Here is a 72089-nt window from a genome sequence, read left to right as displayed (position 1 = left end):
AATGCAAATTTGAAAGTTTATTTTGTATTTAAGAAAATTTTTATTTGTCCACAAATTTTAAAGTAGTTTAAAAGTATAGTACATTACAGTTGGTATCAGAGCGGTGTTCTTTTAAAGGGATAAGCCTACTGCTAGTTGCGAGAACCTCACAAAGTCATACCTCAAGTCTGTAATTTTTAAAGTTTTAAATTCATTCATGTAATATGTATCCAGTCATGATTTCAGCTTGTGCATGTTTGAGTTCAATTTACGTGCATATTATGATATTAGTATTATGTTCATGCATGTTGGGTTTACGTGTTGGGTAAATGTTGGACCAGTATGCATCCCAGACGTAGGATTGTGAGTGAAGCAGGTGATGAGAATAGGGAAGCCCAGGATGGGGAGATGGTCACTCCTCCTCGTCCATCCCCAGATATGCAAGCTCAGATGCTTGCAAGGGATTACTCAGTTCTTCACACAGTTTGCGGGAAATCAGGCTGCAGTGGACACAGGCGCGAGGCCCAGATCGGAGGCAGTCTATGAGAGGTTTAAGAGGATGGATCCAAAGGAGTTCTCGGGGACTACTGACCCGATGATTGTGGAAGGATGGATTAAGTCCATCGAGTTAATCTTTGCGTTTATGGAGCTACATGATGCATCCAAAGTTAGATGTGCCATCTTCTTGTTGGCTGGAGATGCCAGGCTTTGGTGGGAAAGCGCTTCAGTGTCAGTGAACTTACAAACACTGACGTGGAATGAGTTCAAGGAGGTTTTTTACTCCAAGTACTTCACTGAAGAAGTACGCTCCTGCCTGACCAGGGAGTTTTTGTCGCTGCAACAAGGAGACAGCAGCGTGGCAGACTTCGTCAGGAAGTTTGAGAGGGGGTGTCACTTTGTGCCCCTGATTGCAAATGATTCTCGGGAAAAGCTGAGGTATTTTATGTATGGGTTGCGGTCGATCTTGCACCGTGATGTTCGAGTTGCTGGTCCTACGACTTATGCAGTTGTCGTGTCGAGAGTTTTGGCGGCAGAGCAGGACCAGAGGGACATTGAGGTCGATAGGCAGAGCAAGAGGCCCTATCAGGCGCCTCAGCGGCAGCAGCAGCAGCGACCTCAATTTAAGAGGCCTTTCCCAGGACAGCAGGGGAAGAGACCATTTCAGGGACCGCCGAAAGGCAAGGGTCCTATTCCTCAACAGAAGGTTCCTCAGAGACCCGGTGAGTACCCAGTGTGCCCAAAGTGCAACCTCTAGCATCCGGGACAGTGTTTATTTGGATCGGGCAAATGCTTCAAGTGCGAAGCCAGCGATCATATGTTGAAATACTGCCCACAGTGGAGGCAGCCAACCCAGGGTAGAGCGTTCGCCATGCAGGCAGAGGAGACGAACCCAGACACGACTTTGTTGACTGGTAACTTCTTTAATTCAGCTCAGTATTAAATTTTTGCCATGCATGTTTTGAATTTTATTTGAGATTATTAATGTGCTAGTAGTATTTTTGGTGACTTGGGTAGAGAATTTTTTACTGTGCTTGAGGTTAAGATTAGAATTTTTGGGATATAAGTTTTTGTGTTGTACCAACGTCTCTCAGGGAATATTTTCATAAAAAGAGTAGCCATGAAGGCCTTGATAGATTCAGGGGCCACTCACTCTTTTATTTCGGAGACGTTTGCTAATCATCTGGACGTCAAGTCTATTAGACTCGACGTGAGCTATTCAGTGACAGTCCCATCAGGGGAAGATTTATCAGCTATTGGCGTGGTCAGAGACATCGATCTCGAGCTGCAAGGCCACCTAGTGTATGCCGATCTAATCGTATTGCCGATGCCAGAATTTAATATTATCTTGGGAATGGACTGGCTGACGAAGAACAGAGTTCTTATTGATTTCCAGAAAATGTCAGCGTTGGTAAGACCTTTGGGCATGGAGCAATTTCTCTTTGAGCCAGATAGATAGAGAAGTTTCTCTCGCATGATTTCTTGCATGCAGGCACGGAGACTTATTCACAAGGGGTGTCAGGCTTTCTTGGCCAGTATTATTTCTGTACCTGACGTACCCACTACGTCAATATCTGATGTGCCAGTGGTCAGAGATTTTCCTGACGTTTTTCCAGATGAGGTCACATGCCTTCCACCAAAGAGAGAGGTGGAGTTCGCTATTGATCTTATGCCAGGCACTGTGCTAATTTCTAAGGCACTGCACCGACTAGCTCCAACTGAGATGTTAGAGCTCAAACAGCAGATTCAGGATCTTCTTGACAAGGAATTAATCCGCCCTAGTTTCTCACCATGGGGCGCACCAGTGCTCTTTGTAGAGAAGAAATATGGGAGTATGAGGATTACCGAGAACTGAACAAGGTAACGATCAAGAACAAATACCCACTTCCAAGGATCGATGATTTGTTTGATCAGTTGCAGGGAGTTACAGTGTTCTCTAAGATAGATCTTCGATCAGGGTATCATCAGTTGAAGGTAAAGGATGCAGATGTTCATAAGACAGCCTTCAGGACTAGATATGGGCATTAAGAGTTTTTAGTGATGTCGTTTGGACTGACGAATGCTCCGACGATATTTATGGACCTCAAGAACTGAGTATTCCAGCCCTACTCAGATCAGTTCATCATAGTGTTCATTGACAACATTCTCATTTACTCGAAGAGCCACGAGGAGTATTGTCAGCATTTGGGTACAGTTTTGAAGGTCTTGCAGAGTCGCAAGTTGTTTGCAAAATTCAGCAAGGGTGAATTTTGGTTGGGGAAGGTAGCGTTTTTGGGTAATGTAATTTCTAGTAGTGTCATTGAGGTGGATCGAGCCAAAGTGGCAGTAGTTAAGGAATGGGTTGAGCCGAAGAATGCGTCAGAGATCTGCAGTTTCCTAGGCTTAGCAGGCTACTAGAGGAAATTTATTCAAGGATTTTCTTCAATAGCAGTGCCACTCACTTCATTGACTAAGACGAATGCTAATTCATTTGGAATGACGAGTGCCAGAAGAGCTTTGATACTTTGAAGCAAGCTCTTATCACAGCGCCAGTGTTAGCCATGCCAGCAGGTCAAGGCAATTTTGTACTATACACCGATGCATCTATGCTCGATCTAGGCGCAGTTTTGATGCAGCATGATCGGGTTATAGCTTATGCCTCTAGACAATTGAAAGTGCATGAGAAGAATTATCTGACTCATGATCTTGAGTTAGCTGCCGTTGTCTTTGCGTTGAAGATATGGATGCATTATTTGTACGGCAAGAAATGCCAGGTATTTATTGATCAAAAGAGTCTCAAGTATTTCTTCACGTAGAAAGAACTGAATATGAGACAGAGACGGTGGTTAGAGTTGGTAAAAGACTACGATTGTGAGATTAGCTACCATCCGGGGAAAGCTAATGTTGTGGCAGATGCTTTGAGAAGAAAATTTGCAGTCGTAGCACAACTGTCAGTACAAAGATCTCTTTAGTAAGAGATTCAGATATTTGGGTTAGAGGTTTATCCTAAGGGCAGAGCTCCTAAGCTGTCTAATTTGACAGTTCAATCTTCCTTGCTACACCGGATCCATAGAGTTCAGCCTTCAGACGAACAGTTACATAAATGGAGACTGAAGGATGAAGCCAAGGGCAGTGTACTCTACACAGTGTCTGATGGTATTGTAAAATACAGAGGGAGAATGTGGGTGCCTAGTGTTGATTCAATCAGAGAGGATATTCTGACAGAGGCACATACATCTCCGTATTTCATCCATCCAGGAGGTACCGAGATGTACAAGGATTTGCGAAATTTGTATCGGTGGCCAAGGATGAAGAGAGACATCCGCCGTTTTGTGTCTGAATGCCTCACTTGTCAGCAGGTGAAGGCAGAGCATCAGAGGCCGGCAGGAATGCTTAAGCCACTCCCTATCCCCAAGTGGAAGTGGGAGAATATCACCATAGAATTTGTTGTTGGTTTGCCGAGGTCACCCAGAGGATCCAATGCCATTTGGGATATAGTGGATCGACTCACTAAGTCAGCGCAAATCATGCCATTGAAGACGACTTTCTCCATGACGCAGTATGCGGAGCTTTATATCAGGGAAATTGTCCGATTGCATGGAATCCCAATTTCTATTGTGTTAAGGACCCGAGGTTCACATCGTCCTTTTGGAAGAGTTTACATGCAGCCATGGGGACGAAGTTGCTATTCAGTACAGCATTCCACCCTCAGACAGATGGCCAGTTTGAGCGAGTGATTCAGATTTTGGAGGATTTGTTGAGAGCTTGTGTGATCGATTTCCACAGGAATTGGGAATCAAAGCTACCTATTGTGGAGTTAACATACAACAACAGCTTCCAATCATCTATAGGTATGGCTCCATACGAGGCACTGTATGGAAGGAGTGCAGATCGTCGATTCATTGGGATGAGGTCGGTGAGAGATCAGAATTTGGCCCAGAGATTGTTCAGCAGACTGCAGATGTGGTGGTCAAGATCCGAGACTGGATGAAAACCGCCCAGAGTCGTCAAAAGAGTTATGCTGACAAGAGGAGAATAGATCTTGAGTTTGTCATAGGCGATCACGTTTTCGTAAAGATAGCACCTATGAAGGGTGTTATGAGGTTTGGGAAGAGAGGCAAGCTTAGTCCGAGATTCATTGGACCGTTCGAGATTCTTGACAGAGTTGGGACACTAGCTTATCGTGTAGCCCTACCGTCGAATCTGGCCGGTGTACACAATGTGTTCCACGTCTCGATGCTGAGGAAGTACCTAGCGAATCCTTCGCATGTTTTGAGCTATGAGCCGTTGTAGCTTGCTCCAGATCTGTCGTATGAGAAAAGACCTGTTCAAATCCTAGACAGACAAGAGAACAAAGTAACTAAACTGGTCAAAGTTCGGTGGCTGAATCAATCAGTGGAAGAGGTCACTTGGGAGACTGAAGGAGATATGAAAAGCCTCTACTCGGAGTTATTTGGTAAGATTTAATTTCGAGGACGAAATTTATATAAGTGGGGGAGGAATTGTAAATCTCAAAATCAGTACACGTAAAACTCATGCATTTATTTAATTGTTAAATTATCTAACTTAAATTTAAAATGAATATATTGATGCCAAATTTGTGGAATTTGCATTATTTTAAACTATTTATGTTTATGTGATGCACGTCAAAATATTTTCTTGAGTTTCATGTCTCATGCGATTATTCGATGCGGGATCAAAGAAAAGAGACCGGCGACGATTTTTGAAAATTTTTAAAATGTGGTATTTTATTTTAGTTGGGTTTGGGGCATTTTAAGTGATTTATTTATTTTTAGCATTTTTAAAGCCTAATTCAATTATTTAGTGATTTTAAGATTTTTAAAACCTTTAAAGTCTAGCAAGTGTGTATTTTATTTTAATTAAGGGATTTGTTAAAGTTAGTGTGGATTAACTTTTTAATTAGTTAATTAAGCAATAATTTTCTCATAATTAAAACACACACACACGTTACCATTTTTACACAAAAATACACGCTCACACATACTTTTACACACACTAATACACGACTTACACACATTTTGAAGGGTTGACCCAATCTACAACCTTTCAAGAGCACACCTTGCTCAAATGGATTCTTTCCTTCAAATTAAGTCTACCACTAACTAGGTAGATCCACTCTAATTTTCACTAGAAAAATTAGAGTATTTTTCTTTGAGAAGTGTATGCTTTCCTCAACAAATGAAGAAAAAAAATTGAGGGAATATAGAGTTCAAAATTTCGGCCATCTCATGTGCAAGGGGAGAAGGGAAAATTTTTCTTGGTTGTGTAAAAAGTGTTAAAGTACATGTGAGACACATGCCTTGTTTATTGAAAAACTTGTCTCCCCACTCTTCACCTCTCCATGCATATTATTTGGTCTTGTAGCATTTACAAAGCACATGGAATTTTATTTAAATATCTCAAACACATTTGAGATCAATTAAATCTTTACTTGAATTAACTCAAGCCCGGTAATTGAATAATTATTTCCAATTGGGCTCTTCAAGACCCTATTATTAAATTAATTCAACACTTGAATTAATTTCATTAATTGGACTTTACTTGGTCTACTAGTGTTTAATTAATTCAACACTTGAATTAATTTAATTTAGTCCATAATAATGTTTATGAAAATCACAATTTTGAAATACATTGTTTATTTGGACATCTCTTAATTTAGGAACACTCCCATAAATTAAAAGTTACATTCCCCATAATTCTCTTATAGAAGTCATACTTATATTTTTCTTTGCGCTTATAAACTCTTTTATAAGCCGTTAACACATTGAACTATTTTCCTTCTCAACGGGATCTAAAAAGTTAGCACTTGTGTGACCCTCGAGGTTAATTGAAACAACTAGTCGTGTATTCACATCTCAATGTGATTCGGGACTAAACATGTCCTTATATGAGCATACCCTAGTTATTTCATTCTTTCTTATCAACTCCTTGATAATAAGAACGTCAGAACTCAAGTTTGATAGTACCCAACCAATCATGTTAAACGCCTATCAGCATGGCTTACATGATTCCCTAGGTATAAAATGATAATGCCTGCAAGAACCAATCTATTATGGTTAGCATACAGTACAGTCCCTTCATCTCATATATCCTGACCGATTCGACAACTATTGGTATATCGAGAGTTGCCAAAGAATCGTTACTTGTGTCATGTCCTAGTTGCATCGATGGTGTAATCTATGAAACCCCTTTCATAATTATCACCAACACTCTGATCAGAGATTTCAAACTACATACACATGAGATCACATAGTACATCCATACCCGAAGGTAAGTGGTGAATCCCCGACAATGCACCGACTCCTATATGTTCTGACAAAACACCCAATCTTGCCACCTGATGACCCCATATGATTTGGTAAACAATTCAAAGTGCAATGCTAACATATAGAGTCTTAATGTTGTCCCGAGTCATAAAGACTAATGGTGTACAACCAGAAACTATGACGTTTCCACTCAATAAGTGAGGACCACTTGGAAAGTCCTTTATGGAGGGTTGTTCAGTGCACTATACAAGGAGCACCTATCTGCATGCTCGGACATCACAATGTCCCCTACCAATGAAACATTGTACTCACATCACAGATACTAGTCTCAAACTCGAGCGGCCTTTATCCTTATTAACGGCTGCTGAATCGACTAGGAACTGTTTAGAATAACTAATCCAAATATGATTTTCATGATACTCATCATATGAGCATCTCATATTCTTTCTACTATTTGTATATTCAAGGACTTTATCTATGCAACAAGCATGGCTATACAGATAAATATGTGCCAAAACAATAATTTCAAATATTATTAAAATAAACATTTTTTATACATAGAGTTTCAATGTGAACCCTCGGCCAACACTTTACTCAACGGGCACCTACTCTAACAGAATTGTAACGCCCCGAAAATTTTAAAATTCACGTAAACCACATGCAAGCAATTATTAAATTTTACTGTATTTTAATTAAATTTTTTAATTGCATGAATTAATTATGTTGTGCATATTTGCATGTTTAAAATATATTTTCCTACATGGTTGCATTAAAATGGTATTTTTAAGGAATGTTCAAGTGACGATCGAGGAACGGGGACCGAGGGCTGTAAATGTAAAATGTTTTTATTAAATAATTATTTTAATTATTTAAAATAAGGTTGATGGTTTTCATATTTTTGAAAATAATGGGTTTCGAGGTGATTTTATACGCCGGGGCGTAAATTTTATCGGTGTTGGTTTTTCAACTAAAATACGAGCTTTTTGGCAACCCGACTAATAAATTCACATATTTAATTAAAGAAAAACTTTGTTATTATTTTATTTAATCCTAATTAAACTAATGGGCTTAATTTAGAGGCTTAATAGGCCTAAGCCCTATTAGTAGAAGGATTTAATATATAATATGTTAAAACCCTCCTCCCCATCACACTTGTACACGCCTCTTTTCTGAAATATTTTCTCCCAAAGGCCTCAAATCACACGGCACACACCATCACCAATTTGGAGGAGAAAAATCGAGATTTTGCAAGGAAGAGTCTAGCCAAGGTCTTGCTCCGTTCTTCGCAATCGTCAACGTAAAATCGTGCGTTAATTACGCAAAGGCACGCCTATTCTTCCTTTCCAAAACCATCATCACATCATAGTATTCTTTTATGCATGAAAAACATGAAAAACAAGTAACATATTATGCATTTTAGTTTTTGTATGTATCATGTAAGTTTCAAGTGAGATTTTTGATCCAATTTTTGTTGTTTGTGTGCATAAAGGGGATGCCATGTCTAGGGAAGGTTATGGTATGGTTTTACATGAGTTTCAGAACACCTAAACACCACCTAAACATCACACACGATTCAAACGCATGCTGGGAAGCAACTCGCTGTCATGGGAAGCAAGGGGCTCCGTTTTTGTTCTTCACGGCTAGGCTGGGCGTTGGTTGCTTCCAGGGGCTAGCCAAGGTCGGGAGGGAGTCAAGGGAAGAGTCATAGCCATGCTAGGACTCGATCCAAGTGGGCTGGGAGGAGTCCTTGTTGACAAGGACTCCTACCCGAGAGTGCAGTAAGGGTGCGCAGGGTTCAGCTGTGGCGCAGGGGGTGTGGGGCTCTGCCTGGGTTCGAAGGCTGGGTTTGAGTGAGTCCTTAGGGTCTTAAGTCAGGGCACGATAGGTTGGTTCGGTGGTTGGGCTAATGGATAGAGTCCTAGAAGCTAGAACAAGAGTCCTTGTCCTTAAGCAATTCTCGGCCACTTTAGATACTTGCTGAGGTGGTTTGATTTTGGTGTTAGGTATAGTTTCCATGTGTTCCTTAGGTTCGGTAGGGTACTCTAGGGTGTTGGTCAGGGTTTGGACCAACATGGCTCAGGGGTGACTCGATAAAATCAAGAGATGGCTCGGGGTCGAAGTTTATGTGTCATATTAGGGTTTCCTAAGCTTTAAAACTTGAACAACGGCTCACGGGGGTCGATTCGTGGTTCATAAGGGCTAAAATAATATAAAAAGACTAAATTTAGAATTTAGGAATTTTATATTAAAGTTTGGGATTTTTCGGAATTAAAACGCCTTCAAACACGTCCAAATACGAGTTAATTAAAAAGTCTCATTTTTAAGCTACATAAAATTATGGGAATTTTAATTTAAGCTTAAATAATTATTTGGGACATGTTAGAGTCATTAAAATCAAGAAAACTGTCAAAAACGTAAAACGTCAAGTCCAGGGGTAAAACGGTCTTTTTACACCGGAAAATTAGTAAACGTCATGGCAGTGCCCGATTTGCTGTTTTACATGCTAATATGATTATTTTTAAATGCTTATGAATGTTTACAGGGTAAAATGATTATTTTATATGTTAATGATTTAAAATGTAAAAAATGTTCATGTCTGTGGATTTTTATGATGAAACGATAACGTTAAAAGACATGTTGAATGCTTGGTTTAAAATGAAAAATGTTATATGCATGATTTTTATTAAGTGATGATAATATGTTGAAGGATGTGAAGGGATTGTGACTAACACGATGATATGTTGGAGATATCGTGAGGGTTATGGTTCCAGTGGGAGCCCGACGATCGTATTTCCTTGGATACAGATATGTATATGTATATGTATATGATGATATGATATTACGTAAGGCCAGGGCCCAGTTGACCGGTGAGAGTGTTGCTGGTGTCCCCCGCCGCCCAGTACTGTGGTTACATGTAGATGGATCCATCGCCTACCACGTATATGAAAGTCACAATCAACGATCTGAATTCAACAAACACGAACATGAACACGAACATGAGTATGAATACGAATATGGACATTAATATGAATATGTTTAAGTGATATGTTTATGTCTTTTTGAAAATATTTTTATGCATCATGAAAATGTTCACGAAAATATTTATGTTTATGCATCTTCATGAAAATGATATTTTAAGTACAAATATTTTTCACTGTTATATGTTGACTGTATTACGTATTACTTGTTATCAAAGGTAGGACGTGTTGAGTCTTTAGACTCACTAGGTGTGTTGATGCAGGTGATATAAATAGCAATGATATTGGAGGTCTTGACGAGTGACTTGCTGGACTTTCGGTGCACATAGCCCGAGGACTAGCGCTTCTATTTCCGCATTTAAGTTTATGACTTTAAGTTAAAGATTTTTACGACATTTTACTTTATGCTTATGAGAGGTTTTTGAGAGGTAGTATGGGCTACACTTTTCAAATATTTATTGCTTTTTAGGTTTGGTAAAACGCTTTACGATTTATTGTCCTGACTATTGCTCTCTGGATTTTCAAGTACTAGTTATATGTTTTATTTATAAAATGGTGTCAAAAATATTTTATGGTTCGGCCGATGCTAAGTGAGGTTTTAAAAAAAAAAAATTCTAGTACTTTTTAAGAAAACGAATAAGCAGACGTTTCAAGAATATTATTCTATTAACTGAGTTGTTACTCTGCTGAAATCTTTGAAAGCTTTCTATTCATATTTCAAAGCTCACGCGTATTGTATACATTCATAGCTTTCAGGCTATACTTCGAGCTTTCAAGCACAAACTATAATACTTGATCTTATAGAGAACAATTGTGCTAAATTATTTCAGTTCTATTGAGTACTCTAAACAAGTTTGTAACTGGGAGTTTCAGTTTGGCATTGTTAAGTCCAAGACTGAAGTGGGTCTGTACAACTGTTTGTATTGATCAAAATATTTTAGTGAATATCATATCTTCGAGATAGAAGGGATGACGTAGGAGTGACTGAAATCTCAAAAAATATCCGTAAAATATTGTGTGTTCTTATTTCAGTTTTTATTCTATCTATCAGTCAGTTTATTTGCACACATTCTTTGTTAACTGATTGATATTGACTTACAAGATTTTCGAGTATCATTTTATCACTAAACTGACTCATCACTCGAAAAGGTTGTGAAAATTATAAGTGTTTATTCAACCCCCCCTTCTAAATACTTTTCCATCTTTAACCGATCTTATCAAGTGGTATCAGATCAGTTGAATCTTGTTTCTGAATAACTCTACACAAACTGATTACCATGTCTTTATTCAACAAAATTCCAATGTTCTCCAGAGAGGATTTCGATTATTAGAAAATTAGAATGCAGGCTCATCTAGCTGTACAAGACGATGACATGTGATACATTATTATAGACGGACCCATGAAAATATTGAAAGCTAATACTGCTATTGCTATAACTGACGGTGCACCAAACCGTATTGAAAAGCCCATAGATGAGTCGACAGCTAAAGACAAGAGAAAAGCCAACTTGGACAACGTGGCTAAAGACATCTTATACAAGACGCTGGACAAAGTCACTTTCAGCAAAATAAAAATGTAACGCCCCGAAAATTTAAAGGTCCACGCAAACCACATGCATGCAATTATTAAATTCTCTTGTATTTTAATTAAATGATTTAATTGCATTAATTAATTATGTGGTGCATTTTTACATGTTTAAAATATATTTTTCTACATGGTTGCATTAAAATTTATTTTTAAAAGGTTATTCGAGTTGCGATCGAGGAACGAAGACCGATGGCTAAAAAAATGGAAAATGATTTTATTAAATAAATGTTTTTAATTATTTAAAATATGGGTGATGCTTTTTTATTAATTTTGAAAATATGGGGTTTTGAGGTGATTTTATACGCCGTGACGTAATTTTTATTGGTGTTGGATTTTTAACAAAAATGCGAGCGTTTTGGCAACCCGGCTAATAAATTCACAAACTTAGTTAAATTAAATTATTTTTAATATTTTAATTAAGTACTAATGGGCCTAATTAACCTCTTAGTGGGCCAAGGCTTGATTAGTGTTTAATTAAACTATATATTATACAATTAAACCCCATAACCCACCCCCTAATCCCTAAAGCACACGTCCCACTTCCCCCAACAAATCAAACTCTCCCTTGCAAAGTTTTACACGGCACACACCAGATTTTTGGAAGAGAAAGTTTTCGAAAAGCTTGAAGAGAAATCAAGTGTAGGCCCTCGTCGTCGTCGTTCTTCGTCGTCAACGGTTTTTCGTGCGTTTAAAACGCAAAGGCACGTCATACATCTCCTTTTCTCATCCATCATATCATATTATTGTTTGAATTATTGTATACATGAAATACATGAAGAACATGAAATATTTTTCATAATTTTCGGATTATTGCATGTATAGATGAGGAAACTTGATTTTTGAATCCAATAATTTGTTTATTGTTCGGTTAAGGGGCTGCCATGACTAGGGTATTGATCAAGGACGTTTTTCACAAGTTTTAGGGACCTAATAACACACACAAAATGCTGAATTCATGGTAGGAAACAAGCTGGAATCGTAGGCCAAAGGAAATAGAAGAAACGTGAGTTCATGGTATGTGCAATCTTCAAGTGGTTCGATCACTATGCTTGGGGCTTAGGGATTCGACCAGGTCTCGAGGGGGGCTCGTTCTGGATGTGGGTCAGGGTCAGGAAGGGTCCTAGCATGGCTAGGACCCCTCACGTTCAGCCTTGGAGGAGTCCCATGGAGAAGGGACTCCTCGCGCAACCTGCTGGAAAGGTGACAGCAGCCAAGGGGGGCTCGCTGCTGGGGCTTTGGTGTGTTAGGTAGGTCCTATAGGGTCTAAGGAAGATGGGTAAGGTCTGGGATAGGGGCTGGTGCGGCTGGGTCTCTGCTGGCTCAAGGGAAAAGAGGGAACCATGAGGGAAAGCCATCAAGCGTGAGGTTGTTGTGCAGAGTTCAGATGGCTCGCTGCTCTTGTTAAGTGGCTGGGCTTGGTCTGGGCTTGGTTTAGGCGTGGTCTAGGGAAGGTTAGGGACGTGTGGGCTCGATGGTGGCTCGGCTGGGAGAGTCCTAGATGGGTTAGGAGTCTTATACATACAAGGAAGCACACACACAACACAGCAGAATATTGGGTTGACTTTCAAGCAAGTTTTGGTTGGGCTAGGGCTTGTTTTACGAGCTGGGCTTGCACAGTAGGGTCCCTAGATGGGTTGGCTAGGTTTTGGTTCAAGGTGGCTCGGGCGTGGCTCGGGTAAATTAGGAGATGGCTCGGTGTGTTCGTCGAAGGGTCAAAAACGAGATTTTAAAGACAAAAATTGAATCCATGGGTCCATGGGGGTGGCTCATGACTTGGAAGGGTAGAATAAATCTTAAAAATGCTATGTTTAAAATTTGGGATCAAAATAATGAGTTTTGGATTTATTCGGGATTTAATCGCCACATGAAACGCTAATTAAATAACTAATTGAAACACCTAGTGTAAGCCTTATAAAATTATGAAAAATTAGGGTTAAGCTTAAATAGTTATTATGAGTCTAAGTTTTTAATTTGGGAATTTTATATTAAGGTTTGGTTTAATTCGGGATTAAAACGTGTTAATACGTCTTATTTAAAGATTAAATTAAAAGTCCTCGATTAAGCTAAATAAAAATATGAAAAAATTCATGTAAGCTTAAATAATTATTTAGGACATGTTAGAGTCAATGAAATTAAGAAAGTTTCAAAAACGGGAAATTTTATGTCCAGGGGTAAAACAGTCATTTTACACCTAGAAATTAGTAAACGTCATGGCAGTGCCCTATTTGCTGTTGAATATGCTAATATGATTATTTCACATGTTTATGAATTTTTATACGTTGATATATGATTTTTAAAATGTTCATGGATGTTTATGATTTTTAATATGTTAAGTTATGATTTTTAAATGTCTATGATTTTTTTTTATGATTTAAATTGGACATTTAAAAGATATGTTGCATGCTTGGTTTCAAAATAAAAATGATATTATATGCATATTTTTATAAGTGATGGAAATACGACATGTTGAAGGATGTGAAGGGATTGTGACTACTGAATATGTTGGAAATATCGTGAGGGTTATGGTCCCAGTGGGAGCCCGACGATCGTGTTTCCTTGGATACGGATACGAATACGAATACGAATATGATGAATATGATTGGAGATGTCGTGAGGGGAGAAGGCCCCAGAGGGAGCCCATTTATGGGAAAAGGCCCCAGAGGGAGCCCCGACGATCGTATTTCCAATGCCATGATATGTTAATACGTAGGCCAGGGCCCAGTTGACCGGTGAGAGTGTTGCCGGTGTCCCCCGCCGCCCAGTACTGTGGTTACATGTAGATAAATCCATCGCCCAATACGTTTAAGAATACGAGTCACAATCACGATCTGAATTCAACAAACACGAACATGAACATGAATATGAATATGAATATGAACACGAATATGGATATGAATATGAATATGTTTATGTGATATGTTTATGTTTATATGAAAACGTTTTTATGAAAATGTTTTTATGCATCATGAAAATGTTTACGAAAATGTTTAAGTTTATGCATCTTCATGAAAACGATATTTTAAGTACAAATATTTTTTCACCGTTATATGTTGACTGTATTACGTATTACTCGTTATAAAGATTATGGTGTGTTGAGTCTTTAGACTCACTAGGTGTGATGGATGCAGGTGGTATTGAGGGAGGACTTGATGAGTGATTTGACTGGACTGAAGGCGCACACAACCCGAGGACCAGCGCTTCTACTTTTTCCGCATTATGACTTTTGACTCATGCTTTACGATTAAAGATTTTTAAGTTTATTTATTTATGCATTTGAGAGATTTTTGAGAGGTTTAGTATGGGCTATTCTTTTCAAATTATTGCTTTTTAGGTTTGGTAAAATGTTTGACGATTTTATGCTTTAAAATATTTTCCTTTGGATTTTTAAATGTGAGTTGGTTGATTTAATTTTAAAATGATGTCAAAAATATTTTATGGTTCGGCCAAATACTACGTGAGGTTTTAAAAAAAAAAATCTAGTACATTTTAAGAAAACGAATAGGTAGATGTCTCAGTTGGTATCAGAGCAAAGGTCCTGTAAAGGGTTGTGTCACCATCAGCGCCAGAAAGATCAGTCGTCAAGCCTCAATTTGTAAGTTTACATGCTTTATATGATTTGATGATGTTACCTGCATAAGTACATGGCTTATATGCTCACGTCTCATGTTTAATAGCATTATGATGATAAATGTTTTATATGCTCTAGAACTTTTATACGCGATTATTTGATTTTAACGCATGTTGGCTACGTGGTGGAATTGGACAATGTTGATTTTTGGGTTTTAGTATTGACGTTCTACTTTTGGGGCCATAAGTCAATCGTGATTACTATGAATGCTTTTGGGACACGTAGATTTTCTAAGAAAATACTTATGATTTGTGGTTATTAGTTGAATTAATTTTTGGGAATTAGACGTAAGGAATAATGATTCGAAGACTGCAAGGATATTTGGGAGTATAGAAATATATAAATTGGGATCTTAAGTTTGATGAAAGGTAAGATTGGTTATAGGAATTGATTTTTTTGATAAATAAGGTTAAATTTATCGAAATTATGTCATGGGAAAACTGTAGAAGAAAATTAAGAATACCGAGAATTTATGAGTTAACTGTAGGATTTTTGAAATTAAGGACCAATTAAGATAATTTTTGAGGAAATTAAGAATTTATTTTGCAAATATTAAGGAATTTGGGGACTAGTGTAGCAATAAGCGATAATTGAATGGGTTATATGATAAGAATTTTGAGGATTTAGACCTTAAAGAATATTTGAAACTTTGGGATACCTTGGTTATAGTATTATAAGGAATGTTGATCATGGGTTTTTAAGGATGAAACAATATTAGGCTTGAAAATCTAAGTGTTAGTGGATGCGTTTGGGAATTTAAGGTTGAAATTTGATAAGTTGATAAATATTTTGGGTTTAAAATAAGGAAAACAAAATACGATAAGTATGGTCATCCATCTTTTAATATTGGGAATTGTAAGAAAAATTGAAATTCGAGGTTGTAATAGTAATAGCACTAAGTCATTTTGGTCTTTTTAAGTTGCGATTTGGAAATAAAGATTTAGAAGGTAAAATTAATTGGGATCAAAGAGACGTAAGAACATTCTAGAATTTAAGTTTTATCAGAGAAGTGCAGCAGAAGCGTGGATTTTACTATCAATCACAAAGATTGATTATTGGCTTCAACCAAGTTGTAAACAACTTGGCTCTTGAAGGGTTGACCCAATCTACAACCTTTCAAGAGCACACCTTGCTCAAATGGATTCTTTCCTTCAAATTAAGTCTACCACTAACTAGGTAGATCCACTCTAATTTTCACTAGAAAAATTAGAGTATTTTTCTTTGAGAAGTGTATGCTTTCCTCAACAAATGAAGAAAAAAAATTGAGGGAATATAGAGTTCAAAATTTCGGCCATCTCATGTGCAAGGGGAGAAGGGAAAATTTTTCTTGGTTGTGTAAAAAGTGTTAAAGTACATGTGAGACACATGCCTTGTTTATTGAAAAACTTGTCTCCCCACTCTTCACCTCTCCATGCATATTATTTGGTCTTGTAACATTTACAAAGAACATGGAATTTTATTTAAATATCTCAAACACATTTGAGATCAATTAAATCTTTACTTGAATTAACTCAAGCCCGGTAGTTGAATAATTATTTCCAATTGGGCTCTTCAAGACCCTATTATTAAATTAATTCAACACTTGAATTAATTTAATTCATTGGACTTTACTAGGTCTACTAGTGTTTAATTAATTCAACACTTGAATTAATTTAATTTAGTCCATAATAATGTTTATGAAAATCACAATTTTGAAATACATTGTTTATTTGGACATCTCTTAATTTAGGAACACTCCCATAAATTAAAAGTTACATTCCCCATAATTCTCTTATAGAAGTCATACTTCTATTTTTCTTTGCGCTTATAAACTCTTTTATAAGCCGTTAACACATTGAACTATTTTCCTTCTCAACGGGATCTAAAAAATTAGCACTTGTGTGACCCTCAAGGTTAATTGAAACAACTAGTCGTGTGTTCACATCTCAATGTGATTCGGGACTAAACATGTCCTTATATGAGCATACCCTAGTTATTTCATTCTTTCTTATCAACTCCTTGATAATAAGAACGTCAGAACTCAAGTTTGATAGTACCCAACCAATCATGTTAAACGCCTATCAGCATCGCTTACATGATTCCCTAGGTATAAAATGATAATGACTGCAAGAACCAATCTATTATGGTTAGCATACAGTACAGTCCCTTCATCTCATATATCCTGACCGATTCGACAACTATTGGTATATCGAGAGTTGCCAAAGAATCGTTACTTGTGTCTGTCCTAGTTGCATCGATGGTGTAATCTATGAAACCTCTTTCATAATTATCACCAACACTCTGATCAGATATTTCAAACTACATACACATGAGATCACATAGGACATCCATACCCGAAGGTAAGTGGTGAATCCCCGACAATGCACCGACTCCTATATGTTCTGAGAAAACACCCAATCTTGCCACCTGATGACCCCATATGATTTTGTAAACAATTCAAAGTGCAATGCTAACATATAGAGTCTTAATGTTGTCCCGAGTCATAAAGACTAATGGTGTACAACCAGAAATTATGACGTTTCCACTCAATAAGTGAGGACCACTTGGAAAGTCCTTTATGGAGGGTTGTTCAGTGCACCATACAAGGAGCACCTATCTGCATGCTCGGACATCACAATGTCCCCTACCAATGAAACATTGTACTCACATCGCAGATACTAGTCTCAAACTCGAGCGGCCATTATCCTTATTAACGGCTGCTGAATCGACTAGGAACTGTTTAGAATAACTAATCCAAATATGAGTTTCATGATACTAATCATATGAGCATCTCATATTCTTTCTACTATTTGTATATTCAAGGAATTTAGCTATGCAACAAGCATGGCTATACAGATAAATATGTGCCAAAACAATAATTTCAAATATTATTAAAATAAACATTTTTTATACATAGAGTTTCAATGTGAACCCTCGGCCAACACTTTACTCAACGGGCAACTACTCTAACAGAATATTATTCTATTAACTGAGTTGTTACTCTGCTGAAATCTTTGAAAGCTTTCTATTCATATTTCAAAGCTCACGCGTATTGTATACATTCATAGCTTTCAGGCTATACTTCGAGCTTTCAAGCACAAACTATAATACTTGATCTTATAGAGAACAATTGTGCTAAATTATTTCAGTTCTATTGAGTACTCTAAACAAGTTTGTAACTGGGAGTTTCAGTTTGGCATTGTTAAGTCCAAGACTGAAGTGGGTCTGTACAACTGTTTGTATTGATCAAAGTATTTTAGTGAATATCCTATCTTCGAGATAGAATGGATGACGTAGGAGTGATTGAAATCTCAAAAAATATCCGTAAAATATTGTGTGTTCTTATTTCAGTTTTTATTCTATCTATCAGTCAGTTTATTTGCGCACATTCTTTGTTAACTGATTGATATTGACTTACAAGATTTTCGAGTATCAGTTTATCACTAAACTGACTCATCACTCGAAAAGGTTGTGAAAATTATAAGTGTTTATTCAACCCCCCCTTCTAAATACTTTTCCATCTTTAACCGATCTTATCAAGTGGTATCAGATCAGTTGAATCTTGTTTCTAAATAACTCTACACAAACTGATTACCATGTCTTTATTCAACAAAATTCCAATGTTCTCCAGAGAGGATTTCGATTATTAGAAAATTAGAATGCAGGCTCATCTAGCTGCACAAGACGATGACATGTGGTACGTTATTATAGACGGACCCATGAAAATATTGAAAGCTAATACTGCTATTGCTATAACTGACGGTGCACCAAACCGTATTGAAAAGCCCAGAGATGAGTCGACAGCTAAAGACAAGAGAAAAGCCAACTTGGACAACGTGGCTAAAGACATCTTATACAAGACGCTGGACAAAGTCACTTTCAGCAAAATAAAAATGTGCAAAACAGCCAAGGAAATTTGGGAGTAACTGATTCAGCTCTACGAAGGCAATGAGCAAACAAAAGAGAATAAGATATCTATTGCGGTTCAAAAATTCGACAATATCAAGATAAATATTGGAGAATCCATGCACGAATACGATGAAAGAATCAGTGGCATAGTCAACGAACTGAATGCACTCGGAAAGGTGTATTCATATAAAGAGGTAGCACTGAAATTAGTCTGAGGTCTTCCCAAAGAATGGGACGTCAAGATCATGGCAATGCAGGAATCAAAAGACCTTAACAAGGTCGAACTTCATGATTTATTTGCATATTTAATAGCATACGAGTTTGAGTTGCAAACCAGAGAAAGGGAACCTTCTACACCAGCTCCTATAACTGCCCTAACTACTATCAAACTGGAACCAACTGGTTGAGTTGAAAGATCTATTGATCAGTTAAGCAATGACGCAATGTCATTGTTTGTTAGAAAATTTTGAATATTTATGAGAAGAAATTAAGGAAACTTTCAAAGACAATATCAGAAAAATCACTCCAAAGAGGAACTTAATGTTTGCTACAACTGTGGCAAAACTGGTCATTTCATTGCTGACTGTCCCAAGCCAAAGAAGGACAGTCGAGGCTCAACTGAAAAGGGAAATAAATCTTATGAGTACAAGAGAAGATCCAATAATGACAAGAAATTTTACAGAAAGAAGCATGAAGTGCTTCTAGATGAAGAAAGCAAGTCCAAATTGACAGAAACTGACAGTGGTTCAGAACCTGAGAGCTTGAGCTGCTCCAGTGATGATGATGATGATGATGATGAAAAGGTCAAGTGTCTGATGGCTTATGACACAGAACTGGAGTCAACCAGTCAATAGGTATTTGACTTTAGTTCAACTGACTTTACACGAGATGAACTTATTTCTACACTTCATGACATGGTCAATGAGTATCACAAGCTTGCCTTATCTTTTGAGAAGGCCAGAGCAAAGTAAACTGATCCCGAAGACGATAAAACTGAAACTGATGAATCAGTTGATTTAGTGAGTCTTTAAACGAGAGATTGCTGAACTCAATACTGAAAGAAGCAAGAATAAATCAATGATTCAGCAGTTGTTGCTTGAGAACACAAAGCAAACTGAGCATATTAAAGCATGGAATAAATCATCTGTTGCATTAACTGAAATACAAGATAAGCAAAAATCAGTTACTGATAAAACCGGTTTAGGGTTCAGCAACCAAGATGAAACTTCCACCAGTGATTCCCAACCAAAACTGAACATAAGCAAAGGGAAATATATTCACTTTGTAAAATCAATTGTGGTACAAGAACAACCTGAGCCAAGTAAACCAGTTGTACAGCCTATTGAAAATAAGAACAAGGCTAAAATGTATGGTAGTGGTTATAGCGCAAAAATTTTGGTTGACCCACAAAGTCAGTCACCAAAAAGGTTCAGAAATAAAAACCTGAACTATTCTTATGGCTACCCCAATTACTATAACAATAAGCCAGCTCAGAAAAGATATCAGCTGAACAACCAATTGAAAAATGCTAAAACTCATATAGTTTCATCTACACACTACACACCAAGCACACACAAGCCGAGAAAAACTATCTAGAACACATCAATTGGAAATTCAGTTAGACTAGTCCAAGTCTGTGTTCCTAAAATACTAATCAGTTTAGGACCCAAATAGATGTGGGTACCAAGATTATATATTGTGTGTGATTGCAGGTGACAGGTACAATCAAAGAATCAACCTGGTATCTGGACAGTGGATGCTCGCGTCATATGACAGGGGATGCAAGTTTGTTGTAACGTACCGTATTTTGAACTACTTGAAATTTGCGGAAAAATAAAAATTTTCTTAAATATAAAATAAACTTTCAAATTGTGATCATAAATAAACTGTCCAACCAAAAGTATTTACAATAAGATAGATCACATATAAAGTTTGCTAGAGAAAAATACTTGTTTAAACATCACAAACCAAAACATAAAAATCAGAGTAGTTGAAGCATTGCATAAAAACTTAAAAACATAGGCGGTCCTCGGGTTTAGCCTCCCGCTCAGTCCAAGCAAGCTCACTGGTCCTCACCTCTCGTCTCCTCAAATTCATCCTCACCTCATCGATCAAGTCTAGTGAGTCTAAAGACTCAACATGCATAAACTGGAAATAACAAGTAATACGTAATAAAACCACATGTACCTTTAAAATAAGACGTACATACTTGAAACTTGAACGTAATAGCATAAACGTACTTGAAACATGAACGTAGTAGGATAAACGTAGACGTGCCATCATCATAAGAATTTTCTTAAACTTACTTGCATCATACATACTTGAGCATACATAACATCATTTTGCGTAGAGTCATGTTTCAAAGAAAGTGACCCATACATAAATGCGCCTGATTAGACTAAACCACAGTACTGGGCTGACAGGGAATATCCACTGCCACATACATGAGATCCCCGTTCATAATTTAATGGGTGGATTGGTCCCTAGTCATACTTTACCGCTTTCCAATCCTCATGACGGGGTGGATTGGTCCTTGGTCATACTTTACCGCTTTCCAATCCCATACATAATTTGTTCACAAGACATTTAGCATACCTCAAAAACTTAAAAGTATTTTCTTTGCACGTCGAACATACTTACTTTGCGTTGAGGGATTCGTTGGATCTCGCTTGGGGCCACTGCTTGCACATACTAACATGAATTCGAATCCTTATCTTGCATAACTTAGACGTATAGTCATGCTCACGCCCAAAAATGACAAAACATTCTAAATTTCTCGGAACTTGACCTCGTTTAATCATTGTACTAAATCATAACATCAAACCCCAAAACAATCCCTAAAAAAAATATAAAAAATTTTAAAAAAAACTTTTTTTAAAAGGGACACGGACCCCATGTAAGGGTCCGTGTCGGGGTCCGTGTAGATGCTGGAAAATCGCATTTTGAAGGAAAAATGGACACGGACTCCGTGTAGGGGTCCGGGTAGCCTCTGGACATGGAAACTCACGAAATTTCGCTATCTTATTCATTCACTCTTTCAATTCAAGCCTAAGGACCATGAACTAATACCTCGAGACTCATCCTAGGATGCTATTACATTGATTCAAACTCGTACAAACACCCCAAACGTCCCCAAGCATCGACAAGCAACTTCAATATAACAATAACCCGTAATTCGGCATCGTTTCGCTTCCTACGACTTCTATTACATCCCAAGCCAATCCCGACCCAAACGAAGCACCAAATAACACCTAAATACATCCCATAACATATATAAATGCAGTAGCACAAGCCCAGAGATGCCCAACGAAGCCTGCAACAAATAACTTCAAGAACATGTCAAGAACACATTTTCATAAAAGTCGCAGTTTGAGCAGTCCCACGAAAACAATCATAACTCAATCATTTCTTATCCAAATATTTCGAATTTATTGTCAAATCGAAGGTATCAAAATGTTCTACGTTTCATATGTTGAAAGTGTTTCCATAAACTCGACCAAAAAATCGCAGTTTTAGATCTAAAAACGTTTCAAAAATCGATCCAACAATTTTCTGCTCAAATTTTGCACATCACACATGGATTTTTTACGCATAATATGACGAGATAGACGCTGGAAAAATAGAATATACATGCCTTTTGATGTTTAAAAGTCACGATACGGCGATACCGAAGCGGAAACGGTGCGAAGCTTGATCCGTGACGAACATGGCACTATTTTTCTTGAAGAAAAATCAACGAAAACTCATTGGAAATATTCAGAGAGGGGCGGCTGCACTCTTGCTCTAAGAACCCTAATATTTTCCTCTCAAAATCTGAAATATTGTGTAAGGAATTGTGTGTGTGTGTGTAATTAACGTGAATGTGTGTGTGTAAAAAGAGTGTGTGCGTGAGTTTTGTGTAGGTAATTAGGGGAAATTTTATGCTTAATTGATAATTAACAACTAATTAAAATACTAACCTCCCTCTAACTTTAAATAACATCTCTTAATTTAAAATAAAATGTACAAGTGACAAATCTTTAAAAACTTTAAAGTTATAAAAATCACCTAATAATTAAATTATGCTTTTAAAATGCTAAAAATTAAATAAACCTTTTAAAATGCTTAAAACTAAATAAATCATTTAAAATGCCCCAATCCTAACTTAAAATAAAATACCGCATTTTAAAATTGCCAAAACTATCGCCGGTCTATTTTCCTCGATCCCGCATCGAATAATCGCCTGAAAATGAAACTCGAAAAAATATTTTAACGTACATCACATAAACCTAAATAATTTAAAATAATGCAATTTAAATAGGTCATGCATCGCTATAAATCATTTTAAACTTAAATAAGTAATTTAACTATTAAATAAATGCATGGGTTATACGTGTACTGATTTTGGGTTCTACATTTTTTATCCCAACTGATCAAATACACTGGTCCAAACATCAGTTTTGGAGACAACTCCAAAGGTAAAACTGTGGGTAAGGGTATGCTTATCCATGGTAACTTTACTACTAAAGATGTTTTACTAGTTGAGAATTTGAATTATAACTTGATTAGCATCAGTCAGTTATGCGACAATAAATTCTCAGTTCAGTTCGACAGACACACTTGTTCAGTTAGAGACTCAACTGATGAGGTCATCATAACTGGCAATCGTTGTAATAATACCTACAAAGTCAGTTGGACTAATCAACCTTATGCACCAGTTTGTTTTATAGCTTCCAAATCTTCTAAAAACTGGTTATGGCATAAGAGATTGAACCACCTAAACTTTAAATATATTGCATATCTGAGTAGCCATGATCTTGTAACAGGTTTTCCCAAAATAGATTTTTCAAAAGATAAAATTTGTTCAGCATGTCACTTTGTTAAGCAAGTAAGATTTTCATTTAAAAACAAGGGTTGTAAATCATCTTCCCGATGCTTAGAACTGCTACATATGGATCTTTTTGGTCCTATACCAGTCATGAGCTTAGGGGGAATGAAATACACCTTAGTAGTCGTGGATGATTATTCAAGATTTATTTGGGTTATTTTTCTCAAATCCAAAGACCAAACTGCTGGACAACTAATTAATCTTTTCAAAAGACTATTAAATGAAAAATCATTTGGGATTGATTGAATAAGGTCTGATCGAGGGATTGAATTCATCAATCAAAATCTTTCACAATTTTTAGAAAATACTGGGATCAAGCATGAGCTCTCAGCAGCAAGAACTCCTCAGCAAAATGGTGTAGCTGAGAGAAGAAATCGGACCCTTAAACAAGCTGCTAAAACAATGCTTGCTGATTTTGGTATTTCTCAAAGGTTTTGGGCAGAAGCAGTAAACACTGCATGTTACACTCAGAACAGATCAATGATTAATAAGAATCATTTGAAAACACCGTATGAGATCTGGAAAGGACGCAAAAGTGTGGTTTCCTATTTCAAAATATTTGGCTGCATATGTTTTATTCTTGAAAATGGAAAAAATCATTTAAAAGCTTTTGATGCTAAATCTACAGAAGGAATATATCTTGGATATTCTTCAGTTAGTAAAGCTTACAGAGTTTTTAACAAATGCACTTTGAATGTAGAAGAATATATTCATGTTGTATTTGATGAATCTGTGCTAACTGATAAGCCAACTAATCCAGTTTAGCTAGTTGATCGCTTTACAGATATTAGTTTGGAGGATGATAATGAAGAAGAAAATCATATTAATCGAAATATCCTTCAAACACCAGAACCAGAAGTGCAAGATCAATCAGTTGAACATAAAATTGTTATTGATAATCAGTTGGTGGAGCAAAATGATAATACTCAATTACCAACTGATACAGCAGCAACTGAAACTGAAGAAAATATTCAGTTTACAACCGAAGTAGTTGCTGAGATGGATGCTACGAATATTGAATATAGATGGAAGAAATCACATCCACCAGAATTGGTGATAGGTAATCCATCTGATCCGGTAAGAACTCGGAATCAAATGTTTAATTTATTTGTTCATTTTGCTTTCGTTTCCCAACTAGAACATAAGAAAACTGATGAATCACTTGCTGATCCTAACTGGATAAATGCAATGCAAGAAGAGCTAAATCTTTTTACCCATAACAATGTATGGAACTTAGTTCCAAGACCAGTTTCTAAAACTATTATATGTACAAAGTGGGTATACAGAAACAAACTGAACGAAGATGGTTTAGTTGTAAGCAACAAAGCAAGGTTTGTAGCACAAGGATACAAACAAGAAGAAGGAATAGATTACGATGAAACTTATGCACCAGTTGCAAGACTGGAAGCAGTAAGAATGTTCCTTGCCTATGCATCATTCAAGAACTTTAAAGTCTACCAGATGGACGTGAAGAGTGCATTTCTGAACGGTCAGATACATGCAGAAGTATATGTTGAACAACCACCAGGTTTTATCAATCACTCACTTCCTGATCATGTCTATCATTTGAACAAAGCCTTATATGGTCTTAAACAAGCCTCGAGAGCTTGGTATGAAACTCTTTCAAAATTCCTAACTGATCATGATTTTACTGTTGGATCAGTTGATAAGACTCTGTTCAAATTTTCAAAGAATGATCACATTTCACTTGTGCAAATATATGTTGATGATATTATTTTTGGGTCAACTAACCCCAAATTAGGAGAGAAATTTACCAAGTTAATGCAGGAAAAATCCGAGATGAGTATGATGGGTGAACTGACATTTTTCCTCGGTCTGCAAGTGAAGCAACTGGATACTGGCATTTTTACCAGTCATACCAAATATACGAAGGAATTGCTTAAGAAATTTTGCATGGAAACATGTTCAGCTGCAAGTACTCCCATGAGTTCATCAATCAAACTAGACAATGATCAAGGGAGAATATCAGTTGAGACGACACTTTACAGAGGTTTAATAGGTTCATTATTGTACCTAACTGCTAGTCGTCCTGATATTGTATTTGTTGTTTGCATGTGTGCTAGATTTCAGGCAAATCCTAAGCAATCGCATTTTTCAGCTGTCAAACGCATTTTAAAATTTCTTAAAGGCATACAAAATGTGGGCTTATGGTATACTAAGGACTCTTCTTTCAATTTAGTTGGATATGCAGATGCAGATTATGCAGGATGCAAACTATATCGTAAAAGCACTAGTGGATCTTGTCAGTTTATAGGAGACAGACTGATTTCATGGTTCAGCAAGAAACAAAGATCCATAGCAACTTCCACAACTGAAGCAGAATATCTTGCTGCTGAAAGCTACTGTGCCCAACTGATCTGGATTCAGCAACAACTGAAAGACTATGGAGTCATTGCAAAAGAATCACCAATCTTTTGTGATAATACAAGCACGATTGCAATAACATACAATCCAGTTCTTCGCTCAAGGGCCAAGAATATCGATGTTAGGCATCACTTCATCAGATATCATGCTCTGAAGAAAGCAATCAGACTGGAATACATACCAACTGAACAACAAGCAGCAGATATCTTCAAAAGCCATTATCCGAGACTAAGTTTTCTCACTTTAGCAACATTCTTGGCTTAATCGACTTGTCTTAATATAATTCGCTTTATGTTATTATCTTGTTATTTATTCAGTTGTCACCAGTTAGTATGTAGAAAATAAAAAAGGCAGTAATAGTAAGACAACATTAAAACATAATAATAATTTTATTTATTAAAAGAGGAGCGTACATGGATGATTTCTTTTTTTACTGCGGACCTCCAGAAGGTCAACCACATGGTTAATCCTCCAGTAGAGGTCTTAGGAAGTCCTTTGATGAAGTGATCTTCCTCAGAGTCCTCCGCTCCTTGAGGATGAGCATAAGGTAGACACATTCATCTTTGAAGATGTCAACATTATCAGCGATGCGAAGGCGCTGCACCCTTTTAGGGATAGCAACCTCTCCCTCCTCAAAGGAGGTTTGAAGCTCCTGGATTTTAATCCAAAGCTTTAGTATCTTTTCAAAGATACTATCCTCCATTGCAGCATTCCTAGCAGCGAAAATTGACTTCATGAATTCCTCCGTAAGGTTTGGCTGTGCGGAACTCACTGCTTTGTCCACTGCTATTGACTTGTCTTGCTGATACTTGATGTTTAACTCTTTCACTCTTATTTATAGCTGAGATGTGAGGCATCTGAAGAGACGCAATCATTATTCCGGACGATTCATCTTCTGAGAATAAGATTTATTTTATTTTTACGCATAATTATTATAACCGTCATTTTATTTTTCAGATTAAAGTATGCATTTATTTAGGGGGAATGACGAATTTAAATGGTTAACTGATAAGACAATAGTCAGTTGATCTTCGACTGAACTGACTCAGTTCTCAACTAATCACTCAGCTACTGATCTAACTGATCTTATCCAATAAGTTAACTAATTATTCGATATATATTCCAAATTAAGTGATGTGACTGATAATTACGCATTTCATGAATAGTAATTTGAAATGTGGTCCTTTGTAGTCCATTTAACTCTTACATACGCTTTCATCACACAAACACAAGTTTTTACTCAATTTGTTACTGGACTGACATGTGTCCAAAAATTTGAACAGTCACATACATAAGTACATCAATTCGCTTCATTTCAGTTCTTTCTTTACACGCATTTCAATCTCTAGAGCAAATCAATACACATAGATTTCTTTCTCGCAGATAATCAATCCTTCAGAAATGACAAACCAAATTCCAACATATATGTTGAACGCTATGGCTATTGATTTTGATGAGGTGCTCCTATCTGCTGATAGTCGAAAAATCAAGGTTTCTGATCCCAAGAAGAAACTCAAGCCAGAAATCCAGTTACTGGCTGATATAGTGGCCAAAGGGCTTCTAGCCAAAGCATGATCTTTTGCTGCCCTTAATTTGGAGAAATTTCAAGTCATGACTGCTATCATGATTGGAAAAAGACTGAACTGGAAATGTATCATCTTCAACCTTATGAAGAACATGTTTCAGTCTTCGAAATAGTCGAAGGGATTTGCTGATCATCCAAATTCAAAATCTTCAATGCCAAGAGTGTTCAGCTGCCGAAGCTCAAGCTGGACATCTCTTTTGAGCAGTTTGTCTAGGTGAAGAAGGAGATTGGGACACATGTGGCTTCCAAACCAGCAAAGAAATCCAAGAAAACAGATCAGAATAAGACAATCAAACGAAAACTGATTGTCAGTGAAACTGATTCTGAAAATACTCATTCTCCCAATATTTCCAAAAAGCCCAGAACTCTGAAGATCAAACCAGCAATCGTAGTGGGCACCATCCCAACTGAGAGACTAATTCTATCAGGAGCTGAGCAGCCGATCAAGGCTACTCCTTTGCGGGCAATATCAGTTAAATCTTTAACTGAAGAGCAGTTACCTCTACCTGCTGCTCCTCTCAAGAAGCCTATCACCAAATCTGGTGATAAGAAGAAGCTTGCTGGAGTTAAGGCTCCACTAATCACTATCTCTAGCCCAACTTCACTGCCATTTGCCAGACCCAAAGGGGTAGTGATTAGGGAAATGGTCAATGCAACCAGATCAGGACTGAACATCCCTCATATCCTGACTAACTCAAAGGGAAAGAAAAAGATGACAGAAGAGCCCAGACCCACAAACACCATCCAAACCCATATTGACCTCATCTGGAAAGAGGTCAATGAATTTTTTGAGTCTAAGCTTAAAGCTTATGATGAGTGGATGAGAATCGGGACTTAAGTGTTTGTCAGGCAACTGCAAAAGAAGTCAGTTTTGAATAAGTTTATTGCCCTGGAAACCATAGTCCTAAAATTGGTTAAAGCAGCTTCAGTGGTTCAAGCGTTGCAAAGAAATAAGTATTTTTTGACCAAGTACGAGCAAAGAAGTTGAAACAAATGGTTGTTCAGCTACACCAGAATTATGATACTCTCAGTCCAACTACCTTCAATGATAAAACAGTTCATGATCAGCTGGACTCAGATCTTATCTCACTGCAGATGGAGATTAAGCATTGGGAGCTGGATCAAGAACTGAAAATTCTAGCAGACTCCCATAATATCTCATCAGAAGATGAAGCTGAACAATCAGTTCCAACGCAAAAGCCATACCAGGAACCAGTTGCTGAATTTTCTGAGCAAGCACCTGCTCCTTCCTCAAAGGATGTGCAACCATCAACTTCTGCTCGTCCATACTCAACTACAGGACTTCAACTTTACACTGATGCTGAACTATCATTGGTAAACATTGATGAAATTATTAAATCAGTTGCCTCTTATATTCAGCAGAATACAACTGAAGTAGTTGGAGAGCAAACAACAACTGAAGAACCAGCCGAACGGGCTACTTTTCAACCGATTGAAGAGTCAGTTCAGTCGACTGCCAAAACTGAACAGGCAGTTACTACAGGAACTGAAGAGGCAGTTCAGTCATCTGCCATGACTGAACAAACAACGACTGAAGAGGTGCCAGCTGAAAATCCAACTACAGTTTCAGTTGTTCAAGCAACTGAAGAACATATTTCTGATTCAGCTGAGCAACCAACTGAAGAACCAGTTACTATTTGAACTGATCAACCATCTACAGAGCCCTCAATCTCAGCTGGTGTTCTGAATCTCTCATCTTCTCCTCATCTTCAACAGGAAACAATACCAGAGTATGCTTCAAAAATGGTCAATCTTGTAACTTAAACAACTGATAAGGCGTTGGTGATTTTTAATCAAGAAAACCGGGAGGAGGAACCAGAAGCTTCTGAGGCCATGTCTCTTGGTATATCATTAGAAACTGAATCCATGTTTTAAGAAATTCAAGCTATTCAGACCAACCTTGTTGATGTCATGACCTCCATTTCTGACATCAAGTCAACCCAGTATCTGCACATGATGAAGTTCGACTCGATAAAGGAGAATACTATGGGAAGACTTCAGCAAATACAGAAGGACATAAATTCTTTATTTTTCCAAATAGAAGAACTTCGCAAAGACATAGCGTCAGCTGAAGCCCACTTCCAAACTCAGGCCTTGGTTACAAGACGTCTTGATTTCTTGGAAAACACTATATCTAAACGAATGGATCCGCTACAAGAAATCCTGTTGAATACAGTTTCCAACCTATCTTCAGAAGTCTGTGCGCTATCCAAAAAGGTTGATGGGTTTGACAAAATGGTGGAAGAGGAAGGACAAGATTAGTCAGAGCAATCTTCAAAGTTGTTCAAGATGAAATAGAAGACTATTTCACATATTTTTTAAGATTATTTTATTCAGTTAGATGATTCTTTATTCTTTTATTCTTTATACGAATCTGTACATTGAAAGAGTTATTTTATCTACAATAAGTTCAGTTGATCAGTTCATATCTTCTAAAGTTTTGCCAAACACCAAAAAAGAGAAAATTGTTGGAAACTAAATTTTGGAAGTTTGAAAAACTGAGCATTTAATAAGATGAACTAACTGATCAAGAAGACTGATAGTAACTGATCTAATATACGCAAACTATCAGTTGCCTACAACTGAAGATTAATGCGAATACAATCGAAGGCAACTGAACCAGCTGACTAAACTAGGCAGACAACTGACTGATCAGTTGGAAACTTATCAGTTGCTACAAACAGTTGTGAGCTTATCAGCTATATCCTATCAGCTGATCTTTCAGCTGTACACATCATCAGTGAAAAGGACGTAGCTCAACCACCGACAGATTGTACAAAGAACAGCAGGAATGCTTATTTCAGAAATGCTACAGTGTACGACTGTCAGATGAACGGTGACGTGGCAAACAACGGATAGAAAGATTCAAATCACATTCATTATTACCGTTGGAAGCGAAGCCTATAAAAAGCAGAGAAGAGCATATGAGAAAACACCGAATATTATTATATTAACTGAGTTGTTACTCTGCTGAAATCTTTGCAAGCTTTCTTTTCATATTTCAAAGCTCACGCGTATTGTACGCATTCATAGCTTTCAGGCTATACTTCGAGCTTTCAAGAACATACTATAATACTTGATCTTGAAGAGATCAGTTGTGCTAAATTATTTCAGTTTTATTGAGTACTATAAACAAGTTTGTAACTAAGAGTTTCAGTTTGGCATTGTTATGCCCAAGACTGAAGTGGATCTGTACAACTGTTTGTATTCATCAAAGTCTTTTAGTGAATATCATATCTTCGAGGTAGAAAGGGTGACGTGTAGGAGTGATTGAAATCTCCGAATATCCATAAAATATTGTGTATTCTTATTTCAGTTTTTATTCTATCTATCAATCAGTTTATTTTCGCACATTCTTTGTTAACTGATTGATATTGACTTACAAGATTTCCGAGTATCAGTTTATCACTAAACTGACTCATCACTCGAAAAGGTTGTGAAAATTGTAAGTGTTTATTCATCCCCTTTCTAAACATTTTTCACCTTTAACCGATCCTATCAATATTCAAATATAAATTCTACGAAACAAATTATCTAAAAATTAAATATTCAACTGTATCTTAATTTTATAAATAGAAAAACAAATTATTATTTAATAAAAAAATTTCAATTTTCATGAGAACTATGAGAATAGATATTAAGAATCAAATATATAGTCTGGTTAATAATTTAGCACTTTTATTCAAATGAATATTTTCAGTATGAAAGAAACTGTTCAAAACAGTTTGAATGAAGAATATGATTTACCTGAAAATTTAGATTTATTGAATAAATGGACTATTCCTAAGATAGAATCTAAAATGATCTATAAGTTAGAAACATTTGAAAGAATTGGTTTTAAACAAGTAGTTAAAACTACAGAATCATCAGTACCTCTTCATAATAATGAAATGGTTATTAGATTGTTAAACAATAAAAATATATTCCCTTATATGAAAAATTACAGATTTATGCATATAGGTTTAATTCAAATTGCTTTTAGACCTTTAACTTTAGAAGGACTACCACAAAACTTCATAGCAGCTTTAAGAGATTGTAGAAATTTGAATTGGAAACAATCCCTTATGGGAATAATTCAATCTAGTCTGGCACATGGTCCAGTATATTTTGATGTTTATCCTAATTTATCTTTATCTTTGTCTGATATTAATATATTAGATTCTTTAACATTAAATGTTAAAACTCATGGTTATAATTATACTCTTGGTACAGAAGTGATATGTATCTATTATCGTATTTATTACAAACCATTATTTACATTGAATCCTATGTGTAAAAGAATAGACAAAAAATTAAATGAAACTATTCTGATAGAAACTAATTTTAATAGATCTAATATTACAACTCGTAGATCTATAAAATGAGAAGAAATTGAATTTCCAGAAAACTGGATAATTGAACAAGCTGTTCCTAGAAATCCTATAATAAATAGAGATTTACAACAAGTTATACAAAATAATGAAGGATCTGTTCAAATACAGTTTAATAATGAACAAAGAAGATTATTATCATCTTCTATCTATGCTAGATCAAGATCTAGTCATTCTTTTATTTCACCTTTAGATTATATGATGGATGTTCCTCAAACTTCTAGAGCTTCTACTTCTCAGATAAGAGAAGATGTAGAATCTTCTGCACAAGATACATTAGATGATTTAATCATAAATCAAAACAATATTGTTCATAAAAGTAATTTTCAAAAAGTTAGAGAAACTGATACAGTTTCAGAAATAAATTTTAGTATTTAATGGATAGTAAATCAAAAATTGATTTTATTAAAGGATCTCTTGCTAGAGCAAAGATCAATGCAGAATTTTATTTACCCAAATGAGAATCTTTCAGAAATTGGTACTTTAAAAGTTTTTCTGAAGATAAGTTTGATTATATAGTTTCGGAATTTTATAAATATTGTGAAAACCAGAATAAATTGATTCATTTTGTTCCTTGGTTTTTTAAAACATTTATTATAGATTATATTTCTATTCTTGAAAGAAATTATAAACTTTCTTCTGGACAGATTCAAAAATATGTTTATCCTCCTCAACAATCTTTTATTATAGAAAAAAATAATAAAATTTTAAATTTTACTGCTTTTTCAAAATTATTTGAGAATGATATGTTGCAAATAACTGTTAAACATATTAATCAGATAATTGAAAAACAAAATTATACAAATTTGTACCTTACGATAATAGGAGAATAAATAGTTTCTCTTAAGGATCGTATTGATAAAATAGTTTTAGCTATTAATCAAATTAAACCAGTTGTTCATATACAGTCTAAAGAAGAAACTAATATTGTTTCTATTGCTACTTCTTCTATTCAATCCCCTCCAGATATAAAGGATTTTAAATTTAAATCTTTTGTTTCTGATATAGAAAAATTATTAGAAAAAAAATTAAAAATCTAAATTTAAATACTCTAATGAAGAATTTTAGAATAATGAGAATTATTCTGATGAAGAAATTAATAAAATCAAATGGGCAGATAAACCTATCCAAAATAAATATTATTATAATAGACCTACTCCCATGGATATTCTTATTGAAGAACAAGAATATATATTTGCTAATAGTTATGATGAGAAAATTATTTATGAATGGAATATTGATGGTTTTAGTGATAAGCAAATTTATAATACTGCTCACAGAATGCTTAATATAGTACTGTGTGTAAAACTTCAGGCAATAATGATAAAAATATTGCTAAGATGATTATATCAGGTTTTACTGGCCAACTTAAAGGTTGGTGGGATAATTATTTAAATCAATCTCAAAAAGAAGATATTATAAATTCTATAAAAAATTGAGAATAATATTCAATCAGAGAATGTGGTATATTCATTAATAATGACAATGATTGAACATTTTACTGGTAAATTCACTGATGATAGTGAAAAGATTCGTACTTTATTATGTAATCTAAAATGTAAAACACTTACTGATTTTAGATGGTATAAAGATACCTTTTTATCTCGTATTTATGAGATACCAGATTGTAATAATAGTTTCTGGAAAGCCAAATTCATAGATGGTTTACCTTTTCTATTTGCTGAAAGAATTAGAAAAGTTTTAAGAAAAGATGAAATTAATATTCCATATGAAAATTATACTTATGGAAATTTAATTAATACTTGTATTAAAGAGGGTTTAGCTCTCTGTAATGAACTAAAATTAAATAATCAAATCAAAAGACAGAATTTACTTGAGAAAAAACAATTAGGTAAATTTTGTGATCAATTTGGTATGGACTTACCTAATAAAGGTAAGAAGAAAATTAAAGAAAAAGATGACAAAATTTATAGAAAGAAAATACATTTGTCTGAAAGACAAAGAGATAAAAAGAAGAAAAGAAAAGAAAGCCGTGATTTACAGAAAGCAGATAATTCTAAAAACAAAAATAAATTAATAATTTGTAGAAAATGTACAAAGCCAGGACATTATGTTAATTAATGTTGGGCTAAAAACAAAATTAATAATTTAGATATAGAAGATAATCTAAAAGAAACATTATTTAAAATAATAATGGATTCGAATAATAATTCTGACAGTGAAACTGAAAGTTCATTAGAATATGATATTTCAGAAGAAATTTTACATAGTGATTTAGAAATTTCTGATTTAGAAGAATGTAATAATTGTATACAAGAAAAACTTGTATTAATCATTTAGAATACAATAAAGATAAAAATGATGATTTTTATAAACTCATGTCTCAATTTCAAAATTTAAATATTAATGTATTAACTAATAATAATATTCTAGAATTCCTTAAAATGATTAAGGATCTAGTATTAAAATCCACAATTATAGATCAAATGGAAAATACTGCTTCAACTAGCAATAATAATAACATTCTTGTTAAACAAGAACAAGCTTATTCTATAAAAGAAGTAAAAAATCTTTTACAACAGAAATATAGTAAACAAAATCCAGTTACTATACAGGATTTAGTAAAAGAAATAGAAAATCTTAAAGAACAAGTAAAAATTTTACAACATAATGATAATAGTTTAAATTACCGTATTTCAATTATTGAAACTAATAATTCAGTTAATAATTCTGATAGTTTTGATAATCTTCATGATATTTCATTTCCTGATCAAAAAACATTTATCTGTTTTAAGTATGATTATATCTCAAAAATGGTACACCAATATTACTTTATTAATTGAAAATTCTTATAAGAAAAATTTTATTGCTATGATTGATAGTGGTGCAGATTTGAATTTTATACAGGAATGATTAATTCCTACAAAATACTTTCATAAAACCTCTCATTCTCTCTCTCATGCAGGAGGAGAACCATTAGAGATAAATTATAAATTACCAAAATTTTATATTTGCAAAGATAAAAACTGTATTCAAACCAGTTTTTTATTAGCAAAAGATATTTCTAACCAACTTATATTTGGTCTTCCTTTTATTTATCAAATATATCCTTTAACTTATGTTGAAGAAATAGGTATAATAGGAACTTTTCAAGGTAATCCTATTTCATTTAAGTTTATAACCAAACCTGTTCATAGAATTCTTAATGAATTACAAGAAAATATTGATGGGAAAACTTTTCAAATAAATTCTTTAAAAAAAGAAGTTAATATTTTAACTATAGATGATAAATTAAAAAATCCTAAATTACAGGAAAAAATCAAACTTATTTATAATAAGTTCTCATTAGATATATGTAATGATCTTCCAAATGCTTTTTGGAATATAAAGAAGCATATTATTTCTCTTCCATATGAAGAGAATTTTGATGAAAAAAAATTCCTACCAAGGCTCGTCCTTGTCAAATGAATTCTGAATATTTAGAATTATGCAAAAATGAAATTCATTCTTTAATTGAAAAAGGTTTAATAAAACCTTCTCAATCTCCTTGGTCATGTACTGCTTTTTATATTAATAAACATTCTGAACTGGAAAGAAGAGTTCCTAGACTGATAATAAATTATAAACCTCTTAATAAGTTTTTAAAATGGATTAGGCATCCTATTCCTAATAAAAAAGATTTATTAGATAGACTTGTACATGCAATTATATTTTCAAAATTTAATTTAAAATCAGGATTTTGGCAGATTCAAGTAAAAGAATCTGACATATATAAAAATGCTTTTAATGTTCCAATAGGACATTATGAATGGACAGTAATGCCCTTTGGCCTTAAAAATGCCCCTTCTGAATTTCAACAAATTATGAATGATATTTTTTATAATTATAGCAATTTTATAATTTTTTATATTGATGATATTTTAGTGTTTTCGAATGATATTGAAACACATTTTAAACATTTAGATATGTTTAAAAATATTGTTATTCAAAATGGTCTTGTTATATCAAAATCTAAAATGATTTTATTTCAAACTAATATCAGATTTCTTGGTCATATGATTGAGAAAGGAAAAATAATTCCTATACAGAGAAGTATAGAATTTGGTTCAAAATTTCCAGATATTATAACTGATAAAACTCAGTTACAGAGATTTTTAGGAAGTTTGAATTATATTTCTCCTTATATTAAAGATCTTACTAAGGATTCTGCTATATTATATGATAGGTTAAAGAAATATCATTTACCTTGGTCTGAAAGACATACTATGGCTGTTAAAAATATTAAGGAAAAGGTTAAAAATCTTCCTTGTCTTATGCTTGCTAATCCCCAATGAGATAAAATAGTTGAAACTGATGCTTCTGATATAGGTTTTGGAGGAATTTTAAAATAGAAAAATCCCCAAACTAAACAAGAATATCTTATAAGATTTTATTCTGGAAAATGGAATAATGCCCAGAAAAATTATTCCACAGTAGTAAAAGAAATTTTAGCTATTGTTAGATGTATTTTAAAATTTCAAGATGATTTATATAATCAAAAGTTTATTATAAAAACTGATTGCAAATCTGCAAAATTTATGTTTAATAAAGATTTTAAACATGATGTCTCTAAGCAAATGTTTGCAAGATGGCAGGCTCGTTTAGCTCCCTTTGATTTTGAAATCATTTATAAAAAAGGTGAAGATAATCACTTGCCAGATTTCTTAACTCGAGAGTATTTATCTTAATGTCTTTATCTACAGATATGAATTCTCGAGAAAGAGGAGAATCCTCTTACAGAGGAAGAGAAGGTAGGGAAAAACCCCCTAATATCATTGCACAGCATGGTAAACAGAGGCTTATAGCCCAGAACTTATCCAGTTCATCAGCCAGTAATACTGAGCAAAATAATAAGTTATACAATGAGTTTCAAGAATTTTTGAAACAAAAACAGAGAAGTAATACAGATTCTCAATCTTCAGCATCATATGCTAATATCATCAAAGAAGATGATAATGATTCAGCTCTATATACAGAGACAAAACATCGTGAATTAATTCTTCTTATAGAAGAAAAAGATACCCAATGGGAAAAAACTCCATGGACTATCATGGAAAGATACTTAACCAATACATCATATGTATATGGTTCCTACAAGCAGAGAGGATTTTATGAAAATATTCTGTTATCTACAAAAAGTGTTGATATAACTCACTTTTTCAGTAATACTCAGCAAAAAGGAAGTTATAACTTCTCAAAGTTCATTATCAAAAAGATAATATCTATTGAAGAATGGGGTATATCTCCATTGGTTGAAAAAGAATTTTATTCTGAAAGTCATAAAATGAGTTATAAATCTATTGAAGAATGGGGTATATCTCCATTGGTTGAAAAAGAATTTTATTCTGAAAGTCATAAAATGAGTTTTAAATTCAATTTTTGGGTTGAAAAAGAATTTTATTCTATTCTATGAAAATGAAAAGAGGAAACATACATGGTTTCTAAAGATTTGTGAAAAAGTTTTTTATCATCCAGTTCCAAATTGGTTTTTAACTTGGTGGAAGATATTTGGTCTATCTGCAAAGATTTTGCCAGAGGTTTTTACAAAACCAATGAATACTTAGTTAAATGTTTCTCCAAGTATTAAAAAATCATTCTCTGAACATTGGATTGATGGAAAGATTTTATGTCTATTCTTTATAGAATTTGGAATTCCTTGGATCTGGAAATGACAACCAGAATTTGGATACAATGATGAAGGAATCCCTTGCATATGGCGAGTCAGTTCCACTAAATTTTGGGACAAATTATTGCGTGATAATCCAGAAACTGGAAAACCTTATGGTTATGACAATCTTCATCAAATGGAGGAGAAAATTTTATTATATCAAAACGAATTTCATAATCAACAAGAAAAGAAAAAGCCTCTATGAGTTCATTCAAGATTCTTACTCAGAAATATTCTGAGATCTATTCAAAAGAAAAAATGATTGAAGTTTATATTGAAGAAATGAAAAATGATCTTTTTCAGAATATTGGATGTTCTGATTCAAAGTCCGACAAATCTATGGCTTCTGAATCCAGCGAAAATCAATTCATGCATCTAATGCAAATGCAGGATGCACAGGATCCAGAGGATGATATTACTCAATTATCTCAAATAAATGATATCTTTGAAAATTTGAAGAAATCTCTCAAAGATAGTATCAAAGATGATTAAAGCTGTTCAAAGTGGAATATCACTATTCAAAATTGGTGGAATATCACATCATGGTATATCGTGACAAAAAGTGGGTGGCATATCACTATTTACTTTTTGAATTTTGTAATCATGTTACTATTTGCTTTAAAAAAGCATTTTACTATTTATATTTTGAGATGGAATCCGGGGTTTGATATCCGGCTCTTCTATCTATTTATAGGTTACTTCTGTGTCTTTAGAAGGACACGGTTGAGTTTGCTCCCCTCTATTCTCTCTTGTAAACAAACCCTTCTGAAGTATATCAATAAAAGCTTGAAGTTCTGCCAACAACTTTGTAAGTTTATATTGTTTTTATTTTTTGTTTTTTATTTACTATTTTAAATTTTTATGTTTCAGTGATTAGCTTGAATGACAGGCTAAAGTATTCGTGTTAAATTATTATCTTACTATGACATGATCTATATTTATTTGTAACTTGGAATTAAAATGAGATAATAAAAGATTTATTTAAATTTTTGGAATTTAATGTAATATAAGTGTTTTTGGTTAGAACATAAGGTAAAAAGATGAACCAGGAAATGGTAAACACAAGGTTCGAGTTGAACCAGGAAAAATAAATTCATGTTGTAGCCCTTTAGCCTGCTTAGCCGAGAAATGGCGTTTAAGGCGTTCATGGGTGATTTTTATGAATTTATGAGTCTATGGGATCTCGGTAAAATCCTCTGTTGTTTAATTTCTTTGGTATATCTTTTATAAATCCTTTTATGTTTTGTAAAAATTCCAAATTAGAACCTTATATTCATTATTATTCTGAAATTTAAATTCTTCCTTTTCTTAGCTCAGTATGAGTTGAAAATAGTATATAGGCTGGAAACCAATAATCTCCATGTGTGCGAAAGCCACTAAGGAAAATTTTGGTAAAACAATGTCACGTATCAGATTCACTTTGATTCCAAGCCTCAGAAAATTAAAAATAAATAAAAATGATAAAAAAAATAAAAATAAAATATTCATAAATTTATTCAAATCCAAATCGACCAGTTTTGAAAATATTTGTCATACATCCTAATCTCTCCGAATCTTTGTATCCAAACATAGTAATGGGTCGTGACGTCGTCGTTTAAACCGACGAAATAAAGTTTAATCCGGTGTGTGAAACTCCGGTCCAGTGTTAATGGCGACTGTGAAGCTACTAAATCTCAAAGCGGCGATCCCCCGGCTCGGAGGGATTACGCCGCCATCAACCTGCTCTCTATTCTACCGTGCAAGCCCAGCCGTGCGAGCTTTCTCATCTGCTATGTCTCCGCCTTCAAAGGCCGTGGTATACGAGCAGCATGGTCCCCCCGATGCAGTTTGCCAAGTGGTGGAACTTCCCCCCGTTCCGATCAAGGACGATGATGTATGCGTTAGAATGCTTGCTGCTCCCATCAACCCTTCCGACATCAACAGAATCGAAGGTAGATTTTATTATCGAAGGAGTGGATTGGGAAAAAAAAAGCACAAATTTTTTGTTCCTCCTTGAAAATTCTAGAATATTGATGCATAGCAAGACCTGACATAGGTATCTTTTTCCATTTTTTATGCTTAATTGTACTGTCTAAATGCTACTCAGTCGAATTTGAGTTGAAACAAAATAAGTGAAGTTACTGCATAGTAAACAACTCTGTAGTTGTCTCGAAAATAAGTAAACTAACAAATCAATTTTATTTATATTACACCTGGTTTACACTTTTGATAAGCAAAATTCATCCTTTTTTTTTTCAACTTACTTTCATTTGCCTTCGTGATTAAATAAAAATTTGATGGCTAGTACTGAAAGTTAGTAGAATATAGGAGTTTATCCGGTGAGGCCACCAGTGCCAGCCATTGGTGGATACGAGGGAGTCGGAGAGGTATATTCTGTAGGCTCAGCAGTTAGGGGAATCAGCCCTGGCGATTGGGTCATCCCCTCCCCACCTTCTTCAGGTATGCAGATCCGTTTTGGCATTTTGCATATTAAATTTAAACGTGATTGGATTAATTTCTATTGGTTGAAAAATGAGGCTGGTTTAATTTTATTTTGTAGTAAAAATCGATTGTTGGGCACACCATTCATTTGTTTCTGGAGGATTACCCCCTCCCTTAGAAATCTGGACTCTGGAGTATAATTCATATGAACTTATGTACTTCAATTCAATAAACACACTACATCCGTATCATTAATGTAAAACTATTTAGGAGCCATGATATTGAAGATTAAAACTAGTGTAGCTATAAGCCTGCATTATTCAAGACCTTGCCGGATGCCAATTCACACATAATTGCTTCATGGGTGAGTCTGCCTGACCTGATATGTGCTTCCTATGTGTAGGAAATTCCACTAAGTAAGCACTTGGAATTTCCTGATTTTAAAATATTAATCCCAATGCATATCATTGCCTGTGACAGCCTCTTATACCTAGGTACATGGCAAACTTATGTCGTCAAACAGCAGAACATTTGGCACCAAATTAGTAAAAGTTCACCTCTGGAGTATGCTGCCACTATTACTGTAAATCCTCTGACTTCCCTGAGAATGCTTGAGGACTTTGTGGATCTGCATCCAGGTACTATTCACTCTGTCCAGATAATGTTTTTCAGTGTCTTTTCTGACATTTCTCTCATCTGTTTCATCAAAATAGGAGATGCTGTTGTCCAAAATGGTGCTTCTAGCATTGTGGGGCAGTGTGTCATTCAGCTTGCTCAAGTTAGGGGCATTAAAACAATCAACATCATCAGAGACAGGTGCAATTTCGATGGCTCCAAATTTAGTGAATGTCCACTTTCGTTTGATTGGCTCATATCTGATATTTGCATGCCATTGTAGCATATAGAATTTTATTAACTTTTGGATTGGGATTCCTCACAGCTTTCATAGTTATGCCGCTAATCCATGAAATAGTGGCTAATTCAATTTCCTTTTATGATGATAGAAGTATAAAGTGCATAAATATCCAAATTTGCCATATTGTAGAGTGTGGATGGCAATTCTTATAATATAATATATGACTCGGTCTACCAAAACATTACGTTCTTGAAATTATTATGTATTACTGCTTAACTTCACGCCTCTTCATGTATCATGATCTACATAGTCGTGTGCCTATCTATACTGCAATTTACTTGGATACCTTCAGTGCCACCTCTCCCAAACTACCTTAGGTGCCACCTCTCCGTAAATTTATTTATATAACCTTTGTAGGTTTCACAGCCCAACAAGGAAAAGTTGTTCTCGATCAGTAAGGCTGATTAAAAAATCTACCATAATGCTATTCATGTTCGTGTGTTGCATTATTTTTAACTTTTCAGGATGGTTTAATCCCATCTGTGATTGTTTGTCATACAGCATGTATTTAATAAAACCTTACCCAAGGAAGCCAGTAATGGGTTATAACGTGGATTCAAAATGGAAGTGGCAAGTTTATATTTTTTACAAACTAAGAACCCCAGCAGGTGTCAAAATGAAATTCTAGTAGTATAATTTTAGTATTTCACTTGTTGGTGATACAACTGTTCAAACCTGTGCAAAATATAGGGCAGGATCAGATGAAGTGAAGGAAAATCTCAAAAAACTTGGTGCGGATGAAGTGTTTACTGAGAGCCAACTGGAAGTGAAAAATGTCAAAAGTCTTCTGGTAATGTTTGGAAGCCAGTTTTGTCTCTGATATCTGAACACTGGAATAATTATTCAGTCCTGCTGCAAACTTTTCCTACAACATTTCCCTGTGCATTTGGGAGACAATTACTTCAGCCTTACTCATCATTATTCGAGATTTTAAATCTTTATTTGTTTTTGATGTTGGTCTTTTATTTCATTTTCTACTAACCCCTAACTTTGCAGGCTGATATACCTGAACCTGCCTTAGGATTTAACTGCATTGGTGGAAATGCTGCTTCTTCCATTCTTAAATTCCTGAAGTACGCCACTATCCTTGATGCTTCTAAAATTTCAATTTTTATTTTTCTTTTGAGAGATTGTTATTCTACTTCCAGGCAAGGTGGGACTATGGTTACCTATGGTGGAATGTCAAAGAAACCCGTTACTGTCTCCACCTCATCTTTCATATTCAAGGTACTGCTCGAGGGACTAGGAATGCCACTTTTTTTATGTTGAGTTTTACATTTTGAAGTTGCATTCTTAGTTGCCAAGATCTGCATGATTTAACTTCAAAAGGAAGAATTCACTAGTTTGAGAAGATACCAACAATTTTAGTAAGCTTATGAGCTGTTATTTTTGTTGTTTGATGCCGTTATCTAAAAAATTCCAGGATTTTGAACTGTATCAATGACGGTGGAAATCTTTAGTAGGGATGAATAGCTTAATGAATTAGTTGCTCCTGTCTATATTTGTTCTGTCAAGATGTTTTGATAAATGTCTCAGGCTAAGGATCACAAAGAGTTGTCAAGACAATCTGCTTCTTATTTAGGTAGAGTTTGCAAATGATTATAAAAAAGTGATTATTGATTTTCTTTTACAAATTTGCAAAACTTTGTAAAAGTAAAGTTCATAATAATTATTTTTAAGCATTTGCAAGCACTACCTTTCTATCTTACCATGTTCCTTGAGAAATTAAACAGAGGTGTGCCAAAATTGTTTAGAGGATGCAAGCCAGCTCAAAGGAATCTTGCTTCCTTGGTTGGGTTATCGTCCTACTATAAAAAGGATATTGGTCTTAGTCTTACTTTGCCTTTGGCAATGATCTTTTGGAAAATTACTTTATCGAGCCCATTATGGCTTAAGAGAGACCCCCATGTGTTCCCCTAAGTCCTTAATTTGGAGATGTGAGTGAGAGGCTGAATGTCATACTAAAACCTGAGAGGCTGAATGTCATACTAAAACCTATGTTTGCCACGTTATATTGGAATTATAGACTTGAGAAACATAAATATTTAGCAACTTTCTTTTGATACGTACACAACAAATAGAATATTAGTCTAAACTTGATGTGTTTTAGAGTTCTCAAAATAATTTTTTTGCTTGCTTCAAACCACTCTCAATTCTGTGTGTTGATTGTGCAAAGCTTGCAACTGTAGTCCAAATAACCTATAGCTCAGCAGAAACGCAACTTACATGAACTCTCTTAGTTCCTTTTGTGTTGATATTTTTCTTCATATTGACAGGACCTTACCTTGAGAGGATTCTGGTTGCAAAAATGGCTAAGTACTGAGAAATCAAAGGAGTGCAGGGAAATGGTAGATTACCTCTTAAGTCTAACCCGTGATGGGAAACTAAAATACGAGTACGCTTTCTATCTGTCCTCCACTCCCTCTCTTGCCAAAAAATAATGAACATAACTATCATACCACTGTACGTCCTCGAATTCAAATAATTTTTTCATATTACTTGACCATCTTTGCCTGTCATTTTGGAATTTTATCTGGCGAGTCCATTTATTCGTGCTCCACCGATACCATGAAAGCTACTGTTTATTCTTAATCTGGGAGACTGGATATTGCAATCAACTTTCTTATTACATGTTATTTTAGCTCATCACTGTTTACACGATGTATGAATTACAGGATGGAGCTCGTTCCTTTCGACCAATTTCCGTCTGCATTGGATAAAGCCCTGGGAAAGCTAGGGAGCCAACCCAAACAAGTGATTAAGTTCTGATTCTGATTATTTACAGCATCGCCTCTGTATCATTTCGTCTGTACTTCCGGAACCAAGTAGTCTGCATATTTGATGGGTGGGCATTTACAATCGGGTCGGGTGATTTTTTTTAAAAAAGTTGGGTTTGAGTAAACACCCGATCCCCAATTATATGTACGTCGGGTCGGTGGGATTTTTCCTATCCGATTTTATAACCGCATAAAATATAATTTTTAAAATTTATTTTGATATATTACTCTACAATAACTATAAATTAATTGAATAAACACCACTTTTCAATCTCAATATTATATTGTATTAAAAAAACTCAAATTAACTTATAAAAAATATGTTAATAAGTTATCTAAAATTTGAAATCATAATATTTTAATAAAATCTAAGAGTAGAAGTATAAAAAAGTCGAGTCGGTTTCTTGTGATTATATATATATATATATATTTGTGGCAAACAATATAAAAAAATTATAAATTATTTATATATTATTTCTTGAGTTTACCATCAATTTCATTTTTGACCCAAATTTAAATATGATAACACTTATTAATATCAAATTAATTTTTCACTAATCATTTTAACCAATGAAATTAATAGATAATTAGTATTTTATATTTTGAAGATATCTCTGAATTTTTTATTATAAATTATGAAATTATAATTTTTAAAAAGATAATGAGTTTATCCCGTTACCCACTATCGAATACTTGGGTTGTAATCGGGTATTTTTCCTACCCAATTATAACTATCTGAACCGATAAAATCGACCTGCGCCCATCCTACGATTTATTGTGGCGGCTGACAGTAAATATGAAAATTTTTGTGTTGTCGTTTCCATCCGAATTCGAAAGAAAATAGTTTTGGTACAATCCGATGTCTGGGAAGTTCAAATGGAGTAGAAGAATAATCATTTGGTGAAACGTTCACTACTCGTTTTTCTTTAAAATATATTAGAATTTTTTTTCTCTTATCCATCTATTCGGCCGAACTCAAACACACACACACACACACACACATATATATATATTTTAAATAATTTTGCACCATTTAAAAATAAACCAACCAACTATTATTTGAAAATCCAAAAGAAAGTAATTCAAAGCATAAAATCGTAAACGTTAACCAACATAAACTAACATTATTTCAAAAATAAACTTAACTCTAACATCCACTCAAAAACTCTCAAAATCGTTATAAGTCATAAAATCTTACAAGTACGTAAATCATTAGCATAAGTCATAAACATAAAGCCATAAACATAAAAATCATAATCATAAGTTAATTGTGAAAAACTAGCGCTGATCCTCGGGTTTTGTGCACGTTCAGTCCAGCAAGATCAACCATCAAGTCCCTCATTAACATCAATATCATGCTCACCTGCATCGGTCACACCTAGTGAGTCTATTGACTCAGCAAACCTTAACAATGATAACAAGTAATACATATACAACCACATGTAATAGTGAAAATACTTTTACTTAAAATAGCTTTTCATGAACATGCATAAACTTAAATATTTTTCCTTTTTATCATATACATTTTCCTTTTCATCATATACGTATACGTTTTTCTTTTATTAAATTCGGATCGTTAATTGTGACTTTCGTATCAGCTGAAGAACAATGGATCAATCTACATATAACCACGATACCGGGCGGCGGGGACATCAGCGACACTCTCACCCATCAACTGAGCCTTGACCTATCCTATCATCATATCAAGTCGATGGAAATACGATCGTCAGACTCCCTCTGAGGCCTTCTCCCGTAAACAGGCTCCTTCTGAGATCTTTTCCCTCACGATATCTCCAATCACATCATTGTACCATCGTATTAATTACAATCAATTCACCTCCTTCAATTTTTTATATCCATCACTTGTAAAAATTCATGCATATATAAATCATTTTTCTTTTAAATCAAGAATGCAACACGTCTGTTAGCTTTAATGTTTCATCATAAAATTTCATAAACATATAAAATAAACGTTTTAACATGTAATATAGCCTTCAGGGTATTGAAAGGACGTCTAACCATTTTAGGTGTAAAATGACCGTGTTATCCCTATATAAATCTTCCTTAATTATCCATAAACCTCGAAACGACGTCTCAATTTATTCCAAACATAACCTATTACCTTAAAGCACTCCCTTAAATATTTCTTAGACTTAAAATTTAGCTTTTCGATAATTTTCTCGATTCGTTTTTAAACTTAGACGTACATCTCAATTTTGAAAGTATTGATTCGAAACTTTATCAAACTTGAACCAAAGCTTAATAACACCTAGCTAAACCATATTCAACCCAATTAAAGCCAATTAAGACCTCCCAACCAGCCTAACTCAGCTATTGAATTTTCTGCACTCTTTTTCCGAAACCCAAGCTCGAACCAATCATATGCCATTTCGTTCCTAGGACTCTACCGACCCATCCAGCCAGTAGCTCACATATTCGGGACCCTAACCAAATCCCTTAGAGCCTACAGGACCAGCCCTATAGCCCTTACACGCTAGAGTCCTCAAACCCGTGCAACCTTGGACTCACACGATCAACCTTCACCCTACAGCCCTTCCTCCTTGCACCAGCCTTTCCTCAAGCCATCTAGGACCATGACTAGACCCTATTAGGACCCCTGGACATGACCGTGGAGCAGCCAGCAGCCCCACCATTCATGGACCCCAAAATCGAAACCCTAGCTTTTACTCAAACCCGATCACATGCAGACCTCTCCTAGCTTGCGTCCAGCCCTTGCACAACCCATCTAGACCATGTCTAGACTCCCTTGGGACCGTTAAACACATACTAAATAGCAGCAACAGTTGTGCCCACCTAGAACCCAAGTTCGAAACCCTAGGTGTAAATGCCCGAAAATCCTTGCTTTGAAAATTTGCGGAAAATTAAAAATTTTTCTTTTAAAATAAATGGAGTGCCTCATCCATAAAATCAACTGATGAATCAAGTTCAATGTTTAAAAAAAATATATAGCAGCAGAAGAAAATAAAGTTTGCCAAAAATAACAATTCAAAGAATGTCCAACAACTGGTAAAAATGTTTGAGCATAAAATGACATGTGCTGAAACTGAGGTCCTCGGGTGCCAATACTGTCGACCCAAGCTGGCTCACTGGTCCCCGCCCTCGGCCCTGGCCTCATTACTACCTACAACAATCAAGTCTAGTGAGCCTAAAGACTCAGCATGCAAATATCGTAGGTAACGAGAAAATGTAATTTGCATGGATAAAATATCATGTCATGAGGCATACTTAAAATAACTTGTACTAAGCAATTATAATACGTGCATAACTGAACTGAAAATCATAGTGAAAATGTTTGCTCCTTGGAGCCCTGTACTAAAATAACTGATAAAAATTTTCTGTTGAGATTATGGTTTACGCCTGTGACCCCTGCACTGAACTGAACTGATCGGTAACTGGCTACCGGGAAGTATCAAACTGAACTGAGCTGACCGGTCATTGGCGACCGGGTGGTACCAAACTGAACTGATCGGTCACTGGCGACCGTATAAAATAATGCTCCCATAATAGTGAATTGACCACAAGCAATATCGCATAAATCTCAAAAATAAGTATTTTCTATTTTCATGCATGTAATATAATTAAATGGCATAATGAAAATATCCTGTATATTTTACCAACTGGATTGGATCGCTCCCAGGCTCGCTGCAACCTAAATATGCCATGAAAAATATGCAATAGCTTATACTTGACCAAACTATGCAATTAAGTTTGAAAATGCGACAATTACGTCTAACGACTTCGTATTTAATCATGACTCCGAACCAACCCGAACCGACACTGAACCGACGTATAGTCATGATTAAAATACGCTTAAAATTATGAACTAATGCTCCTAAAATAATGAGGGTTGAAATCTAGATGAAATGGAGGCCAAAACAAGAAACGCTCTTTCGAGAGTCAATTTGGCACATCGCACCGTAAATTCTCGTACGACCTCAAAAATGATCCGAATCACGAACGGTCAAAAACATGACCTTCCTAACTCAATGGGGCACTGTCCAGTCCAAGGCCATAGGCTAAAAGGCGACCGAGAACTCGAACGAGCCTCCGAACCGACACAGCAACTTGCTGTAAATTTCCAGCAGCTGTACCATCGCGTATCTTGTGTTGTTTTCGAGACTACCGGCCATTGGGGCGTGAACCACCGACCATAGACTCTTACCAACATCCCAAGGAATTATTTGAACCATGGCTAAGGGCCCTAGGCCAGCCACAATTCGAATTATTCCAGCAACATCAGAAAAGTTACACCCAAGAGCACCTTTGCGCGCATGAGGGGTGCTTTGCTTTGCTTGCTGTCTCGACTCGTTCCAGTGGCCATTGATTGACCATGGCACGATCGAGACATCTAGGGGCATGGTATGAACCATGGCTAAGGGCCATAGGCCAATCAAGATCCATACCAACCCAACCAAAGCCGAACTCATACATGCTGTCAAAACCGAAGGGGGCCGAGAGGGGAGGGGGCTGTTCTTGCATTTGATTTAAAAACAGATGAACCATGGACCGAGCCACCAAAAGGGTGACTTAGTCACGTCTGAGACATGCTAGGGGAGTGATCTAACCATGGCTATAGGTCCTTAGGGCAGCCAAGATCAGATCCTTTCCCTTGACCTCAAAACAGAATTTTTGAAGCTCAATATGACACTCATGGGGGATGTGCTGTCATTGACGAATTCTAATGTGTATGGGGCTGGAACCAATGTTCTATCATGACCGTAACATGTCCTAGTACATGTTCATATGCAGCTTCGAGCCCCTGGAACGAGCCATCCCTGAAATCGAAACAAAACATACCAATCGTGAAGCATGGTAGAACCAAAAATCTGCATGTTATATTTTTCTGAAAATTCTTGGTGTGTTTCGGTTTTTGCATGGAAATGATGATCATGTAATGTAAAAATAATGATAATAGGACTTGATTGAGGTTTGAAAGAATCTAGACATGCCTTGGTTTTCGTTTGAATGAAAAACGAAAGAATACGACGACTCGGCGCGGAGGAGGTGGAGCGATTTTCTTTCCTACCTTGCTTCTTGCTCGATTTTTCTCTCTTGTTTCTAGCTATGAGGGTCACGATTTTCTACTCTGAAATGGCTCTGATTTTCGAGACTAAGGGAGGGTGAATGGTGGTTAAGAGGGTGAGGAGAATGGGTGAAAAATACAGGGAAGAAAATCAAGACCAAGTCTACCTCTCATTCAAATTTTGAATTGGTTTGATCAAGTCTTTTTGGGGGGAGCATGGCCGATATTATCCATGATAATTAGACTAGGATATTGCTTATTAATAAACTAATTAAGTTTGATCAATAATTAAAAGGTTATCATGCTAAAAAAATGACAAAGAATTGGTCAAAGGTGAGTTGGCATATCCTTGCTCAATCTACTAAGGGTGGCCGAAAATTCATCTAATAAATGGAAGGAAAATGTTTTCTAGCTAGTAAATTTATAACCCTTAAAGCCTCACTAATCCTTTAATTAATTTAGTGAATTAATCCCTTAATTAAGTAACTTAAATGAGCTTATTTCTTAATCACCTCAAGTAACTTAAATTAAATCCTCAAACCTCCTTATTAACTTAAATTAACTTATTTGCTAGCTAAAATAAAGTCTGGAAATATTTATCGAATCTTAAATTCTATCTCAAAGCTCCAACTTCAGTCCGACCTCACTGAAATAACTGAAAAATCAAACTACTGGATGAAATAATAAAATATTAACTTCAAAGAAAAGCATTAAAATAATCATGCAATGAAGTCAATTTAATTTAAAATACTAGAATTATGCATGGCTTATACGTAGACTGATTTACGGGTTCTACAATCCTTCCCCCCTTAAAAGAAATTTCGTCCTCGAAATTAGAACTCACCGAATAATTTTGGGTACCGACTCCTCATTTCTGGCTCAGACTCCCATGTAGCTTCCTCCTCAGAATGGTTGAGCCATTTGACTTTGACTCGCTTAACCAACTTGTTCCGAAGTTTCTTCTCCTGACTGTCTAGGATCTGCACTGGTCTCTCCTCATAAGACAGGTTCGGAGTAAGCTGCAATGGCTCAAAGTTCAGCACATGCGAAGGATTTGCCATATACTTCCTCAGCATGGAGACGTGGAACACATTGTGTACTCCGGCCAGATTCGGCGGAAGAGCCACACGATAAGCTAGCGTCCCAACTCTGTCGAGGATCTCAAATGGTCCAATGAATCTCGGACTGAGCTTCCCTTTCTTGCCAAATCTCATGACACCCTTCATAGGTGCCACTTTCACAAATACATGATCGCCCACTGCAAACTCTAAATCTCTCCTCCGCTGATCGGCATAACTCTTTTGTCGGCTCTGAGCAGTCCTCATCCTATCACGGATCTTGACTACTACATCTGCTGCCTGCTGAACAATCTCTGGACCCAACTCTGCTCTCTCTCCTACTTCATCCCAATGGACAGGAGATCTGCACTTGTGGCCATACAGTGCTTCATACGGAGCCATACCAATAGAAGACTGGAAGCTGTTGTTATAGGTGAACTCAACCAATGGCAAGTTCGACTCCCAACTCCCTGAGAAATCAATGACGCAAGCGCGAAGAAGATCCTCCAAAATTTGAATAACTCGCTCCGACTGCCCATCTGTCTGCGGATGGAAATCTGTGCTAAACAGCAACTTCGTACCCATAGTCGAATGCAAACTCTTCCAAAACAAGGAAGTAAATCTGGGATCTCTGTCAGATACGATAGAAAATGGAATACCATGGAGTCGGACTATCTCTCGGATATACAGCTCTGTATACTGAACCATGGTGAAAGTCGTCTTAATAGGCAAGAAGTGCGCTGATTTGGTAAGACGATCTACAATCACCCAGATAGCATTTGATCCTCTAGCTGACCTCGGCAATCCGGTCACAAAGTCCATGGTAACATTCTCCCACTTCCACTCGGGAATAGGGAGAGGCTTGAGCAAACCTGCTGGTCTCTGATGCTCGGCCTTCACTAACTGGCAGGTCAGACACTCGGACACAAATCGTCTGATGTCCTTCTTCATACCAGGCCACCAATACAATAGCTGCAGATCTTTGTACATCTTCGTACTCCCAGGGTGAATGGAGTACGGGGACATATGGGCCTCTGACAAGATGTCTGCTCGGATAGAATCACTGCTAGGAACCCATATCCTGTCTTGGTATCTCACAATACCATCACTGACTGAATACAAGACACTGCCCTTGGCTTCATCTCTCTTCTTCCACTGTGCCAATTGCTCATCTGCTGACTGACCACTGCGAATACGGTCCATAAGGGAAGACTGAATGGTCAAGGTAGATAGACGAGGAACTCTACCTCGAGGATAAGTCTCGAGATCAAACCTCTGTATCTCAAACTGAAGAGGTTTCTGAATCGTCAAATGAGCCATCACTGCGACTTTTCTGCTCAATGTATCCGCAACTACATTAGCTTTACCCGGGTGGTAGCTAATGTCACAATCGTAGTCTTTCACAAGCTCTAACCAACGCCTCTGACGCATGTTCATCTTCTTCTGCGTAAAGAAATACTTGAGGCTCTTGTGGTCGGTAAAGATCTGGCATTTCTCTCCATACAGATAGTGCCTCCAAATCTTCAAGGCAAAAAGTACGGCCGCCAATTCTAGATCATGGGTAGGGTAGTTCTTCTCATGAGTCTTCAACTGTCTAGAAGCATAAGCTATCACCTTCCCATGCTGCATCAATACTGCGCCAAGACCGAGCTTCGAAGCATCGGTATACAGAACAAACTCACCGGACCCTGACGGCACGGCCAAAACCGGTGCTGAGATAAGAGCTTGCTTCAAAGTATCGAAGCTCTTCTGACACTCCTCGCTCCAAACAAATTTCACATTCTTCTTGGTCAGTGCTGTGAGTGGAACTGCAATCGAAGAGAATCCCTTAATGAACTTCCGATAATATCCTGCTAAGCCAAGAAAACTATGGATCTCTGATGCATTTTGCGGCACAACCCAATCTCTGACTGCTGCAACCTTCGCTGGGTCTACCTCAATACCACTGCTGGATACAATGTGGCCTAAGAACGCCACCTTCTCTAACCAGAATTCGCACTTACTGAACTTTGCGAATAATTTGTGCTTTTGCAATGTCTGCAACACTGTGGCCAGATGCCTGCTGTGATCCTCCTGATTCTTGGAGTACACGAGAATGTCGTCTATGAATACTATCACAAACTGGTCAAGATACGGCTGAAATACGCGATTCATGAGATCCATGAAGATCGCTGGCGCATTCGTCAGTCCGAACGGCATCACAAGGAACTCGTAGTGGCCATAACGAGTCCTAAAAGCAGTCTTGGAAACATCAGCATCTCTCACCCTCAACTGGTGATAACCAGAGCGCAGATCAATCTTGGAGAAAATCGAAGCTCCCTGCAACTGGTCAAACAGATCCTCAATCCTCGGAAGTGGGTATTTATTCTTCACTGTAACCCTGTTCAACTCCCGATAGTCAATACAAAGTCTCATAGAGCCATCCTTCTTCTTAACAAACAAGACTGGCGCGCCCCAAGGTGAGAAGCTAGGGCGAATAACTCCTTGTCTAGAAGTTCCTGTATCTGCTTCTTAAGCTCTGCCATCTCTGTCGGTGCTAGTCGGTACGGCGCTTTGGATATCGGAGCCGTACCTGGCATAAGCTCAATGGAAAACTCCACCTCTCTCTCGGGTGGCATACCAGAGACATCTTCGGGAAAAACGTCTAAGAAATCTCTGACAATCGGAACATCTGAGGCTGACTGGCTGGGTTCCTCGGGGACAGATAAAAAGGTCGCTAGAAATGCCCGACGCCCTCTATGCATGAGCTTCCTGGCCTGAACATAAGGAATAATGCGCGGTAAAGGAAAGTACCTGTCCGGCTCAAATAAGAACTGCTCCATTCCAGGCGGTCAGACAAGAATGGATCTCCGCTGGAAGTCTATCAACACTCTGTTCCTCAATAGCCAGTCCATTCCTAGGATAATGTCAAATTCCGGCATCGGTAGCACAATCAGATCCGCATAAACAAGATTACCGTGCAGCTCAAGGTCTATATCTCGTATAACATTGGTAGCTGCCATCTCCTCGCCTGACGGCAACACTACTGAAAAGGCTGTATCTAGCCCAATGGTCTGGATCTTGAGAAAGTTTGCAAAGACCTCCGAAATAAACGAGTGAGTGGCCCCTGAATCTATCAAGGCCTTGGTAGCGGAACCATATATAAAAATTCTCTCTGAAAGAGCGGAACTCTAAGTTGAATCCAGTAGCTACAAGAACTAAACTTATAGACATGCAATGGTCAAAATTCTTCTAACTTAAATCCCCAAAATAATACTGAGTAGGGCATGCAATCCTATCACAGTTCTAAGTTCAATCTTAATCCCTATTCCCAAAACACGGAAATTCAAATAATAACTTAAAGTTTAAAGGTACCTGTCAACAACATAGTCTCCGGGTTGGTTTCCGCGGCATGAAGAGCAAAAACTCTGCCTTGGGTAGGCAGATTCCTCTGAGGGCACTGCAGCTACATGTGGTCTGGACTACCACACTTAAAACACTTTCCTGAGCCAGACATACATGCTCCAGGATGGCGGCGTGAGCACCTGGGACAGACTGGGTGCTCATAAGTCCTCGGGGCTGGGCGTCCCCGCTGCTGCTGCTGGCCTATGTTTCTAGGCGGTCCGTGAAAAGGCCTCTTGTTCTGCTGCTGATGATGATGATGAGGAGGGCGGTGTGGTACCTGGGCTGGGCGCTTGCCCTGGCGATCCCTCTCGATATCCCGCAGATCCTGCTCTGCGGCTAGGGCCTTGGAGACAGCAATCTCATAAGTAGCAGGGTCAGACACCCTTACATCCCGGCGCAAGATCGGCCGTAGACCCACCAGGAAATGCATCAACTTGGCTTTGGCATCATTCGCTATCAGGGGCACAAAATGACAGCCCCTCTCGAACTTACGGATGAACTCCGTAACCGTCATATCTCCCTGTCTCAGGCTCATGAACTCAGTGGTCAACCTGGTGCGCACTTCCTCAGCAAAATATTTGGAGTAGAAAACCTCCGTGAAGCGTGTCCATGAAAGTGTAGCCAAGGTCAGGGCTACTGACGCTCCTTCCCACCATAAGCGGGCGTCTCCAGTGAACAGATAGGTGGCACATCGGACTCGATCTGCGTCTCCCAGCTCCATGAACTCGAAGATAACCTCGAGGGATTTGATCCATCCCTCGGCAATCATGGGGTCAGACGTCCCAGAAAACTCCTTTGGACGCATCTTCATGAATCGCTCGTAAACAGCCTCTGGCCCTGTCGGCCTAGTCACCACCGCATTATTCCCCGCAAATTGTGCGAAGAACTGTGTCATCCCAGCTAGCATCTGGGCACTCATGTCAGGTGGGGGCGGTGGTGGAGGTGGAGGAGGAGGAGGATGTGTCTGCCTCTCTTGTCTCTGATCGTCATCGTCCTCGCGACGGTGCTGGCCACTACCTCTCGGGCGTCCTACTTGACGTCTAGGGGGGGCATATTGTTCCAACATAACCCATACATAACTAACATGCATAATTCCATAATTTATTTTAAATGAACACTGAAATGCTGAAAATCTGGTCGAAATTATTTCATGGAAGCATGCTGTCAAAATAATTCATGCTATAAATAAAATGTTGTACTGTAAAACTTACAGACCGAAGGCGTGGCTTCGTGAGCTTCTCGTGGTCAGTAGTAGTGTGTAACCCTATACAGAACCTCCGCTCTGATACCACTTGTAACGCCCAGATTCGACGACTGTCCTCACTGTATCAAGACGAGTCTTTCCAGCGTGCTTATGTCCTCACTCACACGCACCCTGGGAAACTTCCCAGGAGGTCACCCATCCCAAAATTTACTCAAGTCAAGCACGCTTAACTTTGGAGTTCTTATGTGATGAGCTACCGAAAAGAAGATGCACCTTCGTGATATGAGTAGTACAAATCAGAATCTTTTAAGCCCTCTTCAACTGTACAGTCCATTACATTGAACAGTCTCGGAATCCCTCTCATTCCCGTGTGGGTTCGGTTCATTCATGTTCCCTTCACCTAGAAGCCTGTCAGGAGCCGCTCATTGTCCGTGCAACTGATGGCACCGGCGATCACCCCCCGCCCTCTTCGGCCCCGGGCCTCACATGCCCACCAGCTTCCGCTTGGTTCGTCCCCAAACCACACCGTACTAAGAGAGGTCGGCTCTGATACCAACTGTAAAGGCCCGAAAATCCTTGCTTTGAAAATTTGCGGAAAATTAAAAATTTTTCTTTTAAAATAAATGGAGTGCCTCATCCATAAAATCAACTGATGAATCAAGTTCAATGTTTAAAAAAAATATATAGCAGCGGAAGAAAATAAAGTTTGTCAAAAATAACAATTCAAAGAATGTCCAACAACTGGTAAAAATGTTTGAGCATAAAATGACATGTGCTGAAACTGAGGTCCTCGGATGCCACTACTGTCGACCCAAGCAGGCTCACTGGTCCCCGCCCTCGGCCCTGGCCTCATCAGTACCTACAACAATCAAGTCTAGTGAGCCTAAAGACTCAGCATGCAAATATCGTAGGTAACGAGAAAATGTAATTTGCATGGATAAAATATCATGTCATGAGGCATACTTAAAATAACTTGTACTGAGCAATTATAATACGTGCATAACTGAACTGAAAATCATAATGAAAATGATTGCTCCTTGGAGCCCTGTACTGAAATAACTGATAAAAATTTTCTGTTGAGATTATGGTCTACGCCTGTGGCCCCTGCACTGAACCGAACTGATCGGTAACTGGCTACCGGGAAGTATCAAACTGAACTGAGCTGACCGGTCACTGGCGACCGGGTGGTACCAAACTGAACTGATCGGTCACTGGCGACCGTATAAATAATGCTCCCATAATAGTGAATTGACCACAAGCAATATCGCATAAATCTCAAAAATAAGTATTTTCTATTTTCATGCACGTAATATAATTAAATGGCATAATGAAAATATCCTGTATATTTTACCAACTGGATTGGATCGCTCCCAGGCTCGTTGCAACCTAAATATGTCATGAAAAATATGCAATAGCTTATACTTGACCAAACTATGCAATTAAGTTTGAAAATGCGACAATTACGTCTAACGACTTCGTATTTAATCATGACTCCGAACCAACCCGAACCGACACTGAACCGACGTATAGTTATGATTAAAATACGATTAAAATTATGAACTAATGCTCCTAAAATGATGAGAGTCGAAATCTAGATGAAATGAAGGCCAAAACAAGAAACGCTCTTTCGAGAGTCAATTTGGCACATCGCACCGTAAATTCTCGTACGACCTCAAAAATGATCCGAATCACAAACGGTCAAAAACATGACCTTCCTAACTCAATGGGGCACTGTGCAGTCCAAGGCCATACGCTAAAAGCCGACCGAGAACTCGAACGAGCCTCCAAACCGACACAGCAACTTGCTGTAAATTTCCAGCAGCTGTACCATCACGTATCTTGTGTTGTTTTCGAGACTACCGGCCATTGGGGCGTGAACCACCGACCAGAGACTCTTACCAACATCCCAAGGAATTATTTGAACCATGGCTAAGGGCCATAGGCCAGCCACAATTCGAATTATTCCAGCAACATCAGAAAAGTTACACCCGAGAGCACCTTTGCGCGAATGAGGGGTGCTTTGCTTTGCTTGCTGTCTCGACTCGTTCCAGTGGCCATTGATTGACCATGGCACGATCTAGACATCTAGGGGCATGGTATCAACCGTGGCTAAGGGCCATAGGCCAACCAAGATCCATACCAACCCAACCAAAGCCGAACTCATACATGCTGTCAAAACCGAAGGGGGCCGAGAGGGGAGGGGGCTGTTCTTGCATTTGATTTAAAAAACGATGAACCATGGACCGAGCCACCAAAAGGGCGACTTAGTCACGTCTTAGACATGCTAGGGGAGTGATCTAACCATGGCTATAGGCCCTTAGGGCAGCCAAGATCAGATCCTTTCCCTTGACCTCAAAACAGAATTTTTGAAGCTCAATATGACACTCATGGGGGATGTGCTGTCATTGACGAATTCTAGTGTGTATGGGGCTGGAACCAACGTTCTATCATGACCCTAACATGTCCTAGTACATGTTCATATGCAGCTTTGAGCCCCTGGAACGAGCCATCCCTGAAATCGAAACAAAACATACCAATCGTGAAGCATGGTAGAACCAAAAATCTGCATGTTATATTTTTCTGAAAATTCTTGGTGTGTTTCGGTTTTTGCATGGAAATGATGATCATGTAATGTAAAAATAATGATAATAGGACTTGATTGAGGTTTGAAAGAATCTAGACATGCCTTGGTTTTCGTTTGAATGAAAAACGAAAGAATACGACGACTCGGCGTGGAGGAGGTGGAGCGATTTTCTTTCCTACCTTGCTTCTTGCTCGATTTTTCTCTCTTGTTTCTAGCTATGAGGGTCACGATTTTCTACTCTGAAATGGCTCTAATTTTCGAGACTAAGGGAGGGGGAATGGTGGTTAAGAGGGTGAGGAGAATGGGTGAAAAATATAGGGAAGAAAATCAAGACCAAGTCTACCTCTCATTCAAATTTTGAATTGGTTTGATCAAGTCTTTTTGGGGGGGAGCATGGCCGATATTATCCATGATAATTAGACTAGGATATTGTTTATTAATAAACTAATTAAGGTTGATCAATAATTAAAAAGGTTATCATGCTAAAAAAATGACAAAGAATTGGTCAAAGGTGAGTTGGCATATCCTTGCTCAATCTACTAAGGGTGGCCGAAAATTCATCTAATAAATGGAAGGAAAATGTTTTCTAACTAGTAAATTTATAACCCTTAAAAGCCTCACTAATCCTTTAATTAATTTAGTGAATTAATCCCTTAATTAAGTAACTTAAATGAGCTTATTTCTTAATCACCTCAAGTAACTTAAATTAAATCCTCAATCCTCCTTATTAACTTAAATTAACTTACTTGCTAGCTAAAATAAAGTCTGGAAATATTTATCGAATCTTAAATTCTATCTCAAAGCTCCAACTCCAGTCCGGCCTCACTGAAATAACTGAAAAATCAAACTACTGGATGAAATAATAAAATAATTAACTTCAAAGAAAAGCATTAAAATAATCATGCAATGAAGTCAATTTAATTTAAAATACTAGAATTATGCATGGCTTATACGTAGACTGATTTACGGGTTCTACACTAGGACTCTAGAATCCTCATCCTCTTGCCCTAACTTTTCAGCCCTTAAACACGCATCTCACGACCCTTAAACATGTGGAAAAACATCCCATCTAGTAAACCTACCATGACAGCCCCTTTGTGCATCATTAACATAAGTTTTAGATCATAAAAACACAAGTTTTGTCCATGACATATCATAAAAACGAAAATATAAAAAGTGTATCATGTTTTTCAGGAAATCATGTATCAAAGCATATAATATGGTGTGAAATATGAGTGAAGGAGATTTAGGCGTGCCTTTGCGTTTATTAAGCACGAAAAACTGCTTGGCGGCCTTCAAAATTGCGTGTTTCACCCTCAAAATCGTGTGGCGTGTGCGGTTGAGTGCTGATGGAAGATTCCTTGTGTGTTGAGGGGTTGGGGCGTGTGGTGTATGGTGGGTTTTGGGGAGGGTTTTGGCTTATTTATTAATTAAAACAAATGATGTAAGGTTAGGCTCATTAACTTAGTATAATAAACCCATTAAGACCTTTAATCAATTTTTAAAATATTTTGTTTAGGAAAGTTTGTGAAAATATTAGCTGAGTTCTCGAAAAATTCATATTTTCGTCGAAAATCGAATACCGTTTAAAAATACAACTCGGCTTATAAAACACCTCAAAACCTCATTTTCAAAAATTCTATTTAAATTAACAACACATTAAACAATTAAAATATTTATTTAATAAAATATTTTCTCTCATATGGTCCCCGCTCTTCGTTCCTCGATCGAGTCTTGAATAACTTTTTAAAACATATTTTTATGCATTCATGTAGAAAGGTACTTTTTAAATATGTAAACATGCACACCATATTTAATTCATGCAATTAAAACAATTAAATTAAAATACATTAAAAATATGATAACTTACATGCATGTGGTTCACTTGGACCTTCAAATTTTCGGAACATTACATTCGATGTTTCCAACTAGCAAACGAAATTTTAAAGAATCATAATTCCAAATTCAATCTTCAAATTCCACACAAATCTATTTAACTCGTTTGCATCAGATTTTTAAAATAATAATAATAATAATTGTTTTCGACAATCCGTGTATGTGAAACGTATGAGTTGCAACAATGATCATTTGCAAGTTCCAAATACCAAAAAGAAATACAAGAAGGAAATTTTTTTTTTTTTAAAAAAATCTAATTCCGAACTAAGACTTCGCACAAATTTTATTTATTTCATGTCGAGCATGAAGCCTTACACAATTAATTTCCCTATACAAAGAAGAGTCGATGCATACAAAACAAAAATTTACAAAATCAAATTAAGTTAACAACTAAAAAATGATAAATAAACAATATCAGAACCTCCTCTGCTGCTTCTAATGGTGCACTTCACAGTCTACACAGACTTCCATCCGAACATCATTTCTTGTAAAACACAGTGGAAAAATCAAGTGACAGATTCATCACCGGAGTTGTAGGAGCTAAGAATTTCATGTGGAGTTGTGGAATCTGAGCTCGAATTCTTTTCTCTTCTCTGTTTCGGCGATCGTTAATCGCCATAATTCTGCAGCTGATTTGGCCAACAACTTGAACATCTTGATCTTGATCTGCCCTTTCCTAGGTGGAAGCCTTTGACTTGATTTTGAAATGGGTTTCTGGCCATTGAATTCCATCTTTGTTTCTGTTAAAATTTGTTGAAGAAAACAGGGGACTAATTTGGTCGTGCGGAAATATGAGCCAGAAACAGAGGGAAAGTAGGAGTTTTAAATGGGGATTTTGGAGGGACAAAAGAGTCAAATTCCTGATCCTTTTGGTGCAAGGCTCTTTACTGGGTCCCTGTGTGATGTAATGAAACCGTGAATTTGGACTTTTGGGTGATGTAAGTAAGATGAGGCATGAGTGTCGGAGATGTCTTAGTTATATTACATAATGTTTTATAGGGATAATACCCATTTTCGTCCTTCTTGTTTACCGCTTTTTTCATTTTAGTACCTCTTCATTGTTGACTGCTTATTTAATCCTTCATATATTGAAAATCTTCCCGAATTGGTCCCTGTCGTTATGTAGACGTTAATATTAACGTTGACCCAAAGCATGTGCCTCTCACGTGATCTTTTTTTTATGGCAGTTGATTTATCCCCAAATCAGTTTACTTGTCAGCCCCACGACAGCCCTAAATCCCCAAATCAAAGAATCCTAATTCGAAAGCCACGGCGAACTGGAAGAAAATTCTGCAATTCCATATTCAATCTACTACAACATCTGCAATGGTGAAGGCTTTTCATTATTTTCCATGTTTTTGTTGTAGGTTCGCGATTAGTGTGTTCGTAGCAGTCTTATTTTGTGATCTTTTATGTCATTTTGAAGTGAATATTAATTGATCTTTAATCGTTAATGGAATATATATGTATGTACTTTATCTCAACATTTTGGAGTAGAAATTTCGAAGGTGGTTAGCACTATTTTTCGAATTTGTCAGGCACAACATGGTATCATAATTATAATACTTGGATTTATTTTATTTGGTGTAGTTTCATTTAATTATCCTACAAATGTATATTTATTTTTTGATTTTTTTGAAATTTTTCAGCAGATTAGTAGCATGATTACTATTTTAGTGTGTATTTTGTAACTTCCCATGCGTTTTTCTATGAATATTTTTTCGAAATTTTAAAATTCTTGTTTATTGTAGGGAAAAACATATGTTGTATTTGTTGGACGAAAACCTGGTGTTTACGACAATTGGGAGGAGGCTCAAGTGCAAGTGAGTAAATACAGTGGAGCTTCTCATAAATCCTATTGCACTAGAAAAGCGGCATTGAAATCATACGATGATTATATGAAGAAACAATCTGTTGGAGCTGCTTCTTATACCTGTAGCGAGGCAAAATGTTCAAGTTCGACATCTGATGGAAGTTCGAGTAAAAAACCAAAAGAGTATGAAAGAGTAGCCCACTTAGTAGCGGCTAAAATGGAATTGGAACGACAAAGTCGCCAAAATGCACTGAAAATGGAAGAGTTATCTACGGAGCTCAAAGAAATAATAGAGTCTCTACACCTTGGTGAAGATAGATAGAGTAGTTATTGCTTTTGTTGGTGGCGCATCTAAGTGCGGAAAGGAAAGAAGAGGAGGAGAGTGATGATGCATGTGTCGCATCTATCATTTTCAATTATGTTGCACTTGTTTTAAAACTAAATGTGTTTTCTGGATTATGTGATTTGAATTATGAATGCAACCACCTGTCTTTAACATTGACTTGAGTAAGATGTTTAATATTTATCTTGTGTTTGATTGCACAATTGTGTGCAATTGTTCATTTTCATCTTCTGTCCGATTGCACTGCTTGTGTCCAATGTTTAATAGTGGAAGTATATTTTACTGGAACCTTCAAGATGAAAAGAACCATTATTTGGTAGCTTGGCACAATTTACTGGTGACATACCATTACAAAGAAGATGCAGGAAAACAAAAAAACACCACAACCACTAACTCCATTAATGTTGGCATACAATTACAAGGAAGATGCAGGAAGATACAACAACCAGTAATTCCATGTAAAAAAAAAGAAAAATTACACAACCGCAACATCCAATTCCACAACCATTAAAATCCAACAAGAAATAAATAATATGTTCACAACCATTAAAATCCAACAAAACAATAACATGTTTTTTTTTTGTTTTCTGTGCTCATGTCCACAACCAACTACTTTCATCAACATTTACTTCGTGAACCACCAGTTCCGCTTGGTTATATCGGTGTTTTTTTCCTTCTGTCATCCACTGAAGCTCTCAAATTAGACACAGTTACGAAATTCCTTCCGCCTTTCACAATGACATGCGTTTGTTTGTTGAGTACTTTATGGACCTGAGAAGAAAATAAAAAAAATTGAAACATATCTAACTCACAAAAATAAATGTAACAGGTTCACTTGCACTTACATTAACAGATGAGATATTGTTGGAGATGCCACTAATTGTTACTCCAGTTGCTCGTTGTCGTATTACCTAAAAATAATCATTTTACACCAAAACTCGTAAAAAAATTTCTGTCAATTTAAACGAACAAAAATACAGAACATGTAGTTTGTAACCTGCAGTTTTTTCCTTCTTTTGAATGCTGCCTCAGCACGTTCTGCGCTTTTTATGAATCTTTCGCTTTCATCTGACAGTGCGTCGCCCTGTGTAGTCGCACCAAGCTCGGCTTCATTGCATGTTTGTGGTGCAGATTGTATGTCACCTATTAAATGATAAATATTATAATGCTAAAAATTGAAATAAGAATCTAAAAATAAAACAAAAGTAACTCCACAACATCACCTATATCAATTTCGTTGTAATTTTGTGATGTTTTGGTTTCACCTCTGTCCATTTCATTGTTCTCTTGTGTCTCGGCTTCACCACTTGCTTTAGATATGTTGCAACTACTTTGATTGTGTCCAAACCCACCACATGTCCGACATTTGTTGTTTCGTTTCACACCTTTCAGCTTTGATTGTCTTGAAGCTGGAACTTCATCAGGTTGTCGCCTTCTCAACTTTGCTGGCCTACCAACTTTTTCTTTATACATTGGTGGTAATGGAGGGACTAAGTGGCATTCAGGCCACATGGCTGGTCCATTATGAAAAGGGATCAATTTTAGGTGTTCAAATGCGCAACGGAAGTTTAAAAAACTTTTCAAGGCATGAAAACCGAAATTTTAAAGAAAAATTTGAACACCTCATGTACTAGCATGTAACATATACAAAGCACAACTATGACATTCATAGGGTGTCAAGAAATTTATATCTATCAATCTTAAAAGATTGATGTTGGCTCCAACTTAGTTGATATACAATTAAGCTCTTGATGGCAAGACAATCTACAAGCCTCCTTTCTTCAAAATTAGGCCCACCACCAACTAGCTAGAACCCTTCTTATTTTGCACTATAAAAATAAGAGGATTTTTCTTTGAGAAGTATCTTCTTTTCTCAACAATTGAAGAACAAAAATTGGAGAGAAAAATGGTGCAAATTTCGGCCAACTTAGTGTAGGAGAGAAGGAGGGAGACTTTTCTTGGTTGTGGAAAAAGTTAAAGCAAAAAGGTGCATGTGCATGCCATGCAATTAACTAAAAAGATGTCTCCAACCCTTCACCTTCCAAGCATGTATTTTACTTGGGCTTGTAACAATTACAAGACCCATGGAATTTTATTTAAATTGTCTCAAACACATTTGAGACCATTTAACCTTTACTTGATATTACTCAAGTCCACTAGTTTAATAATTATTTCTAATTGGGCTCTAATAGGCCAAATGCTATTTAATTAATCCAACACTTGAATTAATTTAATTATTTGGACTTTACCAGGTCCACTATTGTTTAATTAATTCAACAGTTGAATTAATTTAATTTAGTCCATAATAATGTTTATGAAAATCACAATTTTCAAATACATTATTCATTTGGCCAACTTTTAATTTAGGAACACTTACACAAATTAAAAGTTACATTTCCCTTATAGAAGTCAACCTTTATAAGCCGTTCAACACATTGAACTATTTTACTTCTCAATGGGATCTAGAAAGCTAGTACTTGTGTGACCCTCAATGGTTCATTGATACAACTAGCCGTGGGTTCACATCTCCATGTGATTCGGACTAAACATGTCCTTATATGAGCATACCCCAATTGCTCCATTCTTACTTATCAACTCCTTGATAATAAGAACGTCAGAACTCAAGTCTGATAGTACCCAACCAATCATGTTAAACGCCTAGCAGCATCGCTTACATGATTCCCTAGGTATCAAATGACAGTGCCTGCAAGAACCATTCAATTATGGTTAGCGTACAGTACGGTCCCTTCATCTCATATATCCCGACCGATTCGACAACCATTGGTATATCGAGAGTTGTCAATGAATCGATACTATGTGTCATGTCGTTGTTGCATCGATGGTGTAATCTATGAAACTCCTTTCATAATTACCACCATACTCTGATCAGAGATTTCAAACTACATATACATGAGATCACATAGGATATCCATACCCGAAGGTAAGCGGTGAATCCCCGACTACAATGCATCGACAAAACACCCAACCTTGCCACCTGATGACCCCATGAGAGTCGGTAAACAAGTCAAAGTGTAATGCTAGTACATAGAGTCTCAATGTTGTCCCGGGTCATAAGGACTAATGATGTACAACCATAAACTAGGACGTTTCCACTCGATAAGTGAGAACCACTTGGAAAGTCCTTTATGGAGGGTTGTTCAGTGCACTCTACCAGGAGCACCTATCTGCATGCTCAAACATCACAATGTCCCCTACCAATGAAACATGGTACTCACATCGCAGATACTAGTCTCGAACTCGAGCGGCCTATATCCTTCTTAGCGGCGGCTGAATCGACTAGGAACTGTTTAGAATATACAGTATTCCAAATATGAGTTTCATGATACTCATCATATGAGCATCTCATATTCTTTCTACTATTTGTATATTCAAGGACTTTATCTATGCAACTAGCATGTGTATACAGATAAAGATATGCCAAAACAATAATTTCAAATATTATTAAAATAAAGATTGTTTATACATAAAGTTTCATTGTGAACACTCGGCCAACACTTGGCTCGACGGGCACTTACTCTAACAATCTCCCACTTGCACTAGAGCCAACTACCCATATGCTTTAAACCCATCGATTCGCGATGCTTCTCGAATAATGGTCCAGGTAAAGGCTTAGCTAGTGGATCAGCAACATTATCTGCGGAGCCGACTTTGTCAATCGAGACATATCCTCTTTCCACAATCTCTCGGAGGATGTGGTACTTTCTCAATACATGTTTGGACTTCTGATGAGACCTTGGCTCCTTTGCTTGAGAAATGGCTCCCGTGTTGTCACACAACACCGGGACAGGAGCAACTCCATAGGAACGACGTCAAACTCTTGGACGAAATTCCTTATCCAAACAGCCTCTTTTGCTGCATCTGATGCAGCAATGTATTCGGCCTCAGTGGTGGAATCCGCCGTAATGTCTTGCATGGAACTCTTCCAAGAGACAGCAACACCATTGAGCATGAATACGAACCTAGAGATTGACTTCGAGTCATCGATATCGCTTTGGGAGCTAGAGTCGGTATAGCCTTCCAATTTCAGTTCCCCACCCCCATAGACCAAGAACAATTCATTGGTCCTTCTAGAATACTTGAGGATGTCTTTCACATCTTTCCAATGTGGAAGACCGGGGTTCGATTGATATCTACTCACTACACTTAGTGCGAAAGCCACGTCAGGACGTGTAAATATCATCCCATACATGATGATACCAATTGCAAATGCATACGGAATGCGTGTCATCGCCGCTATCTCTGCATCAGTCTTGGGAGACATAGACTTGGATAAGGACACGCCATGACACATTGGTAGATGTCCTCTCTTAAACTCAACCATCGAGAACCGCTTCACGATGGTATCAATGTATGTGGACTGGGTGAGACCAAGCAATCTTTTCGATCTATCTCTATAGATCTGTATTCCCAATACAAAAGATTCTTCACCCAAGTCCTGCATCGAGAACTTACTCGCTAACCATATTTTAGTTGAATGAAGCATTCCTACATAATTCCCAATGAGTAGAATGTCATCAACATACAACACCAGGAATGACACAGCACTCCCACTGACCTTCTTATACACACAGGGTTCCTCAGGTTCTTAGTAAAACCAAACTCTTTGATTGTACTGTCGAATCTGAGGTTCCAACTCCTAGATGCCTGCTTTAGACCATAAAAAGATCTCTGAAGTTTGCATACCATATGCTCACTTCCGACAGATGTAAACCCTTCAGGTTGAGACATGTAAATCTCTTCCTTAATATCCCCATTAAGAAATGCTGTCTTGACATCCATCTGCCATATCTCATAGTCATACCATGCAGCTATGGCTAGCAATATCCTAATGGAATTGAACATTGCAACTGGAGAAAATGTTTCCTCAAAGTCAACTCCTTGTCTTTGAGTATATCCTTTTGCCACCAATCGCGCCTTGAAGGTCAATACCTTCCCATCCGCCCCAAGTTTCCTCTTGTAAATCCATTTACACCCTATGGGAACAATTCCCTCAGGTGGATCTACGAGATTCCACACTTGGTTTGAATGCATGGAATTCATCTCAGATACCATCGCTTCAAGCCACTTGGATGAATCGGCATCAGATAACGCTTTCTTGAAGGTCCTTGGATCACATCCATGGTTAGGCTCATCATGGCCCTCTTCAAGAAGCAGACCATACCTCATAGGTGGTCTCGAGACTCTCTCGAATCTTCTAGGAGCTTGTATCTCCTCTCTTGGCTCTTCGGGTGTGGGTTCTATAATTGTGGGTGTCTCTCGAACCTCTTCGAGTTCTATCATCTCCTCTTTTCAATCCAATAGAAATTCATTTTTCAAAAAGGTTGCATTCCTAGAAACAAACACTTTTGTTTCTTGGGTATGATAGAAATAGTATCCAACTGAATTCCTTGGATATCCCACAAAGTAACATAAAATGGATCGACTATCCAATTTATCTCCCACTACCTGCTTCACACAAGCAGGGCACCCCCATATTCTAAGATAAGAATATTTGGGAGGCTTACTCATCCATATCTCATATGGTGTCAGCCTTTGAATGGACATTTAGTGGAATATCTTTCAATTTTAAGTTATAGAGATCGTTTTCAAGTTCACCAGTACCAATCAAACATTCATTCTTGTAAATATTGCAAATACCTTTGCTAAAGAAACAAGAATATCCATTTTTATCAACATAGAAATGGAAACAATGTTTTTTCATCAAATCAGGTACAAACAAAACATCTCTTAAAAATTAACTTAAAATTATTGTTCAACAATAAGTAAACATCTTCAACAGCCTTGGTAGAAACTCTTGCCCCATTGCCAATCCTCAAGAAGGTCTCACATCCCCTTAGTCTCCTACTTCTTCCCATCACCTGCAAATCATTACAGAGATGTGAGCCACAGCCGGTATCCAATACCCAAGAAGTAGAGTTAATTGAAATGTTTAATTCAATATAGAACATACCATTTTCAGAACTTTTCTGAGCAAGATATTCTTTGCAATTACGCCTCCAATGTCCAGGCTTCTTGCAGTGATGACAAACATCACTAGTCTTATCAGCCTTAACTGGTGTGGCTGCCACGACGGGATTCGAAGATTGCCTCATCAAGGGCACGTTCTTCATGGGACGTTGGAAAGAACGCTTCTTTCCCTTCCATATGGATCAATCTTCGTACCAGATGAAGAACCCACATAAAGAACCAGCTTCTCTTTCTTGATGGTGGACTCAAAGGTCACAAGCATGTTCACCAACTCCTCAAGGGTCGGCTCCATCTTGTTCACATTGAAGTTCACCACAAAAGGATCAAATGAGCTAGGCAGTGACAAGAGCAACACGTCGGTGGTCAACTACGAAGGCAACGTAAGTTCCATGCCAACGAGCTTGTCCACGAGCCCAATCATCTTTAGGCCATGCTTATGGACCGAAGCCCCATCTCACATGCGCAAAGTGATTAGCTCCTTGAGGGTAGCATGCCTAAGAGGCCGTGTTTGCTCACCAAAGAGCTCCTTGAGATGCAAATGAATGTCAACAGCACTCTATGCATCCTCAAAACGCCTCTGCAGCTCATCATTCATAGAAGCCTGCATATAACACCTGGCTTTCAAGTCATGGTCAAACCATTCCTTGTAAGTCTGCAATTCCTCAGGAGTGCAGCTAGTCGGAGCCTCAACAGGGGGCGACTCAGTCAGTGTATATGCAATCTTTTCCGAGTTCAAGACGATCTTTAGGTTTCTTAGCCAAGTGAGGTAATTAGGTCCGGTTAATACGTGTTTGTCGAGTATTGTAGATAGCAGATTGCGAATCGAAGACATTGTCAAAAAATGGTACTGAAAAGTAAAATAGATAAATGTAAATGATTATTTTAAAATATTTAGTAAGATATAAAGTACGGACTTTTACTTCATAAATAATCACTCCCACTGTTTTGACATTTTCACTACCCTCTAGTGAAGACGGGAAACTCCTTTCCTCAGTAGGTACGTAAGGTTCAATTAGCGAATTATGATCCCGAATAATATCAGCCAATCATAATTCCTAAAAGGTAGTTTCCAATTGCATCACCATGCAACCCTTTACTTAAACTTTTGTCTCACGTTTGATTAGGACCCAATAATATGACATCGTTCATCTTCACGTGTCAAGCCTTACCCATCGATGTTGAACCTTAATGGACGGTCGCCATGAGTTCCCTCAATAATATGAGCCGAAATCATGGGAGTTTCACGTAGTTCACATCACCATGTCAATGGATGTCACAGCTTTCCGGCACCCAGGGCCCCCCCAATAATATCAGCCGAGCCCCGAGCACAGGTAGCGTTCATCATGCACCCATTGTCGATGGAAGACATGGAAATTATAAACAAATTTATAATTCCCCTTTTCGGGCTTGATATTAATTTTGAATCTTATTCAAAATGAGGGTTTTTAATTTTGAAAGGTCTCATCATTAATTTTATTTAAAAAACTCGCCATGTTTGATCGTATGTTTGTCGGATTCATGCAACTTTGTTATTATCATAATAATAACGCACATACTCATTATTTATAACATATCATGCATATATTATAAACAGTAAACAAAACAAGGATGACCAATCGCCCCAATACTAATTGCCCGTGTGAGCTAAACACGGGCCTAGGTCCAATCATAGGGAAATGCAAGGGATGCAAATGCAACTATTACATATGCTTCCAATATTTACATGTCTTCGATTGGGCTTGGGCTTTTGATCATCCTTCATGCATAATATCACATATAATACACCATCAATTAATTATCACAATAATTAATTGATCCAATATTATATATCTTGAACCAATCACTAACCGCCACGATTATAAACTAAATTAACAAAGTATACAAACACCTTTGTCTACTTTCCAATTAATTTATTTGTAACCGAATTTCTTGTAAATCACAATTTACTATAAATAATTAAAGTCCAATTTCAATTATTTATTTTATGAGAAAATATTTGCAACTTTTGTAAATTTAAACTTAAGGGCCCAAAAAATTCATTTTCACCAAAAATATTTTGGCCCATTTAAATTCACAAATATGTTAGCCATCTAATGACCCAACAACTGAAGACTCATGACAATTTGATATTTCAAAACACCTTTTGAAAACCCTAGTCGTCATCGCCGTCGCCGGATTCCGGCCAACAAATTTTTTTTTATTTTTATTTTTGAGGGGAAACGTTCGGGTAGCCCCTCGGGTTGCACTTGCTTTCCGGAATGGGCAGCCCCTCGGGCAGTCCGAGCTGCCCAAAATGGGCAGCAACATGCTGCCCGAAATTTTCCGCAAAATGCCTTGATTTTGTTGCAAAAATTTCATCTCATGCTGTTAGAAATCGACCTCAATATAATATTATGTATATGCTACACAAACTAGTACCCTTAGCTCATGAAACCACTTGAAAGGGGATCGATTTTAGGTGTTCAAATGCGCAACGGAAGTTCAAAAAACTTTTCAAGGCATGAAAACCGAAACTTTAAATAAAAATTTGAACACCTCATGGACTAGCATGTAACATATACAAAACACAACTATGACATTCATAGGGTGTCAAGAAACTTATATCTATCAATCTTAAAAGATTGATGTTGGCTCCAACTTAGTTGATATACAATTAAGCTCTTGATGGCAAGACAATCTACAAGCCTCCTTTCTTCAAAATTAGGCCCACCACCAACTAGCTAGAACCCTTCTTATTTTGCACTATAAAAATAAGAGGATTTTTCTTTGAGAAGTATCTTCTTTCCTCAACAATTGAAGAACAAAAATCGGAGCGAAAATGGTGCAAATTTCGGCCAACTTAGTGTAGGAGAGAAAGGGGGAGACTTTTCTTGGTTGTAGAAAATATTAAAGCAAAAAGGTGCATGTGCATGCCATGCAATTAACTAAAAAGATGTCTCCAACCCTTCACCTTCCAAGCATGCATTTTACTTGGGCTTGTAACAATTACAAGGTCCATGGACTTTTATTTAAATTGTCTCAAACACATTTGAGACCATTTAACCTTTACTTGATATTACTCAAGTCCACTAGTTTAATAATTATTTCTAATTGGGCTCTACTAGGCCTAATGCTATTTAATTAATCCAACACTTGAATTAATTTAATTATTTGGACTTTACTAGGTCCACTAGTGTTTAATTAATTCAACACTTGAATTAATTTAATTTAGTCCATAATAATGTTAATGAAAATCACAATTTTCAAAAACATTATTCATTTGGCCAACTTTTAATTTAGGAACACTTCCACAAATTAAAAGTTACATTTCCCTCATAGATGTCATACTTCTATTTTTCCTTACGCTTATAAACTCCTTTATAAGCCGTTCAACACATTGAACTGTTTTACTTCTCAACGGGAATCTAGAAAGCTAGTACTTGTGTGGCCCTCAATGGTTCAGTGATACAACTAGCCGTGGGTTCACATCTCCATGTGATTCGGACTAAACATGTCCTTATATGAGCATACCCCAATTGCTCCATTCTTACCTATCAACTCCTTGATAACAAGAACGTCAGAACTCAAGTCTGATAGTACCCAACCAATCATGTTAAACGCCTAGCAGCATCGCTTACATGATTCCCTAGGTATCAAATGACAGTGCCTGCAAGAACCATTCAATTATGGTTAGCGTACAGTACGGTCCCTTCATCTCATATATCCCGACCGATTCGACAACCATTGGTATATCGAGAGCTGTCAATGAATCGATACTATGTGTCATGTCGTAGTTGCATCGATGGTGTGATCTATGAAACTCCTTTCATAATTACCACCATACTCTGATCAGAGATTTCAAACTACATATACATGAGATCACATAAGATATCAATACCCGAAGGTAAGTGGTGAATCCCCGACTACAATGCATCGACTCCTTTATGTTTCGACAAAACACCCAACCTTGCCACCTGATGACCCCATGAGAGTCGGTAAACAAGTCAAAGTGTAATGCTAGCACATAGAGTCTCAATGTTGTCCCGGGTCATAAGGACTAATGGTGTACAACCATAAACTAGGACGTTTCCACTCGATAAGTGAGAACCACTTGAAAAGTCCTTTATGGAGGGTTGTTCAGTGCACTCTACCAGGAGCACATATCTGCATGCTCGGACATCACAATGTCCCCTACCAATGAAACATGATACTCACATCGCAGATACTAGTCTCGAACTCGAGCGGCTTATATCCTTCTTAGCGGCGGCTGAATCGACTAGGAACTGTTTAGAATATACAGTATTCCAAATATGAGTTTCATGATACTCATCATATGAGCATCTCATATTCTTTCTACTATTTGTATATTCAAGGACTTTATCTATGCAACTAGCATGGGTATACAGATAAAGATGTGCCAAAACTATAATTTCAAATATTATTAAAATAAAGATTGTTTATACATAGAGTTTCATTGTGAACACTCGGCCAACACTTGGCTCGACGGGCACCTACTCTAACACATTAATGGGCATGATGGATCGCGAGTATCACTGCTTGTATTTCAAAACACTGTAAAAACGGTGTACATAAGTTTCCGGATTCTCTTGCTTACACAAAATAGCACAAACAGCATGTGGACATGGAATTTCAGTCAAATCCCATTTCCTACAACTGCAACTCATCCTACACAGGTCAACAGAGTGCTACTGGTGTAAGCCTGTGATCTGAAAATGTGTCTCATCAGCCATCAAAGGAGTAAGAGCGGCTGCTTCCTTGCTATTCTTTGCCAAGACAACTTTAATTTTCGGACACATCACACCATCCCACTTCTCGGCCTTCTCTCTGTTGGTTTGAAACCTGGCCATCAACAAATTTCTTATTGTTTCGAACATTGAGATGATTGGTTTTTCTCTTGCATCTAAAATCATGCTGTTGAAACACTCACACATGTTAAGAAG

At 36.9% G+C, this 72089-nt stretch overlaps 1 protein-coding gene and 1 long non-coding RNA gene across 4 annotated transcripts; one reads left to right on the top strand and one right to left on the bottom strand.

The window, feature by feature from the left end:
* The first annotated feature begins 39260 nt into the window (after nt 1-39260).
* On the top strand, nt 39261-44057 carry LOC142541106 (enoyl-[acyl-carrier-protein] reductase, mitochondrial). 2 transcript variants are annotated; one of them, XM_075647672.1, is made up of 9 exons: nt 39261-39652; nt 40029-40160; nt 40637-40780; nt 40856-40958; nt 41749-41848; nt 42055-42131; nt 42207-42285; nt 43335-43521; nt 43734-44057. In XM_075647672.1, the coding sequence occupies exons 1-8, from the start codon at nt 39370-39372 to the stop codon at nt 43497-43499; spliced, it is 1083 nt and encodes a 360-aa protein (XP_075503787.1). In that variant the 5' UTR covers nt 39261-39369; the 3' UTR covers nt 43500-43521; nt 43734-44057. The 2 variants fall into 2 exon arrangements, with proteins under 2 accessions (XP_075503787.1, XP_075503786.1); XM_075647671.1 differs by having other exon boundaries at nt 39263-39652; nt 43335-43453.
* Nucleotides 44058-61664: 17607 nt separating this feature from the next.
* Nucleotides 61665-62409, bottom strand: LOC142539145 (uncharacterized). 2 transcript variants are annotated; one of them, XR_012818840.1, is made up of 3 exons: nt 62145-62409; nt 62007-62072; nt 61665-61932 (listed from the first exon to the last, which is right to left on the bottom strand). It is a non-coding gene; the product is annotated as an uncharacterized LOC142539145 (long non-coding RNA). The 2 variants fall into 2 exon arrangements; XR_012818841.1 differs by having other exon boundaries at nt 62159-62409.
* Nucleotides 62410-72089: the final 9680 nt, after the last annotated feature.

The sequence above is a fragment of the Primulina tabacum genome, chromosome 3 (assembly GCF_025594145.1).
Source record: "Primulina tabacum isolate GXHZ01 chromosome 3, ASM2559414v2, whole genome shotgun sequence".
NCBI lineage: Eukaryota > Viridiplantae > Streptophyta > Magnoliopsida > Lamiales > Gesneriaceae > Primulina > Primulina tabacum.
The sequence above is the reverse complement of the archived record's forward strand: the minus strand, read 5'-3'. Positions and strand labels throughout refer to the sequence as shown.

Bases quoted from the DNA above. Each gene is read 5' to 3' on its own strand.
- LOC142541106 (XM_075647671.1), top strand. From the start codon at position 39,370: ATGGCGACTGTGAAGCTACTAAATCTCAAAGCGGCGATCCCCCGGCTC. The intron at 40,161-40,636 runs GTATGCAGATCC...TCTTATACCTAG, and splicing joins CCCCTCCCCACCTTCTTCAG to GTACATGGCAAACTTATGTC. The intron at 43,454-43,733 runs GTACGCTTTCTA...TATGAATTACAG, and splicing joins GATGGGAAACTAAAATACGA to GATGGAGCTCGTTCCTTTCG.